Here is a 72,089-nt window from a genome sequence, read left to right as displayed (position 1 = left end):
AGTCTCCCATCGACGTGCCTATTTCTGGCGCCATTGGAAGGTCTTTTTTTGTAGTAGCATGGTGTGTGATGAATTTCAGCATGAGAATAAGCATGCGAAAAAATGTTCAAAAGTGTCAGACCACCACCGGGCTTATGTTACAACTCATTACACCAAAAACTTCACAAGAACGAGAGTTTGTAACTTAATAAAGTTTATAGTAGCCCATAAAGTAGACCCGCTTGAAGACTAACTCAGATTTCTCCGCCTTTGATCAAGTGATGAAAGGGAAAAAAACTAAGAACTAACTCCCTTGAAGAACTTCACTTCTGTGTTGAAGGAGGAGCGTTGGGGTCGGTCATTGCAGCAGTGTCGTCAAGGTCTTCAGCTTCATTGGTGGTGCGTGTTGAAGAAAATGAGTTGGCCACTATTTGAGGAACAAGGATCTTCTTGAACTTCTTCTTTGGAGGCCAGGACCAATCAAAGTCTTGCTGGAACTCCATTTCAGTGAGTGCCTCAGAGGTCTTGAGATGAGACAAAATGGCCCATGTGCGATCAAAGATCTCATGAAGATAATAGTGATTTTTTCTTCACTGCATTCCTGGTTGCGTTGAGGTCTTTCACTATTTCACCAACCTGATGCTTGACCCGTTTCTGGTTGTGATCAACCTTTTGATGAAGACGTAGAAGGAGCTCACGGTCAGTCATCACACGCGGTGCAGTTGGGCTTGGTGGTTCTTGTGATGTAGTGTCTTCATTGGTGGAGTATGATGCTGCTTTGCGAAATTGGCCATCAAGGGGCCGAGTGCCTTCATAAATCACATATTTTCCTTTGCCTTCAATGTCATCAAAGGAACTCTTGATGACTTCAATTGGAGGCCAGTAAGTCTGGTGATTCAGAATGTCAACCTTGTAAGAAATTCCTGACCTCTTTGTGATGAATCTCATGATCCATGGAGCGTAAGGCTTTAGATCAAATGGTGAGAGTGCATAGTGGGATATAGTCCTCAGGAAGAAATCATGAAGGTTTATAGGGATTCCATGTATGATGTCAAAGAGCAGATTCTTCATGATGCCCACAATTTCTTCGTCATTTGACTCATGGCCCTTGATTAGACAGAAAGTTTTAGCCAAGATGCGGTAGACTATCCTTGACACATAGATCAATTCCTTTGCGAGGAATGTGGTCCTTGGTGGCTGGACAGTCGCCAAAGGTTTCATGAGGACTTGCATTAGATAATTTTCAAGTTCAGGTTCCTCATAGACGCATCTGGCTCCTTCTAAGGGAATTAGCACAGGAAGAGCCTGAAGTAATTTAGTTGCAGGGGCTTTGAAGTGTGTATCTTGTGTAATCCAATCGATAACCCAAGTGTTAACATCTGTGTCATCTCATGAAAGGTGGAGTGTAGCATAGAAGTGAAGAATGATTTCTTTGTTCCAGTCACAAATGTCATAGCAAATTGGAGCAATCCAGAATAGTGAAGAACTCTAAGAACTGGTTTGTGATACGTCCATTTTCCATCATGCTTTCATGTTGATATTTATCGCTTTATGGGCCGTTATATTACCTTGTGGTACCATACTTATGCCTTTTCTCTCTTATTTTGCAAGGTTTATTTGAAGAGGGAGAATACCGGTAGCTGGAATTCTGGACTAGAAAAGGAGCAAGTCTGAGTCCTCTATTCTGCACAACTCCAAATGCCCTAAAAATCAACGTGGAATCTTTTGGGAATATATAAAAAATACTGGGCGAAAGAAGTACTAGAGGGGAGCTACCAGGGCCCCACAAGCCTGGTAGCCGCCACCCCCTGGTGGCGTCTACATGGCATGTGGGCTCCCTGACGGCCCACTGGCCCCCCTCTTTTGCTATATGAAGGGTTTCGTTCCAAAAAAAATAAAGGAGGAGCTTTTTCGTGGATTCTCCGCTGCCACGAGGCGGAACTTGAGCAGATCCAATCTAGAGCTCCGGAGGACGATCGTGCCGGGGAAACTTCCCTCCCAGAGGGGGAAGTCGTCTCCATCGTCATCACCAATACTGCTCTCGTCGGAGGGAAATCATCTCCATCAACATCTTCATCAGCACCATCTCCTCTCCAAACCCTAGTTCATCTCTTGTAACCAATCTCCGTCTCGCGACTCCAATTGGCACTTGTAAGGTTGCTAGTAGTGTTGATTACTCTTTGTAGTTGATGCTAGTTGGATTACTTGGTGGAAGGGTTTATGTTCAGATCCTTGATGCTACTCATTACACCTCTGATCATGATTATGATTATGCTTTGTGAGTAGTTACTTTTGTTCCTCAGGACATGGGATAAGTCATGCTGATAATAGTCATGTGAATTTGGTATTCGTTCGGTATTTTGATATGATGTATGTTGTCTTTTCCTCTAGTGGTGTTATGTGAATGTCGACTACATAACACTTCACCATATTTGGGCCTAGAGGAAGGCATTGGGGAGTAGTAAGTAGATGATGGGTTGCTAGAGTGACAAAAGCTTAAACCCCAGTCTATGCGTTGCTTCGTAAGGGGCTGATTTGGATCCACTAGTTTAATGCTATGGTTAGACGTTGTCTTAATTCTTCTTTCATAGTTGCGGATGCTTGCGAGAGGGGTTAATCATAAGTGGGATGCTGGTCCAAGTAAGGGCAGTACCCAAGCGCCAGTCCACCCCCATATCAAACTATCAAAGTAACGAACGCGAATCCCGTGAACATGATGAAACTAGCATGACAGAAATTCCCGTGTGTCCTCGGGAGTGTTTTTCCTCCTATAAGACTTTGTTCAGGCTTGTCCCTTGCTACAAAAGGGATTGGGCCACTTTGCTGCACCGTTTCTACTACTTGTTACTTGTTACTTTTCACTTGCTATGTTTCACCTCGCTACACCATCACTTGTTACCGCTACTTTTAGTGCTTGCAGTTATTACCTTGCTGAAAACTGTTTATGAGAGCCTTCTGCTCCTCGTTGGGTTCGACACTCTTACTTATCGGAAGGACTACGATTGATCCCCTATACTTGTGGGTCATCAAGACTCTTTTCTAGCGCCGTTGCCGGGGAGTGAAGCGCCTTTGGTAAGTGGAATTTGGTAAGGAAATATTTATATACTGTGCTGAAATTTATTGTCACCTGTCACTATGGAAACTGTTCCTTTAAGGAGTTTGTTCGGGGTATCTTCACCATGAACGGAAGCACGAGGAGTTGTTCCTCAACCTGAGGTACCTACTGAAAATATCTTTTATGAAATTCCTTCGGGTATGCTTGAGAAACTGCTGGCTAATCCTTTTACAGGAGATGGATCTTCACATCGAGACTTGCATCTGATCTATGTAGATGAAGTTTGTGGTTTATTTAGGCTTGCAGGTTTTCCCGAGGATGAGGTAAAGAATAAAGTCTTTCCTTTATCTTTGAAGGATAAGGCGTTGACATGGTATAGGCTATGTGATGATACTGGATCATGGGACTACAATGGTTGAAATTGGAATTTCATCAAAAGTTCTAACCTATGCATTTAGTACATTGTGATCGGAATTATATTTATAACTTTTGGCCTCGTGACAGGGAAAGCATAGCTCAAGCTTGGGGGAGACTTAAATCAATGCTATATTCATGCCCCAATGATGAGCTCTCGAGAGAAATTATCACTCAAAACTTTTATGCTCGGCTTTCTCATGAAGATCGTACCATGCTTGACACTTCTTGTACCGGTTCTTTTATGAAGAAGGATATTGACCACAGGTGGAATTTATTGGAAAGAATCAAACGTAACTCTGAACATTGGGAGCTTGAGGAAGGTAAGGAGTCAGGTATGAATTTCCAATTTGATTGTGTTAAATCTTTTGTTGAAACAAACACTTCTTAGAGATTTTAGCGCTAAGTATGGACTTGACCCTGAGATAGTAGCTTCTCTATGTGAATCTTTTGCTGCTCATGTTGATCTTCCCAAAGAGAAGTGGTTTAAATATCACCCCCCGTAGAAGTCAACATAGCTAAACCCAATCTAGTTGAGGAGAAAGTCATTGCCTTTATTGATCCTATTGTTCCTTGTGCCTACGCTGAGAAACCACCATACCCCGCTAGGAAAAAGGATTATTCTAAAGCTCCAACTGTGATACGTAGGGGTTGCATTAGACCACTTGCACCCCCTGAGGAAATTAGAGTTGAACCTAGTGTTGCTATTATCAAAGATCTCTTAGCCGAAGACATAGACGGGCATGTTATCAAATTCTGTGAGGACTCTACTAGAATTGCTAAACCTCACGCGAAAGACAAATACAGACCTGTAGTTGGCCTGCCCGTTGTTTCTGTCAAGATAGGAGATCACTGTTATCATGGTTTATGTGATATGGGTGCTAGTGTTAGTGCAATACCCCGTTCCCTATATGATGAAATCAAAGATGAGATTGCACCTGCTGAGTTAGAACCCATTGATGTCACTATTACGCTAGCTAATAGAGACACTATCTGCCCTCTGGGAATTGTGAGAGACGTAGAAGTCCTGTGTGGTAAGACGAACTATCCTACTGATTTCCTCGTCCTTGCTACTGCACAAGATAGCTTCTGTCCCATCATATTTGGTAGACCCTTTCTCAACACTGTCAATGCTCACATTGATTGCATTAAGCACACTGTCACTGTTAGTTTTGAGGGTGTGTCTCATGAATTTAACTTCTCCAAGTTTGGAAGACAACCCCATGAAAAAGAGTCGTCTGGTAGGGATGAAATCATTATTCTTGCCTCTATTGCCGTACCACCTACGGATTCGTCAGAGCAATATCTGCTTGAGCATGAAAATGATTAGCATATGGATGAAAGAGATGAAATAGATAAAATTGTCTTAGAACAATATCCTATTCTCAAGAATAATCTGCCTGTTGAACTGCTTGGGGATCCTCCCCCACCGAAGGGTGATCCTGTGTTCGAGCTTATACAGTTGCCTGATACTCTTAAGTATGCCTATCTTGATGAGAAGGAGATATATCCTGTTATTATTAGTGCTCACCTCTCGAATCACGAAGAGAAGAAGTTATTAAAAACTTTGAGGAAGCACCGTGCGGCTATTGGGTATACTCTTGATGATCTTAAGGGTATTAGTCCCACTCTTTGTCAACACAAGATTAAAACTGATCCCGACTTCAAACCAGCTGCTGATCATCAAACGAGATTGAATTCTAAGATGAAAGAGGTCGTGAGAAAAGAAATATTAAAGCTTCTGGAAGTAGGAATCATTTATCCTGTTGCTCATAGTGATTGGGTAAGTCCAGTACATTGCGTACCTAAGAAGGGAGGTATCACCATCGTTCCTAATGATAAGAATGAATTAACCCCACAAAGGATTATTATTGGCTATAGGATGGTGATAGACTTCCGGAAACAGAACAAGGCAACCAGGAAAGACCATTATCCTTTGCCGTTTATCGACCAGATGCTAGAAAGGCTATCCAAACACACACACTTATGCTTTCTAGATGGTTATTCAGGTTTCTCGCAAATACCTGTTGCACAATCTGATCAGGACAAAACCACTTTCACCTGCCCCTTCGGTACCTTTGCTTATAGACGTATGCCTTTTGCCTTATGTAATGCACCTGCCACCTTTCAAACATGTATGATGGCTATATTCTCTGACTTTTGTGAAAAGATTATCGAGGTTTTCATGGATGACTTCTCCGTTTACGGGTCTTCCTTTGATGATTGCCTCAGCAACCTTGATCGAGTCTTACAGAGATGCAAAGATACCAACCTCGTCTTGAATTGGGAGAAGTGCCACTTTATGGTTAATGAAGGCATCGTCTTAGGACATAAAATTTCTGAAAGAGGCATTGAAGTTGATAAGGCTAAGGTTGATGCAATTGAGAAAATGCCTTGCCCCACAGATATCAGAGGTATACAGAGTTTCCTAGGTCATGCTGGTTTCAATAGAAGGTTCATTAAAGACTTCTCTAAGATTTCTAGGCCTCTTACCAACCTCTTGCAGAAGGATGTTCCTTTTGTTTTTGATGAGGATTGTGAGGAAGCTTTCGAAATACTTAAGAAGGCCTTGATAACCGCACCTATTGTTCAACCACCTGACTGGAACTTGCCCTTTGAAATCATGTGCGATGCTAGTGATTATGCTGTTGGTGCTGTTCTAGTACAAAGAGTTGACAAGAAGTTGAATGTTATTCACTACGCTAGTAAAACTCTAGACAGTGCCCAAAGAAACTATGCCACTACGGAAAAAGAGTTTTTAGCAGTCGTGTTTGCATGTGAAAAGTTCAGATCTTATATAGTTGACTCCAAAGTCACTATTCACTCTGATCATGCTGCTATTAAGTACCTTATGGAGAAGAAGGACGCTAAGCCTAGGCTAATCAGATGGGTTCTCCTGCTACAGGAATTTGATTTGCACGGTGTTGACCGAAAGGGTGCTGATAACCCTGTAGCAGATAACTTGTCCAGGCTAGAGAATGTCCTTGATGACCCATGACCTATTGATGACAGCTTTCCTGATGAGCAACTAAATGTCATCCGCACTTCACATAGTGCACCGTGGTATGCTGATTACGCAAACTATATCGTAGCCAAATACATACCACCCAGTTTCACCTACCAGCAAAAGAAGAAATTCTTCTTTGATTTGAGACACTACTTTTGGGATGATACTCACCTTTATAAGGAAGGAGTACATGGTGTTACTAGACGTTGTGTGCCTGAACATGAACAGGGACAGATCCCGCAGAAGTGTCATTCCGAAGCCTACGGAGGACACCATGCTGGAGATAGAACTGCTCATAAGGTATTGCAACCAGGTTTATATTGGCCCACTCTCTTCAAGGATGCCCGTAAGTTTGTCTTGTCTTGTGACGAATGCCAAAGAATAGGGAACATCAGTAAACGTCAGGAAATGCCTATGAACTATTCACTTGTCATTGAACCGTTTGATGTCTGGGGCTTTGATTATATGGGACCCTTCCCGAGTTCCAATGGGTACACTCACATCTTAGTTGCTGTGGATTACGTCACTAAGTGGGTAGAAGCTATCCCTACTAGAAATGTTGATCACCACACCTCTATTAAGATGCTTAAAGAAGTCATTTTCCCAAGATTTGGAGTCCCTAGATATCTGATGACTGATGGCGGTTCACACATCATCCATGGTGTTTTCCGCAAGATGCCTGCTAAGTATGATGTCAACCATAGAGTTGCATCTCCTTATCATCCTCATTCTAGTGGTCAAGTGGAGTTGAGTAATAGGGAGATCAAATTGATCTTACAAAAGACTGTCAATAGATCTTGAAAGAATTGGTCTAGTAAACTTGACGATGCACTATGGGCTTATAGGACTGCTTATAAGAATCCCATGGGCATGTCGCCATATAAAATGGTTTACGGTAAGGCCTGTCACTTACCTCTTGAGCTAGAACACAAGGCTTATTGGGCAATCAAAGAGCTTAACTTCGGTTTCAAACTTGCCGGTGAGAAGCGGTTGTTTGATATTAGCTCATTAGATGAATGGAGGGCCCAGGCATATGAGAATGCCAAGTTGTTCAAGGAAAAGGTTAAGAGATGACACGATAAAAGAATATAGAAACGAGAGTACAATGTAGGTGATTATGTCCTTCTATACAATTCTCGGTTAAGATTCTTCGCAGGCAAGCTGCTCTCTAAATGGGAAGGTCCTTACGTTGCCGAGGAAGTATATCATTTTGGTGCCATCAAAATCAATAGCACGGAAGGAAATTTTGCTAGAGTGGTAAATGGGCAAAGAATCAAGTATTATATCTCTGGTACTCCCATAAATGTTGAGACCAATATCATCAATATCATAACTCCAGAGGAGTACATAAGGGATGTTTATCAGCCTGTTTCTGACCCTGAAAACGAAGAGGTATGTGTTTCGGTAAGTAATTGGACTCCGAAGCTTTTCCAAAAGAAATTTCCTCCGTTTTGGAATTTTTGGAAAATTAGAAAAATAAAAAGCAGTCCGGAGAGCGCACGAGGCGGCCACAAGCTTGGTAGCCACCACCTACCCCCCTGGCGGCTACAGGGCTTGTGGGCACCTCGTGTGCCTCCCGGACTCCGTTTCCTTGCGGAGCATTCCTTCTGGTCCAGAAAAATCATTATATATACGCCCGAGGGTTTTGATCTCTGTATCACGCAGTTTTCCTGTGTTTTCGTTTCGAGCTTGTTTCTGTTGCAGATCTAGATCGTCATGACTTCCCCAAAAGCTCCTAAGGACAAGATCTTCGAGAAGGTCATCAATCCCTATCTCACGGAAGTGCTGAAACACCCTCAATCTATCAAGATGAGCGAGGGGATGTTGCACATTCGTGATGATGAGGGGCCTAAGAAGACCGGAAGCGTGGAGACGAGGCTCGAAGCAATGGAGCAACAAGTCTTCAAGTGCCAAGGGATGGTGGAACGTGGACTCAACGTCAACCACATGATGATCACGGAGTTCACCAGCAATCACAAGATGGATGCCCTTGACATTGGGAAGCACCTCTCTAGGCTCTATGACAGGGTTGATCAACTTCAGGGCCAGATCTATGACCTGCATAACCTAAACTGTGAGTATGAGTATAGATTTAAATCAATACGGTTGGCTGCAGATTTGAGGATTCCGGCGACTCGTTCATCCTGCCATGATGGATCACCTATGCCTTGGAAGACGGATGATCAGGCTACTTCAACAACTCCACCACCATCACCATCAAAGGAAGACAACTAAGCATTGGTTTGGGCAATCCCCTTGGCTTTTGCCAAGCTTGGGGGAGTTCCCCTGGTATCGTATCACCTTTATATCTTTTTCTTTTACCTTTGTTTTAGTTCTTTCCTTTTCAGTTTTTATTTCTTCTCTTAGTGGAATAAGTCTTTAGTGTTCAATTTGAGTCTTTTGCCTTGTGTCTCCCCCGATGTATTCGAGCTTGCGAGCTATATAATAAATAGTATCTTAGTCAAGGGCTTTGTTTTGTGCCGTGATCAAAAGTATGAAAAGAACGATAGCATGAAAGATCATGAGATGATCTTATGGAAAGTGATAGCTTCACATATAACAAGTATGATGATTGAAGCTTGTTGAGAATAAACCAACATAGACCTCAGTCATTGTTGCAAATTAATAAGAAGTAATAAGGAAAGAGAGGTTCACATATAAATATATCATCTTAGACACTTTCTTTAATTGTGAGCACTCATCAAATTATTACATGCTTAGAAGTAGATGTTGGACAAGGAAGACAACATAATGAATTGTGTTTGCTTGGTTCCAAACAATGTTATATGCCTAGAGATCCCTTAGCATGTGACGATTGCTTCCACCTCATATTAGCGAAAACTCCCGCACCAAGTAGATATACTACTTGTGCATCCATAAACCTTCAAACCAGTTTTGCCATGAGTGTCCACCATACCTACCTATGGATTGAATAAGATCCCTCAAGTAAGTTGACATCGGTGCAAGCAATAAAAAATGCTCTCTAATATGTATGATCTATTAGTGTGTGGAAAATAAGCTTTATACGAACATGTGATGAGGAAGACATAAAAGCGACAGACTGCATAATAAAGTTCTTTATCACATGAGGCACTATAAAGTGACGTTCCTCCGCATTAAGAGGACACACATCCAAACCTCAAAAGCGCATGACAACCTCTGCTTCCCTCTGCGAAGGGCCTAGCTTGTACCTTTACTTTTTGCCCTTGTAAGTGTCATGGTGATCTTCACCAATTCCCCATTTTGCCTTTGTCTTGGCTACCATCACATGCTTGGGAAAGATCTATATTCATATATCAACTTGGAGATGAGTACTTATGCTTTATTATTGTTGACTTTACCCTTGAGGTAAATGGTTGGGAGGCAAAACTATAAGCCTCTATCTTCCTCTGTGTCCAGCTGAAACTTTGATACCATGAGTACCACGTGAGTTGTAACAATTGTGGAAAACAAAAGAGATGATTGAGTATGTGGGTTTGCTTTACAAGCTCTTATTTGACTCTTTCTGATGTTATGATAAATTGCAATTGCTTCAATGACTACGGACTGTTGTTGGCTACTTCTCGGTAAGGTTTTTATTTCATACTTTTCTTTGTGAAGGAATTGTTACTTTCCCATAAGAATCTTTATGATGTATTGTTGTTCTATATGTGATCATGATGCCCTCATGTCCGTATTTTGTTTTATCGACACCTTCATCCCTAAACATGTGGACATGTTTATGGAACTTGGTTTCCGCTTGAGGACAAGCGAGGTCTAAGCTTGGGGGAGTTGATACGTCCATTTTGCATCATGCTTTCATGTTGATATTTATTGCTTTATGGGCTGTTATATTACCTTGTCGTACCATACTTATGCCTTTTCTCTCTTATTTTGCAAGGTTTATTTGAAGAGGGAGAATACCGGCACGTGGAATTTTGGACTGGAAAAGGAGCAAGTCTGAGTCCTCTATTCTGCACAACTCCAAATGCCGTGAAAATCAACGTGGAATTTTTTGGGAATATATAAAAAATACTGGGCGAAAGAAGTACGAGAGAGGAGCTACCAGGGCCCCACAAGCCTGATAGCCGCCACCCCCTGGTGGCGCCTACATGACTTGTGGGCTCCCTGACGGCCCACTGGACCCCCTCTTTTGCTATATGAAGGGTTTCGTTCCAAAAAAATAAAGGAGGAGCTTTTTCGTGGATTCTCCGCCGCCACGAGGCGGAACTTGAGCAGATCCAATCTAGAGCTCCGGCAGGACGATCCTGCCAGGGAAACTTCCCTCCCGGAGGGGGAAATCATCGCCATCGTCATCACCATCACTCCTCTCGTCGGAGGGTAGTCATCTCCATCAACAACTTCACCAGCACCATCTCCTATCCAAACCCTAGTTCATCTCTTGTAACCAATCTCCGTCTCGCGACTCCGATTGGCACTTGTAAGGTTGCTAGTAGTGTTGATTACTCTTTGTAGTTGATGCTAGTTGGATTACTTGGTGGAAGAGTTTATGTTCAAATCCTTGATGATACTCATTACACCTCTAATCATGATTATGATTATGCTTTGTGAGTAGTTACTTTTGTTCCTGAGGACATGGGATAAGTCATGCCGATAATAGTCATGTGAATTTGGTATTCATTCGGTATTTTGATATGATGTATGTTCTATTTTCCTCTAATGGTGTTATGTGAACGTCGACTACATAACACTTCACCATATTTGGGCCTAGAGGAAGGCATTGGGGAGTAGTAAGTAGATGATGGGTTGCTAGAGTGACATAAGCTTAAACCCCAGTCTATGTGTTGCTTCGTAAGGGGTTGATTTGGATCCACTAGTTTAATGCTATGGTTAGATGTTGTCTTAATTCTTCTTTCGTAGTTGCGGATGCTTGCGAGAGGGGTTAATCATAAGTGGGATGCTGGTCCAAGTAAGGGCAGTACCCAAGCGCCAGTCCACCCACATATCAAACTATCAATGTAACGAACGCGAATCCCGTGAACATGATGAAACAAGCATGACAAAAATTCCCGTGTGTCCTCGGGAGCGTTTTTCCTCCTATAAGACTTTTTTCTGGCTTGTCCCTTGCTACAAAAGGGATTGGGCCACTTTGCTGCACCGTTGATACTTCTTGTTACTTGTTACTTTTCACTTGCTATGTTTCACCCCGCTACACCATCACTTGTTACCGCTACTTTCAGTGCTTGCAGTTATTACCTTGCTGAAAACTGTTTATCAGAGCCTTCTGCTCCTCGTTGTGTTTGACACTCTTACTTATCATTGATCCCCTATACTTGTGGGTCATCAGTTTGTAGGAAGGAATTTCCTCCATATCTACATGAGGAATGTGCATGTGAGGAAAGACCTTTTCCTTGTCGAAGAGCACAACATTGTAATAGTTCATCTGCCTTGGGTCCAAAATCTATTGTGTTTGAACTGAGGAGATTCATATGGACCGGGGCCAATGAAATAGTGATGTTCATCAAATAATTGGTCCATGCCAAACTGTGGCCTTTCTCCTTTGTAGGGCTGAATACCCTTCGGTTGAAGATTTGGCTTGAAGCGGCTTCCAAGTCTTCGGGTATTTCCGGTCTGAGGAAGTTCGACCACCATAACTGTTATGTGAGGATTTGCAACATGTGGTTCACCAGTAGGTTCTTCATTTTGTGCTGGAGAAGTTTCTTCAGGCACTTGTTCTTCAGTCCGAGGAATATGTTGAGCCAATGTATCAGTTGCGGGCACAACAGTTTCTTCAACATTTGCATTTTCATCAGCTGATGCAGCTGATTCTTGTTCCGGAGCACACTTCAAGGGTGAGCTCTTTTCTTTAGATCTAGTCAGAACTTCAGTGGCTGTAGGCGACACATGTACTTGAGGAATTGGAGGGACCATTGGCAAGTTTGGACGAGTCTTTTCCCAAAAGTCATCATGTATCACAGGTGTTGGGGATATTACCTGCGGTATAACCCGCCCTAATTGGGTCGGCTCCCTGAAGGGGCGACTCATCCTTTGTTAATACAAGCCTTAGGCCAGGGGCCCATGAGCCGGATGGCGGTTCAGGAGTGATGCAGAGGATAGGCCGCCAAGGAGGTTTACGGTCTTGGAAAGCACGACGACTCGGAGATATGGAAGACCATGATCTGCAGCGTGGCTAGGACTCTTGTAAACCCTAGGGCCTTGACCTGTATATAAAGGCGAGTCCTTGGGGAAGATAGGGCAGGATAGAAATCATCGAGAGCTAGGTCAGGCGAGTTACGCCCTCCTTGTAATCGAAACCATCATCAATCTACACAAAGCAGTACGTAGGCTTTTACCTCCACACGAGGGGCCAAACCTGGGTAAATTTGAGTCTCGCTTTTTCTCACTCCCTTTGAGTCGCCACCAAGGTGCGATGGCTCCTTCACTAAGTCCTTTCACGAGGACATCTGCCGTGACAAAACCACGACAGTTGGCGCCCACCGTGGGGCTAGCGCACGGTGGAGTTGAGTTCTCAAAGGGAACCCTACGAGGGTCAGAAAGCTATGCAGTTGGCATCATGATGAAGAGCTGACGCGGAAAATACTACATCGATAACTCGCAGTGGGGGCCTGAAGCCGATTCAATCGAATCTGGTTACAGGGTCCCCTTCATTAAGGTCAACATCTTCATCGGCATGTTTGGAGCACCCGTGCGTGAGACGGACACCTCCACCGACATCATCGAGCCGGCCAGGTACGCCCTCCCCATCACACGTCAGGACAAGAGACACCACGTTTTCGTCGGTTTTACGCAGGGAGCGAGCGTACAGGATGAACCGGTAGTCCAGGAGATCACCCCCGTCAACTCTGATGACAAATCATCCATGGGAGACACATATTCAATTCACCCTCTTTACGAAGGACAACTCGGAGGGTTGCCACTGGTGATGGACTCCGAGGACTTCGAAAGATCCCGTCGACAAGTCGCCATCTACATGGCGGGGCGGCGCAACCTCATCCAAACCCAGCCGACAACAATGAGATTGGCGAGTTGTCAAAAACTCCGGCTCAAGGCATGGCGGACTTGACGGCGGAGATCACCAGACTCATGACAACTGTTGTGATAGCAGAGAATCAGGAAGCGATCAATGCCGAATTGGCGAAGCTGCGAGAGGAGATGGCTAAGACCCAACGGGACATGGAAGCGGAAGCCGCCAGGATGGTGGCACAGCAGGCCCAGATCACCACGGGGGCGGAACGGCTGAACACCCAAGGTTGGCGGCTCGAGAGACAACAATGCGTGTCCGATGCTATTCATCAGAGGAGGCATCACGGGCGCCTCCCGGCAGATCTACATCCAACTCGCCTCTTCGACACCCCACACACTCCTGGGATGGGACCCGATGGGCCGGTGCAGGCCGCTCCAGGGGAAGGTCCGGTTCAACCGCCTAACCCGCCACCACCTCAACCAATGGAGGCCCACACACCTCACTTCCGGACACCACGAAGCCACTTCTCAAATCCTGCGGATAACGTGCTGGCGGCAACCCACCACTTGGAGTCCCTCCCGATCTACGGAAACTCCCCGGTCGAGGTGGAGGCGAGAAACGACATCGAGATGCTGAAGACAGCAGTGGTCCAACACGCACAATACTCACACGGCCTTGACCGGTTACACTCTACACCCCAGACGAGTCACACCAGGAGTCGCCATGAGGACCAACCCGCGGTGACCAGTGGGCAACGACATCTGCCTCAGACCAACCCGTCCGGGGTGCATGATACTCGAGCCCAAGACATTGTGGATGCAGAGCGAGCCGCACGCCTAAAGGATTTCAAAGGATCGAGGAAGGTACTCGATCACACACCAGATCTCGAGCCAAGGTCATGGATCGAGAGTTACGAACTTGCGATGGACATGCTCGACGTGAAGGAGGCGGTTTGCGCCAAGTATTTCACTATGATGGTTGAAGGAACGACGCGTACATGGTTGAAAAACCTGCCGCCTAACTGCATCAACACTTGGGCAGAGTTAAAGGAGCGTTTCATCAAAAAAATTCGAGGGACTTGCAAACGACCGATGACCATCGTCGACTTACAACACTACGTTGAGCAACCGGATGAGTCGGCCCATCATTGGACACGGCGAGTTGCAGAGGTCATTCATTCGTCGGACGACATCTCGGCGGTTCAGGCATTGCTGATTCTGGAGAAAAATTGCCATTACGAGCCTCTGGTAGTGAAGCTGGGGCGACTCAAGCGTAAGGTGCAAGACATGGACGAGTTGATGGATACCCTCACCAGATATGCCGAGTCAGATGACACTAAGGATCCTAGGGACGAGGATGACAAGGTTAGCACCGCCAGGAGGGGCGAGTCATCAAAAGGTCACTCCCAGTTTCAAGGGCGGGGTAACCACAACCACCGTGGGCAAGGTAAGAGGAGACAACAGGAAGGTCCCACAGACTTTGTCGCCAATACGAGTGCCGACAACGGGAACCAACGCTAGAAGAAGCGAGGCTTCAGTGGAAAGAAGCCGCGCAACTATCATGAGATGCTCAAAGGCCCCTGCCCACAGCATGCTACGGCTGAGGGACCCGTGACGTCAGCTGTACTTCCCTGGCAATGGCTCCAGAAAAGGGCTGATCCTGCAATCTCTGGCGTTAGCTAGAGGAATGCTTATGACAACGAACCTTCTCCTGCATCGGCACCAGAAGAATGTTGAAAGCACTCCCCGGCAATGAAACTGGAAGAATGTTGTTGATGGCCGACCAACGCGTGGGTTCGCAGCAGTTTTCGAGGGTAGAGTATTCGACCCAATTTGTTGGTTTACCAGTCGAGAGGTGAGAGTATACTCTCAAGTATTAGCAGCTGAATTTGTCAGATTCAACCACACCTGAAAGATTAGTATCTACAAGCACAGTAGTAACAACAAAGTAGCGAGTAACGACAGTGTAACGAGCAATAGCAGTGGCAAGGAATAACAATAGTGACAGAAGTAGCAAGTAGCAACAGTAGCAAGCGATAGTAGTAGCAACAGTAGCAGCACATCAAAACAAGTAACAGCAGTAGCAACAGTAGTAGCAGCAGGAGGAGAGGAAGACAAGTAACAACAGTAGCAATAGTAGGACAAACTCGTAGGCAATGGGTCGGTGATTTGTTTGGATGATATTCATCATGCAACAACTATAACACGGAGAGATATGTGGCTAGCTCCCGTTCGTCAATGTGATGTAGGCATGCATTCCGTGTGTCGTCATACGTGCTTAGGGAAAAGAACTTGCATGCCATCTATTGTCCATCCCTCCCGTGGCAGCGGGGTCCAAAAGGAAACTACGGGATATTAAGGTTCTCCTTTTAATAAAGAACTGGACCAACGCATTAGCACTTGGTGAACACATGAACTCCTCAAACTATGATCATCACCGGGAGTGGTTCCGGTTATTGTCACTCCGGGGTTGCCGGATCATAACACATAGTAGGTGACTACAACTTGCAAGATCGGATCTAAAACAGACATATATTGGTGACAACATAATAATTTTATATCTGAAATCATGGCACTCGGGCCCTAGTGACAAGCATTAAGCATGGAAAAGGAGTAGCAACATCAAATCTCAAAACATAGTGGATATAGGGATCAATCCCCATCAGAACTAACTCGATTACATGATAGATCTCATCCTACTCATCACCGCCCAGTGAGCCTACGAATAGATTACTCACGAACGACGAAGAGCTTCATGGAATTGGAGAGGGAAGAAGGTTGATGATGACGATGGCGACGATTTCCCCTCTCCGGAGCCCAAGACGGACTCCAGATCTGCTCTCCAGATGAAGAACAGGTGGTGGCGGCGCCTCCGTATCGAAAACACAACGAAAACTTCTCTTTTTATTTTTTCTGGGACGAAAGACAACTTATAGAGCTGGAGTTGGGGGCGGCAGGTGCGTGGGGCCCCACAAGCCTGCCCAGCGCCACTAGGGGGGTGGTGGCGGAGCAGGGGCTTGTGGCCCACTGGCCCACCCCCTGAGGTGGAACTTGGCGTAGGTATTTTTGATATTTTCCAAAACTGCTCCCCGTAAATTTTCAGGACGTTTGGAGAACTTTGATTTCTACACAAAAAATAACACCAAGGCAATTCTACTAAAAACAACGTTAGTCTAGGTGAGTTCCATTCAAATCATGCAAATTATAGTCCAAAAAAAGGGCAAAAGAGTTTGGAAAAGTAGATACGTTGGAGACGTATCAACTCCCCCAAGCTTAAAACCTTGCTTGTCCTCAAGCAACTCAGTTGACAAACTGAGAGAGAAAAAAAAAACTTTGACAAACTCTGTTTGATCTTGTTGTTGCAACTATGTCTAACTCATAACCAGAATTTCAGCAAGATCACAAGTTAACCACATAAGCAAATGATACAAAGGTCTCACGGTAAACTAATATCAATGTCATAATCAGCTAACGAGCAAATAATAATGAGTTTCAAATACCAACACTTCAATCAAAGCAAGCATGAAGCAATATGAATAGGTGGTATCTCGCTAGCTCTTTCTGAGACTGCAAAACATAAATGCAGAGCACTTTCAAAGATCAAGGGATGACTAAACATTGTAATTCATAGCAACGAAGATCCAGTCATAGTCATACTCAATATCAATCAAAAGCAAAGCATAGAAATGACAGAGGTGCTCTCTAATTGGTGCTTATATAAGAGGAGGATGACTCGACAGGAAAATAAATAGACACGCCCTTCGTAGAGGGAAGCATTGATTTGCAGAGGTGCCAGAGCTCAAGCTTTGAAAACAGAGATAATAATTTTGGGTGGCATGCTTTCATTGTCAATGCAATGACCAAGAGTTCTCAATATCTTCCATATTACTCATGCTATAGGCGGTTCCCAAACAGAAAAGTAAAGTTTTAACTCCCCCACCACCAATCAATCACACTCCACGGCTAGCCGAATCCTCGGGCACCGTCCATACTAACATCAATCCGGGGGGAGTCTTGTTTTACAATTATGTTTTCGAATTAAGCATGGAACTGGGCATCCCAAATACCGGCCCCTTTCTCGTGAATGACTGTGAATAAACACATGTCGAGGATAACACTCCTAGCATGGAAGATACCAATAGCCCTCTGTCACCACATGAGCGGTTCGGGCATGCAAAACAGATTTATTTCTTGAAGGTTTAGAGAGTGGCACATGCAAATTTACTTGGAACAGCAGGTAGATACCGCAAATAGGTAGGTATGGTGGACTCGCATGGAAAAACTTTTGGGTTTATGGAGGTGGATGCACAAGCAGTATTCCCGCTTAGTACAAGTGAAGGCTAGCAAAAGACTGGGAAGCGACCAACTAGAGAGCGACAACAGTCATCCATATGCAATGAGTTTGACTAACATTAAATGCAAGCATGAACAGGATATAAATCACCATGAACACGAACAACATAGAGTCTATGTTGATTTTGTTTCAACTACATGCATGAACATGCGCCAAGTCAGGCCACTTGAAACATTCAAAGGAGAATACCATCCTATCATACTACATCATAGTCATCATAAAATCTATGTTGGCAATCAAGACAAACCATTATAAGCTCTCAGCTAAATAAGCATGGCATCAGAAACTATGATCTCTAAGTTGTCATTGCAAACATGGTTCTCTCACAACAAAGCTAAATCTGGGTCGACAAGCTAGTCATATTTACAAAAACAAAATAGATAGAGTTCATACCAGCTTTTCAGTCTCACTCACTTCATCATATATCATCATTGTTGCCTTTCATTTGCACGATCGAACGATGAAAACGATAATAAGCGCATTGGACTAAGCTGAATCTGCAGGCAAAGACAAAGGAGAAGACAAAATAATATGGCTCTTTGAAAGGTAAACAGGTAAGCATGCAAGAACCAATAAACATTGTAACCAATATCTTCTACCTTGACACAAAGAAAAAGAAAGCTATTTACACGGGAAAGCTCCCAACAAGCAAAAGAATAAAGAAAAATCTTTTTGGGTTTTCTCAAAAGGACATAAAATAAGAAAACAAGAAAACTAAAAGAAACTAGCATGGATAATATAGTGGCAAAGTGTAAACATCGGCTAACAAAGTGAAAGCATAAGCATGAATGTAAAGTCGGTGAGAAGACGTACTCCCCCAAGCTTAGGCTTTTGGCCTAGCTTGGTCTACTCCCATGGATGATCCTGGCGAAACCCAAAGTCATAATGGGTGTTATACGGGAGTGCTGCAACCACTGCCTGAATAGCTGCCTCACGAAGTCGAGCAGCCGTCGCCTCCCTCTCATACTCCTCTGCCTCTCCTATGGTTATGTAGTATCTTCGTTTAACCTGAAACTTAAACAAAGCATGAGCAGGAAGGGTAATATGGAAAACACGCTGCCGGTTAAATATCAAGCGGTATAGGAGAGATCCATGATCTCTTTCAAGGAACTGGTATCGTGTTAGAGCGACACGATCAAGGTAGGCTGTACGGATAGGAGGATCTTCTGGACAGATGGATACCCCAAGAAAATTTGCTAAGCGTGTAGCATAAACTCCACCAAAGAAATCCCCCTCACTGGCATTTTTAGTCAGCCTCCTTGCTATAATAGCTCCCATATTGAAGCTCCTGTCACCTGTTACTGCGCTCTTAAGGATACTGAGGTCGGAAGCGCATAGGTGACAATGTGCACCCTTGCCGTTAATGCACCTACCTATGAAGAGGGCAAGGTAGTGCAAGGCAGGGAAATGGATGCTTCCTATGGTGGCTTGCGTGATATCTCTGGTTTCTCCAACAGTTATACTGGAGATAAAGTCTCTGACCGAAGACTTAGGAGGATCAACAACACTACCTCCATCGGGTATCTTGCAAATCCTATTGAAATCCTCCAGACCCACAGTATAGGATTTATCGTACAGATCAAACAATATGGATGATTCATGCCCAACTAAAAATTTAAATCTACGCATGAAAGAGGCAGTGAGCATAGCATACTGTTCACATTTATCTGAGAGGAATTCTTCTAACCTGGCATTGCGGACAAGTGCATCAAACTCATCCTTGAAGCCTGCTTCGATCATGAACTCATCGGAAGGCCATTCACATGGTTGCACCGGTGCGTCCCTTAGTTGAGAAGGTTCGGGCTCCCAAAAGGAGAGACGAGGACCCTTCTTACTTGAGGAACCACCATGAAACTTCCTCTTGAACATAATTTCCTTATGCTGAAATTTTTGAAGTTCAAGAGAAAAGTGAATGAGGACCGACTATACCTTGTAGCAACTACTCCTACTAGTGCCTAGACACCGTATCATGCGCTAAAACTACCTGGGACCAGCTAAAATCGACTTTTCTAGCTCAAGAACATGGTCACCAAGGTAGCAAGAATTCACGAAGGATAAAACACTAGAGCAAAAACTAATTGGACTAATGGAGGAGTCACTTACCAAGGAGTAATTTCCCCAAAACAGTTCGGAGAATGGTGCTTTGAGAAAGGAGATCGAAAATCACAGCCAAATGAGCAAGAACACGGGTTTGAGCTGCGAAACAATTTTTTCTAGAGGTGGAAGAAGAGGCTGAGAGCTGGAGTGAGTGGAGGGGGTGCCTGTGGCCCCCACAAGCTTGCACCCCACCACCACGGGGGTAGGTGGCGGTGGTGGTGGGGGGGGGGGCTTGTGGCCCACTGGTCAGGCCCCCTGACCAGCTCTCAGGCCCAGAAATTTTCAAAAATTCCAGAAAAAATCATACTAAATTTTCAGGACCATCGGAGAACTTCTATTTTCGAGGTATTTTTCTCCGGGACGCTAAAACAGAAAACAGGAAAAGCTAAACTAATTCCATCATTTTTCTTTTAAGCAACAGAAAAGGAAAACTCAAAATAGAGGTATGTGACTATTTGATTCATCCGTCTCATGGTCATCGAAAGAAATCCGTCAATGGGATTGATCAAGTCCTTATGAAAAAACCTTCTCGAATTGCAAGAGAGAACGAAGAATTTTTGAATAGGCACTAAGTCACCTCAATGGGGATATGGATCTCCCCGACAAGCAAATCATACTTCATCTTGACACGAGGAATAGGGCAATCAAAGCTCCCAATGAGAATCGATAAAGTCTTTTCGATAGCATTGATGCAATGTACTCGATATCGTTTTTTCGGAAAGTGCACTGTGTGCTCATTACCGTTGACATGGAAAGTGACATTGCCTTTGTTGTAATCTATAACAGCCCCTGTAGTGTTTAAAAAGGGTCTTCCAAGGATGATAGCCATGGCATCGTCCTCGGGAATATCCAAGATAACAAAGTCTGTTAAGATAGTGGTATTAGCAACCACAACAGGCACATCCTAGCAAATGCCGATAGGGAAAGCAGTTGATTTGTCGGTCATTTGCACAGAAATTTCAGTGGGTATCAACTTATCCAACTCAAGTCTACGATAAAGAGAGAGTGGCATAACACTAACACCGGCTCCAAGGTCACATAAGGCAGTTCTTACGTAGTTTCCTTTAATGGAGCAAGGTATAGTGGGCACTCCGGGACCACCATGTTTCTTAGGAGTTCCACCTTTGAAAGTGTAATTGGCAAGCATGGTGGATATCTCAAGATCTGGTATCTGCCGTTTATTAATCACGATATCTTTCATATACTTGGCATACAGAGACATCTTGAGCATATCAGTTAACCGCATCTGCAGAAAGACGGGTCTTATAATCTCAACGAAGCGCTCAAAATCCTCATCATCCTTTTTCTTGGATGGCTTAGGAGGAAAGGGCATAGGTCTCTGAACCCATGGCTCTCTTTCTTTACCATGCTTCCTAGCAGTAAAGTTATTCTTGTCGTATCTCTTAGGTTGTGGATTATCAGGATTAACCGTAGGTTCAATCTCCACATCCTCATCATTGCTAGGTTGAGCATTATTATGAACATCACTGTCCACATTGTCACCAGGTTCATGTTCATCACCTGATTGTGTTTCTGCATCAGACAAAGCGATATCATTAGGTTCTTCAGGTGTGACAATATTTGGTGAACTGGCGTGCAGGTTTCTAACATCCTTCTTCTTATCCTTAGGATGACTAGGTGTATCAGCATTGATTCCTTGAGAATCTTGATCAATTCTCTTAGGATGACCTTCCGGATACAAAGGTTCCCGAGTCATTTTGCCTCCTCTAGTAATGACTCTGACATAGTTGTCATTCAATTCATTGAGCAGGTCATTCTGAGCTTTAGGTACTTGTTCTACCTGAGTAGTAATCATAGAGGCATGTTTACTCAGAAGCTTCACAACATTGACATTTCTCTCTACACAAGCACTTAAATGGCTAAGCATACGAGTACTTTGTTCCAAATGTCTCCTAACATAATCATTGAAACTCTGTTGTTTGGCAACAAAGTTGTCAAATTCATCAAAGCATAGGCTAGCATGTTTATCGAAAGGAATATCACTCTCGTCAAACCTACGTAGAGAATTCACTTCTACTACCTGTATCGGGTTATCGAGACCGTGGATCTCTTCGATAGGTGGTAGATTTTTGACATCTTCAGATTTAATGCCTTTCTCTTGCACAGATTTCTTGGCTTCTTGCATATCTTCGGGACTGAGGAATAGAATACCTCTTTTCTTAGGAGTTGGCTTAGGAGGTGGTTCGGGAATAGTCCAAGCATTATCGTTGATCAAGAGGTTATTCAGTAGAGTCTCAGCTTGTTCTACAGTTTGTTCCCTAAAAACACAACCGACACAACTATCTAGGTAGTCTCTAGAGGCATCGGTAAGTCCGTTATAGAGGATATCAAGTATCTCATTCTTCTTGAGAGGATGATCAGGCAAAGCATTCTGTAGCTGGACGAGCCTCCCCCAAGCTTGTGGAAGACTCTCTTCTTGGAGTTGAGCAAAGTTGTATATTTCCTGCAAGGCAGCTTGCTTCTTATGGGCAGGAAAATGTTTCTCACAGAAGTAATAGAGCATCTCCTGGGGACTACGCACACATCCAGGAGAAAGAGAGGTGAACCAGGCTTTACCATCATCCTTTAGAGAGAAAGGAAACACCTTAAGGATATAGTAGTGGCGGATCTTCTCCTCATTAGTGAAAAGGTTGGCTATTTCGGAAAGTTTGGCAGGATGGGCTATGACCGTCTCAGACTCATAACCGTGAAAAGGATCATATTCGACTAGAGAGATTATCTCAGGGTCGACAGAGAATTCATAATCCTTATCGGTGACAAAGATAGGCGAAGTGGCAAACTTCGGATCATTTTCCATCCTAACTTCCCGAGATTTTTCCTTCCACTTGAGAATTAAGTTCTCAGTGTCATAGGCATCCTTACATGCAAGAAAATCCTCAGCTATCTCTCCCTCCATAACGTAACCCTCAGGTATATCAGGAAATTCATATCTAGGAGAGCTAGATCTAGCAGGAGAAAAAGCAGGTTCTATCTCAATAGTATTGGCAGTTTCAGCACCATCACGAGCATTGGCAGTAACTCTAGCAATATGAGCATCAAGGAACACTCCTAGTGGAACATCAAGCAAATGAGTATCTCTAGCAGTATCAAGCATAGCATCATCAGGCAAAATAACATCTCTAGCATCATCAGGCAAAGCAGTATCAAGCATAGCATCTCTAGCAGTATCAAGCATAGCATCATCACGCATAGTATCAAGCATGGCATCTCTAGCAGTATCAGGCATAGTATCAAGCATAACATCTCTAGCAGTATCAGGCATAGCATCTCTAGCAGTAGTATCAAGCATAGCATCATCAGTCATAGTATCAAGCATGGCATCTCTAGCAGTAGTATCACAAGCATCATCAAGCACAGGCGACAAATCAAGATTTCTAGCAGGAGGTGAAGTCGCAAACTTACTCATAAATGAAGGTGAATCAAGTGCAGAGCTAGATGGCAATTCCTTACCTCCCCTCGTAGTTGAGGGCAAGACTTTGGTCTTCGGATCCTTCAGATTCTTCATAGTGATCAACAGATATAAATCCCAAGTGACTCGGAGAATATAGCAATACCTCACCGGCAACGGCGCCAGAAAAATGCTCACGTCAGTTGTACTTCCCTAGCAATGGCTCCAGAAAAGGGCTGATACTGCAATCTACGGCGTTAGCTAGACGAATGCTTATGACAACGAACCTTCTCCTGCAGCGGCACCAGAAGAATGCTGAAAGCACTCCCCGGCAATGAAACTGGAAGAATGTTGTTGATGGCCCACCAGTGCGTCGGTTTCAGCAGTTTTCGAGGGTAGAGTATTCGACCCAATTTGTTGGTTTACCGGTCGGGAGGTGAGAGTATACTTTCAAGTATTAGCAGCTGAATTTGTCAGATTCAACCACACCTGAAAGATTAGTATCTACAAGCACAGTAGTAACAACAAAGTAGCGAGTAACGGCAGTATAACGAGCAATAGCAGTGGCAAGAAACAACAGTTGTGACAACAGTAGCAAGTAGCAACCGTAGCAAGCGACAGTAGTAGCAACAGTAGCAGCAGAGCAAAAGAAGTAACATCAGTAGCAATAGTAGTAGCAGCAGCAGAAGCAGAGCAAGACAAGTAACATCAGTAGCAACAGTAGGACAAACTCGTAGGCAATGGGTCGGTGATTTGTTTGGATGATATTCATCATGCAACAACTATAACACGGAGAGATATGTGGCTAGCTCCCGTTCGTCAATGTGATGTAGGCATGCATTCCGTGTGTCGTCATACGTGCTTTGGGAAAAGAACTTGCATGACATCTATTGTCCATCCCTCCCGTGGCAGCGGGGTCCAAAAGGAAACTACGGGATATTAAGGTTCTCCTTTTAATAAAGAACCGGACCAATGCATTAGCACTTGGTGAACACAGGAACTCCTCAAACTATGAGCATCACCGGGAGTGGTTCCGGTTATTGTCACTCCGGGGTTGCCGGATCATAACACATAGTAGGTGACTACAACTTGCAAGATCGGATCTAAGACACACATATATTGGTGATAACATAATAATTTCAGATCTGAAATCATGGCACTCGGGCCCTAGTGACAAGCATTAAGCATGGCAAAGTAGTAGCAACATCAAATCTCAGAACATAGTGGATACTAGGGATCAATCCCCATCAAAACTAACTCGATTACATGATAGATCTCATCCTACTCATCACCGCCCAGTGAGCCTACGAATAGATTACTCAAGAACGACGAAGAGCTTCATGGAATTGGAGAGGGAAGAAGGTTGATGATGACGATGGTGACGATTTCCCCTCTCTGGAGCCCAAGACGGACTCCAGATCTGCCCTCCAGATGAAGAACAGGTGGTGGCGGCGCCTCCGTATCGAAAACGCGACGAAAACTTCTCTTTTTATTTTTTCTGGGACGAAAGACAACTTATAGAGCTGGAGTTGGGGCGGCAGGTGCCGGTGGGCCCCACAAGCCTACCCACCGCCACCAGGGGGTGGTGGCGGAGCAGGGGCTTGTGGCCCATTGGCCCACCCCCTGAGGTGGAACTTGGCGCAGGTATTTTTGATATTTTCCAAAACTGCTCCCCGCAAATTTTCAGGACGTTTGGAGAACTTTGATTTCTGCACAAAAATAACACCAAGGCAATTCTGCTGAAAACAGCGTCAGTCCAGGTTAGTTCCATTCAAATCATGCAAATTATAGTCCAAAACAAGGGCAAAAGAGTTTGGAAAAGTAGATACGTTGGAGACGTATCAACCGGCTACCCACTCCTGGGAGGATTGCTATGTGATGCAGGAGTTCCGAGCTAAGGCGCTCAAGAAAGGCCAAGGAGGTGACCAAGGCTAGTGACAAGAACAGTTCGGCGCGCCCGGGTCACGCCAAAGCCCGTTTGGTGGGTTTCCTAACCCGGGTCCGCAGGGCGAGTCACAGCCTAATAGTGGACAGTACCAAGTTCACAACCAACAGCGGTATAACCCGCAGGGAGTGTTTCAGCAACCACCGCCGCAAGGAGACCCCCATCGACATGATGATAATGGCGGCTTTCAAAATAACCATAAGATGCTAAACAGTGGGCAATATCACATGTTCACCACCAGCACCTGCAAACGGGACCAGAAGGTGAAACATCAAACTTTCATCGTGGCTGAGCCGACGCTCCCTAGGTACCTCCATTGGTATGAACAGCCCATAACGTGGGGTAGGGAGGATCACCCGCCCCGAGTTGATAACCCTGGCGACTTGGCTTTGGTCGTGGCTCCCCAAGTCGGAGGATACACCCTTTCCAAAGTCCTTATGGATGGTGGCAGCAGCATAAACATCTTATACTTTGATACCTTTCGAAGGATGAACTTCTCGGAGAAAGACTTGATGCCGTCGTCCTCAGGTTTCCACGACATAGTTCCAGGTAAGTTGGCCTACCCAATTGGGCGGATCAAGCTTAACATGGCTTTTGGCACATAGTCTAATTACAGGAGCAAGTCACTCATGTTCGAGGTGGTCAAAATCAAGAGCCCTTACCACACATTGTTTGGAAGGCCGACTTACGCTCAATTCATGGCTCGTCCCTGTTATGTTTATCTCAAGCTCAAGATGCCTGGTCCTAAGGGGCCTATTACGATCAACGGAGACAGGAAAATAGCCCAAGAGTGTGAAGAAGGAGACACAGCTTATGCCGAAACGGCTTGCGCGGCCAAGGAGCTCCAGTTTCACCAAGCTAATGTTGATCCGGCAGATATGACGCCGCTCAAGAGACCAACAATTTACTCAGAGCCGCCCCTCAAGTTCAAACCAACAGACGACACGAAGGTGATAGACTTCACGCCTGGCGATTCAACCAAGAAGTTCACCATTGGGACGGGCCTGGATCCCAAATAGGAAAGCGCGCTCATCGAATTCATCCATGAGAATCGGGACATCTTCGCATGGAATCCTTCATATATGCCGGGTGTCCCGAGAGAATTCCCTGAGCACCACCTTAATACTGACCCCAAGGTAAAGCCGGTTCGGCAGTATCTTCGCAGGTTTAACGAAGAATGGCGTAATGCAATTGGAGAGGAAGTCGCCCGACTTTTGTCCGCCGGATTCATCATTATGATTTTTCATCCAGAATGGTTGCCTAACCCGGTCCTGGTGCTAAAAAAGAACGACACTTTCCGTATGTGCATCGACTACACCGACCTCAACAGAGCCTGTCCAAAGGATCCTTTCGCCCTTCCACGCATTGATCAAATCATTGACTCGACGGTGGGTTGCGAGCGTTTGTGTTTTTTGGATGCTTACTCAGGATACCACCAGATCAAGATGGCCGTGGCGGACCAGAAGAAAACGTCCTTCATAACCCCCGTCGGAGCCTTCTGTTACGTGTCTATGCCATTTGCGCTCAAGAGTGCGGGGACGACTTATCAAAGTTGCGTCCAGAATTGCTTGGATAACCATATCAGACGTAATGTCCACGCCTATGTTGACGACATCGTGGTCAGGTCTTAGAAGAAAGAGTCTCTCTTGGAGGATCTCAAGGAGACTTTGACAATTTGCGCGTATATGAGATGAGGCTTAATCATACAAAGTGTGTGTTTGGTGTTCCCGCAGGAAAGTTGCTGGGGTTCTTGGTGTCAGAGCGCAAATTGAAGCTAACCCAGATAAAATTGAAGTGATCACTTCGTTAGGCAAGCCGACCAATATCAATCAAGTCCAATGCATGGCGGGTCGTATCGCAGCTCTAAGTCGCTTTGGGGAGAAAGCCATCCCTCTTTATAAGTTACACAAGAAAATTGATCGTTTCGTTTGGACGGATGAAGCAAACGAAGCCTTTGAAGCCCTGAAGCAACAACTGGCTAAGCCGCCAGTATTGGCTGCTCCGACGGACAGGAGCCTATGCTCTTGTACATCACGGCTAATTCTAAGGTAGTGAGCGTGGCAGTGGTCGTTGAGCGGAAGGAAGAAGGGAAGGAATATCCGGTTCAGCGACCAGTATATTTTATCAACGAAGTCCTGACCCCCTCCAAACAACGCTACCTGCATTGGCAGAAGCTGGTCTTTGGGGGTGTTTATGGCGAGTCGGAAGCCGAAGCACTACTTCCAAGAGCATCCCATCACGGTGGTCAGTTCTTCCCCCCTTGGTGACATTATACAAAATCGAGAAGCAACTAGACGGATTGCTAAGTGGGCCATCGAGTTAGGACCTCATCACGTGCGATATACCCCCCGTACGGCCATTAATTGTCAAGCACTAGTGGATTTCATCAACGACTGGACCGAGTTGCAGATTCCAGAAGATAGGCCCGATCACACCTATTGGACCATCCATTTCGATGGATCTAGGCAGTTGGAAGGCTCGGGGGCTGGTGTGGTGTTAACTTCGCCTCAGGGTGACAAATTCTGCTATGTCCTCCGACTCATGTTTCCATGCACCAACAATGCAGCAGAATATGAAGCTCTGCTCCATGGGCTGCGACTCGCCAAAGAGATGAACCTCACCCGAGTCAGATGTTTGGGCGACTCAGATCTAGTGGCACAGCAAGTTTCTGGCACCTGGGATTCCAGAGATCCCTTGATGGCGGCTTATAGGCAAGCTGTGTCAGACGTGGCGGGTCATTTTCATGGTTATCAAGTGGATCACATCGATCGGCGACTCAATGAAGCAGCAAATGCTCTTTCACGCCTCGGTTCACAACATAAGCCGGTTCCCCCCAATGTCTTTTTGGATGTGTTACATAACCCCTCGGTGAGGTTACCTTCAGAGGAAGGTTTGGCGGTGCCAGACCCTGAGTCTCAACTTGTGGCGGCTCTTCGTGCTACCCCGGATTGGGCGATTCCCTACATGGCGTATCTCACACGAGGTGAGTTACCCACATATGAGTTATTGGCTTGCCAAATTGTCCGTCGATGCAAATCCATGGTCATACATAACGGCGAGTTGCATAAGCGAAGCACTTCAGGGGTATTTCAAAGGTGTGTCTCTTTCGAGGAAGGATGCATGATTCTCAATGAAATTCATGCACGCGACTGTGGTCATCATGCCGGGTCACGCTCCCTGGTTTCCAAAGCCTTTAGGCATGGGTTTTATTGGTTGACATCTCATGCAGATGCTGAAGATATAGTTCGCTGGTGTGATGGTTGCCAGAAATTTGGACGCCAGATGCACGTGCCGGCTCAGGAATTACGGATGATTCCAATTACTTGACCGTTTGCGGTATGGTGGCTGGACATGGTTGGTCCTTTCAAAATGTCGTCCAATAAAAAGACTCACCTATTGGTGGCGGTTGACAAGTTCACTAAGTGTGTTGAAGCAGAACCCGTTAGTAGCGGTGATGCAGCCACGACTGTCAAGTTCTTGAAAAAGTTGTTCTTCCGGTTCGGATACCCTCATAGTATCATTAATGACAGTGGTTCTAATCTATCAAAGGGCGCAATGCAAGAGTTTTGCGGACGAGAGGATATCCTTCTTGACGTTTCTGCAGTCGCACACGCCTAGTCTAATGGACAGGCAGAAAGGGCGAATCTGAAAATATTGCGAGGAATCAAGCCCCGGCTTATGGTACCTCTAGAGCGTACTCCGGGATGTTGGGTTGAAGAATTGCCCTCAGTGTTATGGAGTATCACGACCACCCCAAATCGCTCCACGGGTTTTACTCCCTTTTTTCAGGTCTACGGGGCAGAGGCAGTATTGCCAAGTGACATCAGACACGATTCACCGCGAGTGACCGCCTATGTGGAACAGGATAACGAGTTGGCACGACAAGATTCGTTGGATGCTTTGGAGGAAGAACGAGACTTGGCTGCATCGCAATCGGCAATCTATCAAAAGGACTTGCGACGCTATCACAGTAGCCGCGTCAAGAGCCGGACTTTTCAAGACGGCGACTTAGTGCTTCGGTTGATTCAAGACCACATCGATATGCATAAGTTATCACCTCCATGGGAAGGACCGTTTGTCATCAACAAGAATCTTCGGAACGGTTCATACTACTTGGTGGATCTTCCCCCTGATAGGCCAACTACAGAGGTTGATACAACTCGCCCATGGAATATTGCCCACTTGCGGCCTTACTACACCTAGAGCCATGGGATCCTTTCTTTTCTGCAAATCTCAGAACTTGTAATCTTTTATTTATAAAGCAATAAAGCCGATACCCATGAAACTCGGGGTCCTTTGCCGTTTCAGCTTCTTGAAAGCACGAGTGTTTATTTTTCTATGAGTCGTTCAAGCATGGACACTATCAATACCAAAGTGCATAAGTCGACACGCTGCACTTGTTTCAAAAATGGGTACTGATAAGCCAAAGAGGACCAAAGTTGCCACATTGCACGGTTCAAACATGGGCGCCTTATATGGTTTTGAGAATTAAGCCGACTTACTTGGGGGCTACTAGTTCCCAAGTCGTTTTGTAGTAAGAGCATAAACGCTTTTGCAATCCTATGTCCGACTTTTCCCTAATCATAGGTCACTTGGGGGCTTCAACTCACTGAGTTCAGCCTGAATACCCTCTTAGCTAGCAAAAAATTACCGCATTACAAATGGTTATACTGTACTATGTGTTGGACGAGTCGCCCTATGGACCCATGTACTCTTGGCGAGTCAATCCGCTTTTTGTACCCTGAACTCGCCTTGGTTAAAACATGAAAGGTACCGGCCAGAGCCACACATGGAAAATAGAGAAACCATTGGTTCATTGCACCTGCTTTACTGAAGCTTGACTCGCGCCTGATCAGCCGGTCTAAAAAACTTGGGCTGTTGCAAAAGCCTTCTTAGGGTAGCACTAGAGTTTTGCAGACTCGTCCTATCCTGTCGTAGCTCATCGAGCCGACAAATTTTTACGACTATCTTCATGGCACTGCCACAAGATTTCGTAAACCTTTTTATGACTCACTGAGCCGACTCCTTGCTTATAACTCGCCATGACTCACTGGGCTGGTTCATCTCTGGCTACAACTCATTGAGTCGGTCTATGGTGTTTTTTCCGTGACAAACAGGTTGAAGAATTTTTTTTCTTGTCAAAATATGACACTTCCTAAACTATCAAGCATCAGGATTGGTAAAGACGATTCATGATTCGCAAAAAAGGATAAACAATTCAGAACTATCAAGCAAAAGGCATGGATGGAAGATTGTTTCCTTGAAACCTAGCAACTATTACATGGCTCACTCGGCCATACCGGGCGTCATCTCCCGGTTAAGAAGAGATCAAATTGTTTTTGATGAAATGATTACATGCTGGGTAAACTTAAGCCGCCTCTGGGTCACCTTGCCTTGAGCTCTCTCCATCTTCAATTTGTAAGTCGCCCAGGTTCCAGTTGCACTTGGACAAGGCGATGAATTCATCTTCATCGTTCAGAAAGACAGATAGGTCCGCTTCAAAGTCGAAGGGATTCTTGTGCCGGCGAGGAGTCAGGCTCGTAATTTCAAACGAAGGAGGAGTCGCCTTTTTTATTATTGTCATCATATGCAGCCTGGTATTTGTTCAAGTCCAAACCGGCCGCCAGCTGAGTCGCCGCGGCACGAGACTCTTTCACAACCTTGTGGTAATCGTCTTCGGTGAACTCCGACTCGTCGTCTTTTAGCTCAAGATAACCAACAACTACCTCCTCTGGCTTGAGTTCAGGGGCATAGGCCAGGCACTGACTGAAGGTGGTCAGAGCTCCTTCGCGGGTGGCTGACCTCTTCAGTTCATCTACTTGCGGTGGCAACGTTGACACGCAACCCAGCATATTCTTGATGGATTTAATTGGCTCCTTGTTGCCCATCACCGCCTTCATCATCATCATGCTCCCCGTATATAGTTGCTCCGTAAAGGTGTAAATCGCCTTCAGCTTCAGGATGCAGTCGTTTTGGAGATTGGCAGCTCGCGGACCAACAAAGGATAAACCAGGACAATTAGTATTTGCAAACTAAATTGTGGCTTCTCTTTCCGAACAAGGGAATTTCTTCTTACCAAAGATGGCTTGGGTCATGTTGGAGACATGTTTTTTAGCCCGGAGAGCTCCTGTAGGGCGGCTTCTAGCTTTGCCTCGGCTTGTTCCGCCCTCTTTAGGATGGCGGCTTGATTAGCATTGGCTTTCTTCTCAAATTTTTGGTGGCCGGCTTTCATTCTCTCCATATCAGCCAGGGCCAACTGATATTTTTCTTCAGATGCAGTCCAAGCATTCTGCTGTTCGGCTAAGTTTTTCTTGAAATCAGCAAGGGATGACTCGTCCCGGGTCATAGATTCCTGCAAACAAATTTTGGGAAGACAAGTTTCAGAACTATTGCAAGCAACATCCCTGACACTTGGGGGCTAATGTATGATTCTTTTCTAAGTCATACAAAATTCAAGACCTGACTCATCTTTCAAAAGATGACCCGGCCCTTGGGGGCTACATGTTGAAGTTTTCTTTAAATCAAGACCCGGCTCATCTTTCAAAAGATGACCCGACCCTTGGGGGCTACATGTTCAAGTTTTTATCTAATTCAAGACCCGACTCATCTTTCAAAAGATGACCTGACCCTTGGGGGCTACATGTTCAAGTTTTATCTAATTCAAGACCCAACTCATCTTTCAAAAGATGACCCGGCCCATGGGGGCTACAGGTTGAAGTTTTTATCTAATTCAAGACCCGGCTCATCTTTCAAAAGATGATCCGACCCTTGGGGGCTACGGGTTGAAGTTTTTATCTAATTCAAGACCCGACTCATCTTTCAAAAGATGACCTGGTCCTTGGGGGCTATGGACAGATATGGGTCTAACAGATATTGCAAAAAACATAATTCATCAAGCAAGACTAGTCTTGTGGAAGGCTAATGGGTGGAAGTACACATAATAAAAGACGTACCTCATGTTTGATTCTCATCATGTTGTTCAAGCTCTTCTCCATTTCATAACTCATCTCCAAGCGACTTACGAAGCCAGAGAAGAGTTGCTCAAATTCAAGCTTCTCGTAATGGGGAAGCTTCAGCTTAGTGATATCTTGTTCCGTGGAAGGATGGGCCTCTTTTGATGCATGTTTGGATAACACCGCTGTTGCAGGCTTGGAGTAGCCAGTACCAGTAACAATTACGGTATCTGGATCTTCAGTCTCCTTGGAAGAGCTCGGCGGGTTAACATTTTCAGTGGTTTACTTTATAGGGCGTGGAGAGTCGATCCACACGTGAGGAATGTCATCCACAGGATCATCACGAGCCGCCGCTTGGTCTTCATCAAACTCTGGGGCAGAGGTGCTCATACCTAACACCTCAGTCGTCTTAGGAGCAGAAGACAAGTCGCTAGTTTTTCTCTTCTTTGCTTGTGCTCCGAGATGAAGCCATCAAAGTTAGAACAAATATCATTATTGGGAAGGAAAAAGGTTAATTAAAGAACTTACCCCTGTACACGAATCATTGGCGGAAGAGCTGACATTACTGAGTCACCAGATGAAGGAGGAGAGACCTGAAATAATAAAAGTTTAAGGAGTGAACGAGTTGTGAATAACATTTTCTACAAGAAGGAGAATGTGTTAACAGGAGTATACCTCACTTGGATGTTTCCGACCGGTTGTCTTTTTAGGTAACCCGGAAACTAAGTCGCCAGAATGGCTTCAGGTTTTACGTTTGGGAGCATACCTCGCCTTCTTCAAAAGGAAATCAGGGTCCAGACAAGCATTTGGGTGAGACATGGGAACTTTTCCACAAATCCGCCTCGCCGGCCTAGGTGAAGTGGAAGTTGAGTCGGAAGAAATAGAAATTACCTCGACCACGTCATCTTGGCTCTCATAGCCATCATCCTACGCACAAAGGTAACATGACATAAGCATAAGTCGGAACATAATGATGACAAACAAAAGGGTAAATTTTTACCTCGGACTGTTCTTCGCCAACTCGGGACCCGCCGACGATGGATGACTCCTTGACGGCGTCTTTGCCCTTGCTCTTCTTCTTCTTCTTCGGTGGCGTCTTAGTTGTTTTCTGGACAGTCACCTTTGGCCTTCAAGACCAAAATGCTGATCCTTTCTGGTGGATAGAATCAAATTTCAAACCTGGAACATTGGCACATATGTTGAAAAAGGTAAAAGGAGGCGACTTAGATTGTTACCGGTGGAGCCGGGTTGGAGAGGCAGAAAGGCTTGAGCCCGACCATGGCACAGTTTTCCGAGGACTCGCTGGTTAACTTCTTGATTATGTCGACAATGTCTTGCTCGGTGAGTCTTGTATGAAAAACGCATTGGGGATGGTTCTCGTTGCCGTCGTACTCACACATCAGACCATCTCGGCGACTCATAGGAAGAATTCTCCACTCCACCCAACAACGGAATAGGTCAACCCCGGTGAGCCCATTATTGGTCAAAGACCTTAGCTGGGAGAAGACGAGGATGAATTCCGATTCTTCATCTTCGTTAAGTTTTTCTCGCAGCTTGAAGTCCATGGGTAAGCGATCTTCTCTATAACCCGGAAGTGGGTTCTCACCGGGAGGAGAAGTGTCACGATAATAAAACATGACTTGGCCCAACCTTTGGGATGGCTGGGCAGGACGATAGACGGAAACCCACATTCGCGGAGCCACTGCATGTTGACCCTCCCAAGTTCCAACTTGGGCCCGCTGGTAAATTTGGTCCGGCGGTTGAGATGGAAGAAGTTCCAAAATAATAGAACTGTGGGATTAGTCTACAGATAGGCCTCGCAAAATACTTGGAATTGACAGAGGTTACTGATAGAGTTGGGCCCCAGATCCTGAGGGTGAACATTGAGGAAGTGCAGAGCGTCTCTAAATTTTTTGACCCGGGAGGCTTGAAGCCTCGTTCAAGATGATCAACAAAAACAACTACTTCCCCCTCGGTAGGATTGGGAGCCACCTCGCCTGGGGCGGTCCGCGAAACAACAACTTCCTTACGATCAAGATAACCCGCCAAAACATATTTCTCGAGAAAGGCGTTAGTAATTTTGGTTGGTAGCCAATTACATTTCGAGATGCTAACCATGAATACAAAAAGAAGGAACAAGGCGACTCATTAAAGACCATCAAATGTGGTAACTCGCTTGTTGGCGATCTACAATATGTCTGTAGGGACATTATGACTCGCCGTTAGGTGACCAAAGGTCTGGATATGAGGATATTCTAACTCGCCAGTTGAGCGATTTATGGCATGTCTACAAAGGCGTATGACTCACCATTCGGCAATCAAAGGCGTAGCTATGGTAATGTTCTAACTCGTTGTGGTGGAAGAAGGTGAGTGGTGACTCTGAAAGGATTTTTTCCTTAGGGATATTCCCGGGAGTAGGATAAACAAGTTTCTAAAAGCAAGCAATAAAATACGGATCTACGGGTGGATCAAATTAAAGAGACAATGCTTGACGAAACTGCGAAGACTACGAACGCAAGAATGCGACAGGGATACCATATGAATCTATGAAGTAAAAACATCAAAATGGCCGGGAGATGCGGCGATATTACCGTGCTCTACTACTATGGAGGATCTACCGAAAGTATGATTGATGGATCTAAAATAGAAGGGAGATCTTCATTGCATTCCGAAGCTAACCTAGATGAACTTGGCGGCGAGGTCTAACCCTAATGAAGGAAAGGTGCTTAGCTGAGAGGGAAGGACGATCCCAAAAGGTGGATGCGGAAGATTTGCGGCGGATACTGTGCCTTCGGTCGACCTGGAGATGTACGGACCACAATGGCTGGCGACGGAGCTTCGGGAATGACGAAGAGACAGAGGCGCAGTCACGAGGAAGACGAAGTTGACGGGGAAGACGAAGTGGGGGTAGGTGACGGCGCCCCCACTCACCCCTGCGGTTATTTAAAGGTTGGGCGCTGGAAACGAAACGGCAGGCACTGGAATAGAGGCGACAGATTAAAGATTCACAATGATGGCGCCTAGATTTTTGGGATAACTAAATGATGGTGAGAAAGATCCGATGGGTGGTTACATCGTTAAGTCCCGAAATTGGAGGGAAAAGGTGATGCGATAACCCACAAGTATAGGGGATCACAACAGTTTTCGAGGGTAGAGTATTCAACCCAAATTTATTGATTCGACTCAAGGTGAAGCCAAAGAATATTCTCAAGTATTAGCAGTTGAGTTGTCAATTCAACCACACCTGAAAGATTTAGTATCTGCAGCAAAGTATCTGTAGCAAGGTAGTATGATAGCAGCAGTAGCAACAATAAATAGTAGCAACAAAGTGACAACAGTAGCAGCAAAGTAACAGAAGTAGCAACAGAGTAACAGTAGCAGCAGCTACAACAGTAGCAACAAAGTAACATATCAAGGAACAGTAGGAAAAACTCGTAGGCATTAGATCGGTGATGGATGATTATGCCGGATGCTATTCATCATGCAATAGTTATAACACGGAGAGATATGTAACTAGCTCCAGTTCATCAATGTCATGTAGGCATGTATTCCGTATGTAGTCATACGTGCTTAGGGAAAAGAACTTGCATGACATCTATTGTCCATCCCTCCCGTGACAGCGGGGTCCTAATGGAAACTACGGGATATTAAGGTTCTCCTTTTAATAAAGAACCGGACCAACGCATTAACACTTGGTGAATACATGAACTCCTCATACCATGGTCATCTCCGGGAGTGGTTCCGGCTATTGTCACTCCGGGGTTGCCGGGTCATAACACATAGTAGGTGACTACAACTTGCAAGATAGGATCAAGAACACACATATATTGGCAAGAACATAATAGGTTCAGATCTGAAATCATGGCACTCGGGCCCTAGTGACAAGCATTAAGCATGGCAAAGTAGTAGCAACATCAATCTAAGAACATAGTGGATACTAGGGATCAATCCCCGTCAAAACTAACTCGATTACATGATAGATCTCATCCAACCCATCACCATCCAGCAAGCCTACGATGAGATTACTCACGAATAGTGAAGAGCATCATGGAATTGGCGATGAAGGAAGGTTGGTGATGACGATGGCGACGATTTCCCCTCTCCGGAGTCTAGAACGGACTCCAGATCTGCCCTCCAGAGGAAGAACAGGAGGTGGCGGCGCCTCCATATCGTAAAACGCGATGAACTTTTCTCCTTGATTTTTTTCCGGACGAAAGGGACTAAATAGACCTGAGATTGGAGGTGGTGGAGTTTTGTGGGCCCCACAAGCCTGCCAAGCGCGGCTAGGGGGCGGGGGGCGCCTCGTGGGCTTGTGGGCTTCATGCTCCACTTCCTCCGCTGATTCTTGCGCCAGTATTTTTCATATATTCCACAAAAATTCTCCGTAAATTTTCAGGTCATTCCGAGAACTTTTATTTGTGCTTAAAAACAACACTTCAGCAACTATGTCTAACTCATAACCAGAATTTCAGCAAGATCACAAGCAAACAACATAAGCAAATGACATCTAGGTCTCACGGTAAACTCATATCAATGGCATAATCAACTAGCGAGCAAATAATAATAAGTCTCAAACGTCAACACTTCAATCAAAACAATCATGAAGCAGTACGAACATATGGTATCTCGCTAGCTCTTTCTGAGACCGCAAAACATAAATGCAGAGCAACTTGAAAGACCAAGAGCTGACTAAACATTGTAATTCAAGGCAAAGAAGATCCAGTCACAGTGATACTCAATCACAGTTAAAAGCAAAACATAGAAATGACAAAGGTGCTCTCTAATTGGTGCATTTATAAGAGGAGGATGACTCAACAGGAACATAAATAGACAGGCCCTTCACAGAGGGAAGTATTGATTTGCAGAGGTGCCAGAGCTCAAGCTTTGAAAACAGAGATAATAATTTTGGGTGGCATGCTTTCATTGTCAACGCAATGAGTAAGAGTTCTCACCATCTTCCATGCTACACATGCTATAGGCGGTTCCCAAACAGAAAAGTAAAGTTTTGACTGCCCCACCACCGATCAATCACACTCCACGACTAGCCGAATACTCGGGTGCCGTCCATACCAACATCAATCCTGGGGGAGTTTTGTTTGCAATTATCTTTCCGATTTGAGCATGGAACTGGGCATTCCAATTACCGGCCCCTTTCTCGTGAATGATAGTGAATAAACACATATCGAGGATAACACGCCTAGGATGGAAGATACTGATAGCCCCCTGTCACCACATGAGCGGTTCGGGCACGCAAAGTAAATTATTTCTTGAAGGTTTAGAGAGTGGCACATGCAAATTTACTTTGGAACGGCAGGTAGATACAACATATAGGTAGGTATGGTGGACTCATATGGAACAACTTTGGGTTTACGGAAGTGGATGCACAAGCAGCATTCCCGCTTAGTACAAGTGAAGGCTAGCAAAAGACTGGGAAGCGACCAACTAGAGAGCGACAACAGTCATCAAAATGCATTGAGATTAACTAACATTGAGTGCAAGCATGAGTAGGACATAAATCACCATGAACATGAATATCATAGAGGCTATGTTGATTTTGTTTCAACTACATGCGTGAACATGCGCCAAGTCAAGCCACTTGAATCATTCAAAGGAGGATACCATCCTATCATACTACATCATAGTCATCTCAAGATTCAAGTTGGCATCCAAGGCAAACCATTATAAGCTCCTAGCTAATTAACCATGGCATCAGAAACTATGATCTCTAAGTTGTCATTGCAAACATGTTTCTCTCACAACAAAACTGAATCACGAATGATGAGCTAGTCATATTTACAAAAACAAAATAGACCGAGTTCATACCATCTTTTCCAGGCTCAGTCACTTCATCATATATCGTCATTATTGCCTTTCACTTGCACGACCGAATGATGTGAACAATAATAAGCGTGCTTGTGCATTGGACTAAGCCGGAATCTGCAAGCAAACACAAAGGAGAAGGCAAAGTAATATGGCTCTTTAATAGATAAACATATATGCATGCGAGAGCCACTAAACATTGTAACCATGGTCTTCTACCTTGACCCAAAGAAAAAAGAAAACTATTTACACGGGAAAGCTCCCACCAAGCAAAAGAAGAAAAAGAAAATCTTTTTGGGTTTTCTCAAACTAGACAGACACACGAAAAGAAAACGAGAAAAAGAAAATAAACTAGCATGGATGATACAGTGGCAAGGTGTGAACACCGACAAACAAAGTGAAAGCATAAGCAAGAATATAAAGTCGGTGAGAAACACGTACTCCCCCAAGCTTAGGCTTTTGGCCTAAGTTGGTCTACTCCCATGGATGGTCTGGGCAATACCCAAAATCATAATGGGGATTATACGGGAGCGCTGCAGCCACTGCCTGAATAGCTCCCTCACGGAGGCGAGCAGCCTTTGCCTCTCTCTCATACTCCTATACCTCTCCTCTGGTTATGTAATAACTCCGTTTTACCTGAAAGTCAAAGAAGGCAGGAGTAGGAAGGGTAATATAGAAAACACGCTACTGGTTAAATATTAAATGGTATAGGAGGGATTCATCATCCCCCTCAAGGAACCGGTAGCGTGTCAAAGCGACGCGGTCAAGGAAAGCTGTATGGAGCGGGGGATCTCCTTTGCGGATGGGTACTCCAAGAAAATTTGCTATATGAGTGGCATAGATCCCACCAAAGAAATCCCCTTCATTAGCATTATTATTCAGCCTCCTAGCTATTATAGCTCCCATGTTGAAACTTCTATCACCCGTTACTGCGCTCTTAAGAATACTAAGGTCTGGTGCGCAGAGGTGACAATGCTCAATCTTGCCATTAATGCATCTGCCTATGAAGAGGGCAAAGTAATGCAAGGCAGGAAAATGAGTGCTCCCCATGGTAGCCTGCGTAATATCTCTAGTTTCTCCAACAGTTATACCAGAGAAAAAAAAATCTCTAATCGAAGATTTAGGAGGATCATTGAGACTACCCCAAATAGGTATCTTGCAAATTCTATTGAAATCCTCTAAATCCATGGTATACGATTTCATAGAGATCAAACAGTACGAATGTATCACGGCCAACTAAATTTTTTAATCTACGAACAAAAGAGGTAGTGAGAGCAACATACTGTTCACATTTATCGGAGATGAATTCTTCGAGTCCGACATTGTGAACAAGTGTATCAAACTCCTCTTTGACACCTGCCTCAATCATGAATTCATCAGAAGGCCATTCACATGGTTGTACCTGTGCGTTCCTTGGTTGGTAAGGATCGGGCTCCCGAATCGCAAGACGGGGACCTCTCTTGCTTGAGGAACCACCATGATAGTTTCTCCTAAACATCTTCCTCTTTTGAATTTTTCAGTGACTCTAAGGAAAAGTGAACAAGGCTCAACTAAACTTGTAGCAACTACTCTCACAAGTGCCTAGCGGCCATATTACGCATCAAAACTACTTGGGACCAGCTAATATTAGCATGCAAAGCTCAAGAACATGGTCACCAAGGCAGCAAAAATACGCGAAGTAGGCACTAGAGCAAGAACTAATTGGACCAATGGAGGAGTCACTTACCAAGGAGTAATTTCCCCAAAATAGTTCGGTGAATGGTGCTTTGCACAAGGAGATCGAAAATCCCAGCAAGAAGAGCAAGAACACGGGTTTGAGTTGCGAAACAATTTTTTCTGGAGGTAGGAGAAGCAGATGTGAGCTAGAATGAGTGGAGGGGGTGCACGTGGGCCCCACAAGCCTGTAGGCGCGGCCAGGGGGGGTGCCCGCACCTTCAGGGCTTGTGGCCCACTGGTGCAGCCCCCTGACTAACTCTCCGTCTGAGTATTTTCAAAAAATCAAGAAAAAATCATACTTGATTTTCAGGACGTTCGGAGAACTTTTATTTTTGGGGTACTTTTCTATGGGACGCTAAAACAGAAAAGAAGGAAAACTAAACTAAATCTATCATTTTTCTTCTAAGCAACCGAAGGTGAAAGCTTGGAACAGAGGTTTGTGACTCCTCGATTTATCCATCTCATGGTCATCGAAAGAAATCCGCCAATGAGGTTGATCAAGTCTCCTTGACAAACTTCTTCGAATCGGAAAAGGAAACGGAGAATTTTCGAATAGTCACTAGGTTAACTCAATGGGGATGTGTATATCCCCAACAAACAAATCATACTTCATCTTAACAGGAGGTATAGGGCATTCAAAGCTCCCAATAAGAATCGATGAAGTTTTTTCGATAGCATTGATGCAATGAAGTCGATATTGTTTCTTCGGAAAGTGCACTGTATGCCCATTACCGTTGACATGGAAACTGACATTGCCTTTGTTGCAATCTATAACAGCCCCTGCAGTGTTTAAAAAGGGTCTTCCGAGGATGACCGCCATGGCATCATCCTCGGGAATATCCAGAATAACAAAGTCTGTTAAGATAGTGACGTTGGCAACCACAACAGGCACATCCTCGCAAATGCCGATAGGAAAAGCAGTTGATTTGTCGGCCATTTGCAGAGAGATTTTAGTGGGTGTCAACTTATCGAGTTCAAGTCAATGATAAAGAGAGAGAGGCATAACACTAACACCGGCTCCAAGGTCGCATAAAGCAGTTCTAACGTAGTTTCCCATAATGGAGCAAGGTATAGTGGGCACTCCGGGATCACCTAGTTTCTTAGAAGTTCCACCCTTGAAGGTATAATTAGCGAGCATGGTGGAAATCTCAACCTCAGGTATCCTCCTCTTATTAGTCACAATATCCTTCATGTACTTAGCATACAGAGACATGTTGAGCATATCTGTCAAACACATTTGCAGAAAGACAGGTCTAATCATTTCAACAAAGCGCTCAAAATCCTCATCATCGTTTTTCTTGGATGGTTTGGGAGGAAAGGGCATGGGTTTCTGAACCCATGGTTCCCTTTCTTTACCGTGCTTCCTAGCAGTGAAGTCATTCTTATCGTATCTCCTAGTCTTAGGCTGTGGGTTATCAAGATCAACAGGTTCAATCTCCACATCCTTATCATTGCTAGGTTGAGCATCAACATGAACATCACTATCGATATTATCATTAGGCTGATGTTCATCACCAGATTGTGTTTCAGCATCAGAAACAGAGGCATTGTTTGGACTCTCAGGGGTAACAACATCTGGGTTGCTAGCGTGCAAGTTCCTATCATCTTTCTTCTTCTTTCTAGGATGACTAGGTGCATCAGTGCTAACTCCTTGAGAATCTTGTTCAGTTCTCTTTGGATGACCCTCAGGATACAAAGGTTCCTGAGTCATTCTACCGCCTCTAGTAGCGACTCTGACAGAATTGTCATTCAACTCATGGAGCAAGTCATTTTGAGCCTAAAGTAGTTGTTCTACCTGAGTAGTAACCATAGAGGCATGTTTACTCAGGAGATTAAGATCATTGACATTTCTGTCCACACAAGCACTTAAATGACTAACCATACGAGCATTCTGTTCCAATTGTCTGCTAACATAATCATTGAAACTCTGTTGTTTGGCAACAAAGTTATCAAATTCATCCAGGCATAAGCTAGCAGGTTTATCAAAAGGAATATCACTCTCATCAAACCTACGCAGAGAATTTACTTCTACTACCTCTATCGGGTTATCAAGACCATGGATCACTTCGATAGGTGGTAGATTTTTGACATCTTCAGATTTAATGCCTTTCTCTTTCATAAATTTCTTAGCTTCTTGCATATCTTCAGGACTCTGGAATAGAATACCTCTTTTCTTCGGAGTTGGCTTAGGAGGTGGTTCGGGAATAGTCCAAGCATTCTCATTGCACAAGATGTTATTCAATAGGATCTCAACTTGTTCTACGATTCGTTCCCTAAAAAAAAAACCAACATAACTATCTAGGTGGTCTCTAGAAGCATCGGTAAGTCCATTATAGAAGATATCAAGTATTTCATTCTTCTCAAGAGGGTGATCAGGCAAGGCATTCAGTAGCTGGACGAGCCTCCCCAAGCTTGTGGGAGACTCTCTTCTTCAACTTGCACAAAGTTGTATATTTCCTGCAAGGCAGCTTGGTTCTTATGGGCAGGGAAATATTTTTCAGAGAAGTAGTAGACCATATCCTGGGGGCTACGCACACAACCAGGAGCAAGAGAAGTGAACCAAGTCTTAGCATCATCCTTTAGTGAGAAAGGAAACAGCTTGAGGATATAGTAGTGGCGGATCTTTTCCTCACTAGTGAATAGGGTGGCTATATCGTGTAGTTTGGTGAGATGTGCTACGACCGTTTCAGACTCATAACCGTGAAAAGGATCAGATTCGACCAGAGTGATTAACTCAGGGTCGACAGAGAATTCATAATCCTTATCGGTCAAAAAGATAGGCGAAGTAGCAAACTTTAGGTCGTATTTCATCCTAGCGTTCAAAGATTTTTATTTCCACTTGAGAAGTAGTTTCTCAACATCATAGCTATCCTTACAAGCAAGAAAGTCCTCAGCTATCTCTCCCTCCATAACATAACACTCAGGCATATCAGGCAATTCATGTCTAGGAGAGCTAGTTCTAGCAGGCAAAATAGCAGGTTCTACTTCAATAGTATCAACAGTTTCAGAAGTATCATCACATTCAGCAGCAACTCTAGCAATTTGTGCATCAAGGAATGCACCTAGTGGCAAAGCAGTATCAAGCATAGCATCATCATAAGCATCATGAGCAGCAGAAGTAGCATTATCAAGCACATGCGACATATCAAGATTTCTAGCAGGAGGTGGTGTAAACTTACTCATAACTGAAGGTGAATCAAGTGCAGAGCTAGATGGCAGTTCCTTACCTGTCCTCGTAGTGGAGGGCAAGACTTTAGTTCTTTGATCTATCGGATTCCTCATAGTGACCAGCAGACATAAATCCCAAGTGACTCACAGAATATAGCTGTGCTTCCCCGGCAACGGCGCCAGAAAATAGTCTTGATAACCCACAAGTATAGGGGATCCCAACAGTTTTCGAGGGTAGAGTATTCAACCCAAATTTATTGATTCGACTCAAGGGGAAGCCAAAGAATATTCACAAGTATTAGCAGTTGAGTTGTCAATTCAATCACACCTGAAAGATTTAGTATCTGCATCAAAGTATCAGTAGCAAGGTAGTATGATAGCAGCAGTAGCAACAGTAACTAGTAGCAACAAAGTGACAATAGTAGCAGCAAAGTAACAACAGTAGCAACAGAGTAACAGTAGTAGCAGCGACAACAGTAGCAGCAAAGTAACATAGCAAGGACCAGTAGGAAAAACTCGTAGGCATTGGATCGGTGATGAATGATTATGCCGGATGCTATTCATCATGCAACAGTTATAACACGGAGAAATATGTAACTAGCTCCAGTTCGTCAATGTAATGTAGGCATGTATTCCATATGTAGTCATACATGCTTAGGGAAAAGAACTTGCATGACATATATTGTCCATCCCTCCCGTGGGAGCGTGGTCCTAATGGAAACTACGGGATATTAAGGTTCTCCTTTTAATAAAGAACTAGACCAACGCATTAACACTTGGTGAATACATGAACTCCTCATACTATGGTCATCTCCGGGAGTGGTTCCGGCTATTGTCACTCCGGAGTTGCCGGGTCATAACACATAGTAGGTGACTACAACTTGCAAGATAGGATCAAGAACACACATATATTGGCGAGAACATAATAGGTTCAGATCTGAAATCATGGCACTCGGGCCCTAGTGACAAGCATTAAGCATGGCAAAGTAGTAGCAACATCAATCTCAGAACATAGTGGATACTAGGGATCAATCCCCGTCAAAACTAACTCGATTACATGATAGATCTCATCCAACCCATCACCATCCAGCAAGCCTACGATGAGATTACTCATGAACAGTGAAGAGCATCATGGAATTGGCGATGAAGGAAGGTTGGTGATGACGATGGCGACGATTTCCCCTCTCCGGAGTCCAGAACGGACTCCAGATCTGCCCTCCAAAGGAAGAATAGGAGGTGGCGGCGCCTCCGTATCATAAAACGCGATGAACTCTTCTCCTTGATTTTTTGCCGAACGAAAGGGACTAAATAGACCTGAGATTGGAGGCGGTGCAGTTTTGTGGGCCCCACAAGCCTGCCAGGCGCGTCCACTTCCTCCGCTGATTCTTGCCCCAGTATTTTTTATATATTCCAAAAAAATTCTCCGTAAATTTCCAGGTCATTTCGAGAAATTTTATTTCTGCGCAAAAACAACACCGTGGCAATTCTGCTGAAAACAGCGTTAGTCCGGGTTAGTTCCATTCAAATCGTGCAAATTAGAGTCCAAAACAAGGGAAAAAGAGTTCGGAAAAGTAGATACGATGGAGACGTATCATGATGTCATCAAAAATTGCTTGGTGGCTCACACAATCCATGATGGACGGTGGCTAGTTGTTTGTCAAAAGGTGGAGGTGATACAAGTCGCCCGAAAATGAGTGAAAGTTCATTGGCATGAATTAATTCAAGTCAATCTAGGGCCTAATGTTGGAGATATTACCTGCGGTATTACCCGCCCTAATTGGGTCAGGTCACTGAAGGGGCGACTCATCCTTTGTTAATACAAGCCTTAGCCCAGGGGCCCATGAGCCGGATGGCGGTTTAGGAGTGATGCAGAGGGTAGGCCGCCAAGGAGGTTTCCGGTCTTGGAAAGAGCGGCGACTCGGAGATATGGAAGACCACGATCTGTAGCGTGGCTAGGACTCTTGTAAACCCTAGGGCCTCGACCTGTATATAAAGGCGAGTCCCTGAGTAAGATAGGGCAGGTAAGAAATCATCGAGATCTAGGTCAGGCGAGTTACACCCTCCTTGTAATGGAAACCATCATCAATCTACACAAAGCAGGACGTAGGCTTTTACCTCCATACGAGGGGCCGAACCTGGGTAAATCTGAGTCTCGCTTTCGCTCACCCCCTTTGAGTCGCCAGCAAGGTGCGATGGCTCCTTCACTAAGTCCTTTCACGAGGACATCTGTCGTGACAAAACCATGACAACAGGTGTGTTGAAGCCAATGTCCACATCGTCCTCCTTTTCTTCAGCACCCATCTCAGGGTTGTGAGGAGGAGGATTAGAGGCTTGAGGAATCCGATAAACTTCAATTTCCTCATCAATGGGTATGGAAGCAGCAGAGCGATTTTCTTCCATTTCCTCACCCGTTTCTTGAATGACCTCCTCCTCACGAAGGGGTACAATCATATAGGAAGGTGCAACACTAAGAGGAGTTGCATAAATTGGAGCAGATGAAGAAGTTGTCAAAGTCCTCAAGTGTTTTGCCTGTGAGGACTTTGAAGTTGTTGATGCCTTTCTCTTCTTGGCTTCCTTTTCAGCTGCTTTAGTTTTCTTCACTTCTAAAGCAGAAGTGATGACGAGTTAATGGATATACTTCTCGCCCCTCGTTGGTTACCCCAAGTGGAAGGTGGAGATGTAGTCAGCAATAGATTTCCCTTACATGAGGACTGTAAGGTTTATCGAACCAGGAGGACTCCGAGGATCAACAAGTAGGTGTCCGCTGCTCTGGCGCTAGCAGAAGACGTGGACCTGCACACACAACAAATAACTTTGCTCCCAACGAGTTCAGAGAGGTTATCAATCTCTCCGACCTTGTAGTTTGCCAAAGATCAAAACACAAGCGGGAATCGTGATAGTGATTGCAACGGAAAAGTAAATAAAAACAGTAAATGGTGAAGGTGTAAACAATGGTGGTAATATGGACCAGAGTCCCATGATTTTCACTAATGATGTCTCTCTCCCAAAAGACGATAAACAACTATGCCGGGTAAACAAATTACAGCTGGGCAATTGACAGAATTATAAACTAACCGCAATGCTAATCATGCTACTAGAAAGTTAGAGGCTCAAAAGTAATGGGCAGTACGCCTAGAAAAGTAGAACGTTTATCCACCACCATCTACTCTCTAATCATCCACCTTGAGATATCTATCGACTGTCTAACTCGCTTGTAATAAGTTGCGAGCCCCATCCAAAGTGTAAACTCAAAGCAACGGACAACTGCATTAACGAACTTTGCGTAAGGTAAACAATCCTTGCAACTGTGGTCACAAGCACCGCTGTTTTCTCCCTGATGGCAACAACACATCCCCTAGTCTCATGTTTCTGTCACTCAAGCTAGACATCAGGGGAATGAACCCACAATCATGCATAACACTCCCTCTTGGAGTTACAATCTACTACTCTTCCAAAGCAATAAAAAGCAACGGAGAACATGCATGAATTACTCAAGAACATAATATAAAAGGAGAACCAAATATATAAATCATCACAATATGAACATAATCTCATGATCCATTGGATCCCAGCAAGCCAAACATAGCAACAACATGTAAATTACATACATGCCTTGATCATGTAGGGCAGCTCACAAGGGCTAAGCATTGAAGCACAAGATTGGAGAGAAGACATCACATAGCTACTGGTCATGGATTCAGGGTCCAAGGAGGACTACTCACGGCATGCCCGGGAAGCGTCCATGGTGGTGGAGAAGCTCCCGGAGGTAAATCCTCTCTCCGACAGGGTGCCGGGAAGAGGTCTTCTTGCGCTCCCGATCCCAGAAGCACTGGGACGGCGAAATGATGGAGAAATTTGCGATTCTGGATATTATTATAGGGTTTTCTCTCGGAGAGGTAAATATAGGCCGAAGGAGGGCACCAGAGGAGGTGGGACCCACCCAAGCGGCATGGTGGCGTGGCCAGGGGTGGGCCACGCAGGGTGGCTGCCTCAATGATGCCTCGCTCCCCTCTGGCACCACTTGATGCCTCGTGAAGCTTCCGTCACGCTGATTTTTATATATTTTCTCTGAATTTTTGGGGCTCTGTAAATATGGGTAAAAGTCCCTACAAAAAATAGATCAGCAGACAAAAACTGGCACTGGGTGCACTAAGTTAGTAGGTTAGTCCAAATATGTGTAAAAAGGTATGAAAGTGTAGAAAAACATATAACAATGTCACCCAAAAGATCATGGAACAAACATAAATTATAGATACGTTTGGGACGTATCAACATCCCCAAGCTTAATTCCTGCTCGTCCTCGAGTAGGTAAATGATAACACAAATAATTTTTGTGGTGACATGCGAAGATACATATAAGAACTTCAAAGTAAAGCAAGTAAGATATGCAATTCAAGTCAAGACAATAACAAGCAAGAGTCTATATATAATATTGAAATTAGCAAAGTAAGAACATAAAGGTGCAAGAGCTCTCTCTATCCGTGACTCGAATGTCTCCAAATGGTGTTTGCGTGCAAGAAATGGGAGATGGGTTTAGAGCATAAAAATATATTATAAAGTTTAATTGAGAACTCAATCTACTAAAACTTCACACTTGGTCTCCTTCGGAATCTTATTTTGAGTCATCCCCACATCACTAGTCAGGCACAAGTCAAAATGATCCTCTCCCTTTCGACTTTGAGCACTCATGAAATGGATGAGCGCAAGCAAGATAGTTGGCACTTAGGATGGAAAATCGAAAAATGATGGGGAGGGAAGACAAAAAAGGTGTGGAAGGCTCACATCAATGAGGACAATCATAGGCGAGAGAAAGCCAAATGATAGATATGATGTGAGGAGTAGGGATTGCATGCAACAGATGGACATATGAGCTAAGGTAAGTTGTCCAATGGAACTAGTGGGGGTGCATCCAACTTGCTTGCTCATGAAGACCTAGAGCTCATTTGAGGAGGCTCATCATTGGAATATACAAGCCAAGTTCTATAGTGTAAGGGTCCCCATATAGTTATGCATGAATGATAATCTCTATGGAGTACACATATAACAATGGAGTACGAGTGTGGATCTTTCAAACGGAACAGTAGTGTTGCCCCTTCTGTTTTTTTTCCTTTTTTGTGGCCTCTTTGGCTCTTTCTATTTATCTCTCATTTGTCCTCTTTGGGATCTTTTCATGTGTCCTCTTTGGGATCTTTTAATTTGTCCTCTTTGGGATCTTTTCCTCACTTAAGGGCAACACTCTATGTTTTACAAGAATAAAAAAAGAAGACGTTCATAGTTTATAAGAAGTACTCAACATAAAGACAAATGAAAATTATCATGATGTATGAAAATGTATGACTTTGCGAGCGTAGCAGGATATGCAATGAAACTAGCGCGTCATGTAGCAATAATAAGGGCAAGGCCCAACTAGCATGCAACTCCTTGATCAAGGAAAAGCATGTATGACATGAAGATCAAGTCATGAGATGGTGGATGTTGCATGGCAATGTATCTCGGAAAGGCTATGTAAATGCCTTAATAGGTAGGTATGGTGGCTGTCATGAGGAAGGATATAATGAGGTTTATGATGACAGAGCGTATCATGCCAAGGGTTTGGATGCACCGGTGAAGTTTGTACCTACTCTCAAGATGAGAAAAGACAATGCCCGGTACGGAAGAGGCTAGCAAAATATGGATGGTGGAAGTGCCAACAATGGAATACTCGCATTAGTACGAAGAACTCATGCACTTATTATCGGTAACTCTTTATCTAGTGAGGAGATTCACAAAGAGACAAGCACCCCGAGGAGGAGTGTTTGGGGGTTTGGTTATCCTTGCGCATCCTTGACCCATGATAACGTGAGGGTACTCTATATATTCCAACCCCTCCACAGGTTAGCGATCCATATAGTTGCTACAGTTCTCAACTATTTTTTTAGTTTTTGAAAATACACACGGATTTCCCAAAATGCGACACCTATCACCAATAGGCTCATGCTCTTGGCACCAAAAGTCTAAACATTACTCAAATCAATACCTCAAAACTATTGCAAGTTAGTACTATACTTAAATAGCAACCTCAGTTACCTACTCATGCGAGACACACAACTCAATGCAACTAGACAACTCTCTAAACAAGATAAGCATGATAACTCAATAGAGTTCCAAAAGCAAGCTAAATAAAAGCTCTTAAAAATATAAATCATGAAAACTAAGAGCTAAGCATGACAACAACTACGAAAAGATAAGGAACACACAAAAAAGATAAGCATGAAAACCTATGTTGTGTTCTAGGGCGGAGTGGAGCATGTTTTTCTCCCAAACAAAGAAGGCTTGGTTCCAACTTGTTATGAACATCAAGCAAAACTAAAAGAAACTAAAAGTAAAGAGCGGGACGCTCCAAGCATAGCACATAACATATGAAGTGATAAAAATATAGCATGGAGAAGGTTAAACTAATGATTTTTGATGGAGAAGGGGATGCACGGGGGCATCCCTAAGATTATACGCTTGAGTCTCCTTGAATATTTCTTAGGGGTGCATGGGGACATCCCCAAGCTTGAGCGCTTCACACTCATGGATCTTCTTTCATCATCTTCCACCGCATACTTGAAAACTCCCTTCATACGAAACACATCATAAGCTGATTAGAGTGGTTTGTGACCATAATAAAATAATTTATTCTATATTGGAAATAAAGATTTTCATGAAGAGCTACTGTTTCTCAAGATTTCCATAAGGTTTTTGCAAATACAAAGCAAGCTTAAGATTTGCAAAACAATGAAAATGCAAAACTGGCCAGCATCTGTGATAAACAGAACAACAAGTAGTAAATAATTTTTTCGGTGCACTTCTACAACTCAAATAAAAAAAACTCAGAACAAATGCCACAAGGACAATTAGATAGATCATACTCTCAAGAAAATTTAGATCAAAAAGATGATCTGGTGATTTTTGGTGAATTTTTCTATCAAGCAGATAGAATCTGTTTCTAGACAACATGTCACAACTTTTGAACTTTCTTGCAATCAGAGGCTAAAACTTGGCAGAAAGCTTGAAAATAAAGGTACAATGATGTTGCTACAGTAGTAACAAGAATCAAGACCACTAAAACTTCAAGTAAAAACAAATTGGGTTGCCTCCCAACAAGGGCTTTCTTTTATGCCTTTGAGCTAGGCACGATGCAAAAAAATCAAGTATTATCAACTCCAAAAGAATAACTTGCCCGAATAACGGACTCGTAAGGTAACTTAATATTCTTTCTAGGGAAGTGTTCCATTCCCTTTTTAAGGGGAAATTGGAATCTAATGGTCCCTTCTTTCATGTCAATGATAGCACCAACGGTGCGGAGAAAAGGACGCCCAAAAATAATTGGACATGAGGGATCACACTCAATGTCCATAATAAGAAAATCAACGGGAACATAATTAGCATTGACAACAATACAAACATCATCAATCCGCCCTAAAGGTTTCTTTATGGAAAAATCAACAAGACAAACACCAAAATAACATTGATCAAAAGGTTTCAAATCAAGCATATCATACATTCTTTTGGGCATAACGGAGGCACTAGCTCCAACATCACATAAAGCAAAGCAAGAGAAATTATTCAATTTAATCTTGACCATAGGATCCCAACCATATTCTAGTTTTCTAGGAATAGAAGTCTCTAACTTGAGATTCTCCTCCCTAGCTTTGATAAGAGCATTGGCAAAAAGTCTCGGTTAAGGCAATATTGAGTGTACTAGTGTGGGGGTCTTTAGCCATTGTTTGCAAAAAAGTGATAACTTCGGAAAGACTACAATTATCAAAATCAAGATTACTACCATTAATTAAAGTGGTGATGATGTCATCTAAGCTCATTCTTTTGGTAGTCTCTAAGTTCAAAGGACCTTCTTGTCCTAAAGTTGAGGTATTAGCATCACCATTAATAGGTCCATTGGGACTAGGGATGTGCTGGGTGCTAATAATTTTGAGATCCTCAACACCTTGTATAGTAGCAAGGGTAGTGTGTGTAGGAAGTCTCTTAATCTTATCTTCCTCTTCTTTTTCTCTAGCCCATCTATGCTTAAGTTTGGCTAGCATTCTAATGTTCCCATTAATTTGGACTTGGATAGCATTCATGGGTGTGGTTTTCCTTTCCTCAAGGGGGGAAGTTCTAATTTTAAGCATCTCTACATCATGAGCTATATTGTCCGCCTTCAAAGAGAGACTATCTATTTTTTCTAATATCTCTTATACACTCTTGTTGAAGGCTTTTTGAGAAGTGATCAAGTCTTTAAGCATGCTCTCTAATTCATAAGTGGAGTTTTTGGTGCTAGGATAAGTGTTGTTGTTCCCATAGTTGTTGGATGCGAACGGTCTAGGATTGCTACCAAAATTACTCCTATAAGCATTATTATTAAAGTTGTTCCAAGAGAAAAGATTAACATCAACTTGCTCTCTTTCTTGAGAAACCAAAGAATTTAAAGGAACATCATGAGGATCAATAGGAGCTTGCTTAGTAAGTAAAGTCATGATCATGTCAACCTTATCATTAAGGGAGGAGATCTCCTCAACAGAGTTTACCTTCCTACCTGTTGGAACTCTCTTGGTGTGATATTGAGAATAATTTGTCATCATCTCGTCCAATAGTTTCGTCGCAACACCAAGTGTAGTTGACATAAAGGTTCCTCCCATGGCCGAGTCCAATAGATTCCGCGAGGTAAAGTTCAATCCTGCATAGAAAGTTTGGATAACCATCCAAGTAGTCAAACCATGTGTAGAGCAATTCTTAACAAGAGATTTCGTACATTCCCAAGCAACGTGTTCATTATCCAACTGCCTAAAATTCATAATGCTACTTCTTAACTGGATAATCTTAGCAGACTGGTAGTACTTCCCAATAAAAGCATCTTTGCACTTGTCCCAAGAATCTATGCTATTCCTAGGCAAAGATTGAAGCTACACTTTAGCTCCTCCTGTCAAGGAGAAAGGGAAAAGCTTAAGTTTGACAATATCACCAGCTACTTCTTTGTACTTTTGCATATTACAAAGCTCAACAAAATTATTCAAGTGCAAAGCAGTATCATCTCCAGCACCGGAGAATTGATCTTTCATAACAAGGTTCAGTAAAGAAGGTTTAATCTCATAGGAGGTCGCCTCAGTGGCAGGAGCAACAATAGGAGTGGAGATAAAGTCATTGTTGTTGTGACTGGTGAAGTCACATAACTTGGTGTTCTTAGTGGAACTCATCGCAGCAGCAACAAGCAAGAACAAAGCAACTAATTTTTTTTGGCTTTTGGTATAAGAATCTAAAGCAAAAACTAGAAAGCAAACTAATAAGACTAAGAAGCAAAGGTAAAGGATAGTGTGCAACTCCCCTATCTTGAAGACTGGAGTCCCCGACAACGGCGCGAGAAATTTGCTTGATGACAAGTTAATGGATATACTTCTCGCTCCTTGTTGGTTACCCCAAGTGGAAGGTGGAGATGTAGTCAGCAACAGATTTCCCTTACATGGGGACTGTAAGGTTTATCGAATCAGGAAGACTCCGAGGATCAACAAGTAGATGTCCACTGCTCTGGCGCTAGCAGAAGACGTGGACCTGCACACACAACAAATAACTTTGCTCCCAATGAGTTCATAGAGGTTGTCAATCTCTCCGGCCTTGTAGTTTAGAAAGGATAAAAATACAAGAGGGAATAGTTATAGTGATTGCAACGGAAAAGTAAATAAAAACAGTAAATGGTCGAGGTGTAAACAATGGTGGTACTATGGACCAGAGTCCCATGATGTTCACGTGATGTCTCTCTCCCAAAAGACGATAAACAACTATGCTGGGTAAACAAATTACAACTGGGCAATTGACAGAATTATAAACGCACCGCAATGCTAATCATGCTACTAGAAAGTTAGAGGCTCAAAAGTAATGGGCAGTACGCCAAGACAAGTAGACCGTTTATCCATCAGCATCTACTCTCTAATCATCCACCTTGAGGTATCTATCCAGAACATCTCGCTGGTATTAAGTTGCGAGCCCCACCCAAAGTGTAAACTCAAAGCAACGAACAACTAAATTAACGAACTTTGCGTAAGGTAAACAATCCTTGCAACCGTGGTCACAAGCTCTGTTGTTTTCTCCGTGGTGGCAACAACACATCCCCTAGTCACATGTTTCTGTCACTCAAGCTAGACATCAGGGGCATGAACCCACAATCATGCATAACACTCCCTCTTGGAGTTACAATCTACTACTCGGCAAAAGCAATAAAACACAATGGAAAACATGCATGAATTACTCAAGAACATAATATAAAAGGAGAACCAAATATATAATTCATCACAATCTGAACATAATCTCATAAACCATCGGATCCCAGCAAACCAAGCATAGTAATAGGAGGTAAATTACATAGATGGCTTGATCATGTAGGGCAGCACACAAGGGCTAAGCATTGAAGCACAAGATTGGAGAGAAGACATCACATAGCTACTGGTCATGGACTCATGGTCCAAGGACGACTACTCACGGCACGTCCGGGAAGCATCCATGGTGGTGGAGAAGCTCCCGGAGGTCAATCCTCCCTCCGGCAGGGTGCCGGGAAGAGGTCTTCTGGCGCTCCCGATCTCGGAAGCGCTGCGGCGGTGGAACGATGGAGAAATTCGTGATTATGGATATTATGATAGGGTTTTCTCTCGGAGAGGTAAATATAGGCCGAAGGAGGGCACCAGAGGAGGTGGGACCCACCCAAGCGGCCTGGTGGTGCGACGAGGTGGTGGGCCGCGCAGGGTGGCCTCCTCGGCGACTCTTGGCTCCCCTCTGGCCCCACTTGATGCCTCGGGAAGCTTCCGTCACGCTGATTTTTATATATTTTTCTGAATTTTTGGGGCTATGTAAATTGGGGTAAAAGTCCCTGCAAAAAAGAGATCAGCAGACAGAAACTAGCACTGGGTGCATTGAGTTAGTAGGTTAGTCCAAATATGTGTAAAAAGGTATGAAAGTGTAGCAAAACGTATGACAATGTCACCCAAATATCATGGAACAAACATAAATTATATATATGTTTGGGACGTATCAAGAAGGAAGTGTGATTTTCTTCATCGCTGAAGACTTTGGTGAAGGAGCTTTTTGATCACACATTACATATTCATTTGCAGGTCTGGCAGGTTCATGAGTAGCTGGTTCATCGGCAACACGTTCATCAACAGCAGGTGTATGAGTTCTATGTTCTTCATTTTCATCAGCTAGTTGAGCAGAGTAGGTGGCCTGAGGAATGGATGGTTGCGTTGGGGCTGCAACCCTGTTGTTGTACTCTGCAATGTCTTCAGTAGCAGCCTTGACGAATTTTACTTTGACTCCCTTCCTGTCAGCATGATAGCTTGTGAATTTCTCACTGAGGGTTTTTATATCAGCTTGAGTGAAGACAAGTTGCTCTGGCGTCAAGGTCAGAATATTTTGTTGCAGGTACCTCTCCTTTTGAACCTTCATCTTTTGAGCTTGTTTAGCTTGCCGGGCCTTCCATTTCTCTTCATTGATGAATGCGGCCACCATGTGACTAGGTACAGGTGGAAGGTTCAAATCATCAATGGGTGTCCTGGGATATTTGTACGATCGATGAAGTCTAGTGCCACCTTCAGATCCAGTGCAAGGGGAATGGTGGTACCTTTAGCCTGAGCAACTCTTTCTTGTTTGTTTCCGATGATGGCTTCAAGTGCTTCATCATCATATTCATCATCTTCCTCTGATGCAGAGGGAACATTGAGGACAACTCTTTTTGGACCGGGTCTTGTTCCTCGCCCAGCAGTCATCTTTGTGTTCAGTATGCCACTTGAGGATTTGTGTGTTGTGCCAGAAGAAGATGGTCTTGAGGTAATTGAGGTCCGTGTTGGATGTTGACTAGACTGGGGTTGCAGAGGAAGTGAAGAATTTAATGCACGTGAGGACATTGCAACAACAGTTGGAGCTATTTGAGGAGTTTGCTGTTTTGATATTGTTGTTGAGGACTTTGGCTTGACACCTAATTTATTCATCAGGGCCTTCTTGGGAGGTGACTCAGTGGCAGAAGCCTCAGCAGCAGAGGAGGAGGCAGCAACAGATTCCTCATTGAGGGTTGTCACAGCTTATTTGTCAACTTTCTTCAGTTTTTTCCAAATAATTGGATTTTTCCTCAGGATAGTCTTCAATAGTGACCATGCTTGAGGGATGGGCACTTTGTTGGTCTCCCAGAGGTGGTCTGTTGCAAGGAGGCTTGAGGGCAAACTTCTTGGCATACTTGGGAGTGACATACTTGTATTCCTTCCACTCCTTAGCCCATCTCCTTTCAATCTTCTGAAGCCTGATCTTGCACTTCGTAGTGGTTTCCTTCCCATGGATTTTTTCATCAGGTGTGCAATAATCAGCATAGATGTCATCGGGAATCTCAAAGGTAGTGTTCTGCTGTGGCTTCTTGTCACCCTTCTGTTTCTTGTCATCCTTCATTTTCTTCAGTTGAGCACTTTGCTGAGGAATTTGAACTCTAGAGGAATCTGATGACACACGCAAATTTTCTTCAAGAAACGCTGCAAATGAGTTAAGTTAATGAGAACCTAGTGATTCATCAGCTGACATTTTGTACGTGTGAACAGAGTATAGGTGCGAAGAATTTGGAGAGGTCATATGCATTATCAGATTTGAGGAATTTTAAAAATGATTCAAGGTGAGGTATTTTACCAATACAGTGTTGACGAATTTCTCTAAGCATTCTCATCTTGGGTTCCAAAGTTGTGCAGATTTGAAAATTTACACAATTGAGGAATTTTGGGAGGAATTTAGTGACTTAGAGAAATTCATCAGGTGTTCTAGGCATGTATGTGTTCATGTGAAGGATTTTCTGTGGAATAACAGTTTTCATAGATCTAATGAAAATACATGGATCAACAGGGGTAGTAAAATTAGATTTTAATTACCCTATGTGAAGAACATGACAAACTCAATGAATTGAGGAAGTGAAAACGAAGCTCATCGGTTTAGATATCCAGTGCCCTAACTTGGCGACTGAAGACAACCACGACGGTGGTGGAGTAAGGTGATCCGCATTCAGCGTGAGTCCGGTGACAACGAAGTCGAGGCAGCGAAGTTGTTCCTCACTAGCGACGAAGATTTCCAGTGGTGGTGCTAGGGTAGAGCTCGAGCGGGAGAGGATGAGAGCGAAAGGAAGAATTTTTACTTTAGGGGTAGGGGGCTATTTATAGCTCAGGTGAAAACGGTCCGGAGTGAAAATTTCAGACCGAACTACCCCTGAGCCTTCCTCTCCGCTTGCACGCGTTACCCACGTACGAAGCGGTGGAGATAGTGGAGATCATGGTTATCCTATCGTGGGTAGTGGTTGCAGTTAGAGCGACAACGGTTGAAAAATTGAAGTTTGAATTTTTTGAGGATTTTGTAGCAAATTCTTCAGGTGACAAGAACTCACTGAAGACTTTTAACAAGTGCCAATTAGAACACATATGAAGAATTGGGAATAGGTTTGGTTGAGCTTAGCAAAGAGGGGAGACAGTTCCGATCACATTCACTTAGATGAAAAACCAACTTGAAGACTTAGCAATAAGTGAATGCTCTTGAGGACATTGAAATCTCATATATATATACATATATAGTCAATGAAGATCATCACAAAAGATTTTGAAGTTTTTAAAACTTTTGAAGACTTCAAAAATTTGAGGAGTTTGAAAATAGTCTCAGTTTTGAAGAATTTCAACTTTGAAGAATCTCAACTTAAAGGATTTCAAATTTTGGTGGTGGTGTGACCCACCGTATAAGAATGATGATTTCAGCCACCGCGTACAATTATCGTAGGGCCGTGAGCATCAAATTCTCCATTAATTTCTTCACACTTAGAGTGTTATTCTTCATTGAATGAAGAAAAACATTACTTCGTGTGTTGCGCATCTAAGTCATTAATTTTGCAGAAGTTTTAGGATTTGTGCCTTTTCACAGAACATTCAAAGATTCTAGGATATTTAGCTCACACCACAACTTGCAAAAACTTTTCTCATCCAAGGGCCTAGTGAAGATATATACTAGCCGACCTTCAGTCTTCACATGGTCCATGACGATGTTGCCCTTGAGTACATGACCACAAAGAAAATGATGACAAATCTAGATGTGCTTGGTCTTCAAGTGCTGTACTAGGTTGTAAGCAATCTTGATTGCACTCTCATTGACGTAGTAGACGGTCACATTCTTCATGTTGATGCCGTAGTCCTTGAGGGTTTGCTTCATCCACAACAGTTGAGCACAATAAGATCCAACAACAATGTATTCAACTTCAGCAGTGGAGAGTGATACGCAGTTCTGCTTCTTTAAGGACCAACAAACCAAGGATCGTCCGAGGAAATGACATGTGCCTGATGTTGACTTGTGATCCACACGGTCACAAGCATAATTAGAATCAGAATATCCAACGAGGTGAAGATTTGAGCCTTTGGGGTACCATAATCCAAGTGTTGGTGTGTGATCTAGATATCAAAGAATAAGTTTCACATTCTTATGGTGTGATAACTTCGGTTTTTCTTGTAAACGTGCACACATGCAAACACTAAGCATAATGTATGGCCTAGATGCACGTAGGTACAATAAAGAGCCAATCATAGAGCGACATACACGCTGATCGAAATTTGTACCATTTTCATCAGTGGAGAGGTGACTGTTGGTAGGCATGGGAATTTCGATGCCTTTGCATTCATTCATGCCGAATTTATTCACAACATCCTTGAGGTATTTCTCTTGAGAGATGAAGATGCCATTGAGTTGTGGATGAATGTGAAGCCCTAGGAAGAATTTCAGCTCCCCCATCATGAACATTTGATATTCTTCACCCATCATGTAGGCAAATACATCACTGCAACGCTTGTCAGTACAACCAAAGATTATATCATCCAAATATACTTGGCATACAAACAGTTCATTATCATAGGATTTCATGAAAAGAGTGGGATCGAGTGAACCAGGTTTGAAGCCTTTCTTCACTAGGAATTCCTTCATTGTATCATACCATGCCCGAGGGGCTTGCTTGAGGCCATAGAATGCCTTTTTGAGTCTAAAGACTTTGTCTGGATGCTTCGGGTCTTTAAAACCCAGGGGCTGAGCAACATATACTTCTTCCTCAAGCTTACCATTGAGGAATGCAATTTTCACATCCATTTGATATAGTGTTATATTGTGATGATTAGCACAAGCAAGCAATATACGAATAGCTTCAAGTCTAGCAACAGGTGCAAAAGTTTCATCAAAGTCAATTCCTTCAAACTGTGTGTAGCCTTGGGCTACAAGTCGTGCCTTGTTCCTCACATCCTGACCGTCCTCATCTTGCTTGTTTCGATAGATCCACTTGGTGCCGATGATATTCTGCCTGCGAGGATCAGGTCTTTTGACGAGTTCCCAGACGTCATTCAGCTTGAATTGAAGAAGTTCATCTTGCATGGCTTGAATCCACTCAGGTTCCATGAAGGCTTCATCAACTTTTGTGGGTTATGTAATAGACACAAAGGAGAAATGCCCACAATATTTAATCAAATGGGAAGCTTTTGGGCGAGTGAGGGGACCTCACACATTGATGTAATTGAGGATTTTGTCAATTTCCACTTCATTTGCAATCCTTGGATGCATAGGTTGGAGACTTTGGTTGGGCTGAAAAATTTGATCTTGAGCAATTTCCTCAGGTGCACCCGCTTGAATTTCATCTTTTTTGGGGACGACTTCTTCAAGAGGAAGTTGTTCCTCAGTAGAAATAATATCTTCAGTAGCCTTGTGCTTAATAGCTTCATCACGAGTCAATTTAGCTGGCACAGGAGGCAGTTGCTCTCTTTGCGAGCCATTAGTTTCATAAAACCAAACATCTACAGTTTCAACAACCTTGTTGTGATAGGTGTTGAAGACTCTGTAGGTGTGCGATTCCTTTTCGTAACCGAGAATAAAACCCTCATGTACTTTTGGTCTAAATTTTGAGCTATGGTGAGGATCTCTAATCCAACATCTTGCACCAAAGACTTTGAAATAACTTACATTGGGTTTCTTGTGAGTGAGGAGTTCGTATGAAGTTTTCTTGAGGAATTTGTGATGATATACCCTGTTGATGATGTGGTAAGCACTTTTGATTGCCTCAGGCTAGAAGCGACGAGGAGTCTGATATTCTTCAAGCATAGTCTGTGCCATTTCAACCAGAGTCCTATTCTTGCGCTCAACGATGTCATTCTATTGAGGAGTATAAGGAGCAGACAATTCATGAGTAACACCAAGTTCATCAAGATAATCATCAAGGCATGTATTCTTTAATTTTGTCCCATTGTCTGTTGGGGAACGTAGTAGTAATTCAAAAAAATTCCTACGTCACACCAATATCATCTAGGATATGCTAGGAACGAGCAATGGGTAGAGCATCTTCATACCTTTGAAGATCGCTAAGCGGAAGCGTTACTATGAACGCGAGTGATGGAGTCATACTCGTAGCGATTCAGATTGCGGAAGATTCTGATCTAAGCGCCGAATAACGGTGCCTCCGCGTTCAACACACATGCAGCCCAGTTACGTCTTCTTCACCTTGATCCACCAAGGAGAGAGGAGCTGAGGGAGGGCTCCGGCAGCACGACGGCGTGGTGACGGTGGAGCTGCGTGGTACTCCGGCAAGGCTTCGCCAAGCGCTACGGAGGAGGAGGAGGACGAAGAGCAGCGCTGCACCAAGGGAAGAGCAGCGCTGCGCCAAGCTAGGTGGCTGGTTCCCACCTTGGCTCGGCCTCTGTGGCCCTTCGGGGTTGGTGGCCCCTCCCGGTGGACCCCCGGAACCCTTCCTGTGGTCCGGTACAATACTGGTGATCCTCGAAACATTTCCGGTGATCAAATCTCCACTTCCTATATATGAATCTATACTTCCGGACCATTCCGAAGTTCCTCGTGACGTCCAGGATCTCATCCGGGACTCTGAACAACCTTCAGTAACCACACACTATTCCCATTACAACTCTAGCGTCATCGAACCTTATGTGTGTAGACCCTACGGGTTCGGGAATCATGCAGACACGACCGGGACACCTCTCCGGTCAATAACCAACAACGGGATCTCGATATCCATGTTGGCTCCCACATGTTCCACGATGATCTCATCGGATGAACCACGATGTTGGGGATTCAATCAATCCTGTATGCAATTCCCTTTGTCTACCGGTATGACACTTGCGCGAGATTCGATCCTCGGTATCCCTATTCCTTGTTCAAACTCGTTACCGACAAGTCTCTTTACTCGTTCTGTAACACATCATCCCGTGGCTAACTCCTTAGTATTGAGCTCATTATGATGATGCATTACCGTGTGGGCCCAGAGATACCTCTCTGTCACACAGAGCGACAAATCCCAGTCTCGATTCGTACCAACCCAACATACATTGTGACGTTCGATACAACGAAAGCACTCCTACGCTATCCGAGAGTTGCACAATCTCATGGTCTAAGGAAATGATACTTGACATTACAAAAGCTTTAGCAGACGAACTACGCAATCTTGCGCTTTGCTTAGGATTGGGTCTTGTCCATCACATCATTCTCCTAATGATGTGATCCCGTTATCAATGACATCCAATGTCCATGATCAAGAAACCATGATCATCTATTGATCAATGAGTTAGCCAACTAGAGGCTCACTAGGGACATGTTTTGGTATATGTATTCACATATGTATTACGGTTTCCGGTTAATACAATTATCATGAACTAGGAATTATAATAATAACCACTTTATTATTGCCTCTAGGGCATATTTCCAAAAGTCTCCTACTTGCACTAGAGTCAATAATCTAGTTACATTGTGATGAATCGAACACCCATAGAGTTCTGGTGTTGATCATGTTTCGCTCATAGAAGAGGTTTAGTCAACGGATCTGCGACATTAAGATCTGAATGCACTTTACAAATATCTATATCTCCTTCCTGGATGTATCAACGAATGGAGTTGAAGCGGCGCTTGATGTCCTTTGTCTTGTTGTGAAACCTGGGATCCTTGGCAATGGCAATAGCTCCAGTGTTGTCATAGAAGAGAGTCATATGGCATGACGCACTGGGAATCACTCCTACGTCGGTGATGAACTCCTAGATCCACACTCCTTCCCGTGCTACTTTCAAAGGAGCTCTGTACTCTGCTTCACATGGAGGTGCTGCCACGACGCTTTGCTTGTAACTGCACCAGCTGACTGCCCCACCATTCAAAATATACACGTATCCCGTTCGTGACTTGGAGTCATCCGGATCTATGTCTAAGCTAGCATTGACATAACCCTTTACGACGAGCTCTTCGGCACCTCCATAAATGAGAAACATATCTTTAGTCCTTTTCAGGTAGTTTAGGATATTCTTGACCGCTGTCCAGTGATCCACTCCTGGATCACTTTGGTACCTCCCTACCAAACTTATGGCAAGTTTCACATCAGGGCTGGTACACAGCATGACGTACATAATAGAGCCCATAGGGGCCGATACTCATCTTCTCTCTATCTTCTGCCATGGTCGGGCATTGAGCTGTGCTCAACCTCACACCTTGTAATACAGGCAAGAACCCCTTCTTGGCCTTATCCATATTGAACTTCTTCAATATCTTGTCAAGGTATGTGCGTCTCAATCTATCTCTATAGATCTTGATGCCTAATATGTCAGCAGCTTCGCCAAGGCCCTTCATTAAAAACACTTATTCAAATAGGCCTTTATGGTTTCCAAAAGTTCTATATCATTTCCCATCAACAATATGTCATCCAGATATAATATGAGAAATGCTACAGAGCTCCCACTCACTTTCTTGTAAATACAGGATTCTTCATAAGTCTGTACAAACCCAAACGTTTTGATCACTTCATCAAAACGAATGTTCCAACTCCAAGATGCTTGCACCAGCCCATAGATGGAGCGCTGGAGCTTGCATACCTTGTCAACATTTTTAGGATCGACAAAACCTTCCGGATGTATCATATACAATTCCTCCTTAAGAAAGCCATTAAGGAAAGCCGTTTTGACGTCCATTTGCCAGATCTCATATTCATAAAATGCGGCAACTTCTAACATGATTCGGACTGACTTCAACATCGCTATGGGTGAGAAAGTCTCATCGTAGTCAATTCCTTGAACTTGTTGATAACCCTTAGCGACAAGTCGAGCCTTATAGATGGTCACATTACCATCCACATCAGTCTTCTTCTTAAAGATCCATTTATTTTCCATGGATCGCCGATCATCGGGCAAGTCCGCCAAAGTCCATACTTTGTTCTCATACATGGATCATATCTCGGATTTCATGGCTTCAAGCTATTTGTTGGAATCCAAGCCCGCCATCGCTTCTTCATAGTTCAAAGATTCTTTGTTGTCCAACAACATGATTTCCATGACACGGTTGCCGTATCACTCTGGTGCAGAACGTGTCCTTGTGGAACTTCGAGGTTCAGTAGCAACTTGTTCTGAAGATTCATGATCATCATCATGAACTTCCTCTCTAGTCGCTGCACGCACCACAGAAACATATTCCTGCGCTGCGCTACTCTCCGGTTCGAGAGGAGGTACAATTACCTCATGAAGTTCTACTTTCCTCCCACTTACTTCTTTCGAGAGAAACTCTTTCTCTAGAAATGATCCGTTCTTGGCAACAAAGATTTTGCCTTCGGATCTAAGATAGAAGCTATACCCAATAGTTTCCTTAGGGTATCCTATGAAGATGCATTTTTCGCTTTGGTTCGAGCTTCTCAGGTTGAAGTTTCTTCACATAAGCATCGCAGCCCCAAACTTTCAGAAATGACAGCTTAGGTTTCTTTCCAAACCATAATTAATACGGTGTTGTCTCAATGGATTTATACGGTGCCCTATTTAAAGTGAATGCGGCAGTTTCCAATGCATAAACTCAAAATGATAGCGGTAAATCAGTAAGAGACATCACAGATCGCACCATATCCAATAAAGTGCGATTATGACATTTAGACACACCGTTACGATCAGGTGTGCCACACGGCGTGAGTTGTGAAACAATTCCAGATTTCTTAGGTGCGTGCCAAACCCGTGACTCAAATATTCTCCTCGACGATCAGATCGTAAGAACTTTATTTTCTTGTCACGTTGATTCTCCACCTCACTCTAAAGTTCCTTGAACCTTTCAAAGGTTTCAGACTCGTGCTTCATTAAGTAGACATACCCGTATCTGCTTAAGTCATCAGTGAGGGTGAGAACATAACTATAGCCAACGCGAGCCTCAACGCTCATTGGACCGCATACATCGGTATGTATTATTTCCAACAAGTTGGTTGCTCGCTCCATGAGGCACGGTTCGCATGTGTCAAATGATTCAAAATCAAGAGACTCCAAAAGTCCATCTGAATGGAGTTTCTTCGTGCATTTGACGCCGATATGACCAAGGCACAGTGCCACAAGTATGTGGGACTATCATTATCAACCTTACATCTTTTGGTACTCACAATATGAACATGTGTAACATCACGTTCGAGATTCATCAAGAATAAACCATTGACTAGCGGAGCATGACCATAAAACATACCAGTCAAATAAATAGAACAACCATAATTCTCAGAGTTAAATGAGTAGCCACCTCGCATCAAGCGAGATCCTGATACAATGTTCATGCTCAAAGCTGGTACTAATTTACAATTATTAAAGTTTAAAACTAATCCCGAAGGTAGATGTAGAGGCAGCATGCCGACGGCGATCACATCGACCTTGGAACCATTCCCGACGCGCATCGTCACCTCGTCCTTTGGCAGCTTCCGCTTATTCCACAGTTCGTATTTTGAGTTGCAAATGTGAGCAACAACACCGGTATCAAATACCCAGGAGCTACTACGAGCGCTGGTAAGGTACACATCAATAACATGTATATCATATCTACCTTTCACGTCGCCGGCCTTCTTATCCGCTAAGTACTTGGGGCAGTTCCGCTTACAGTGACCGGTTCCCTTGCAGTAATAGCACTCAGTCTCAGGCTTGGGTCCTTTCTTTGGATTCTTCCTGGCAACTGGTTTACCGGGCTCGGCAACTGCTTTGCCATCCTTCTTGAAGTTCTTTTTACCCTTGCCTTTCTTGAAACTGGTGGTCTTATTCACCATCAACGCTTAATGTTCTTTCTTGATTTCCACCTCTGCTGATTTCAGCATTGAATACAACTCGAGAATGGTCTTCTCCATCCATTACATGTTGTAGTTCATCACAAAGCCCTTATAGCAAGGTGGAAGCGACTTGAGGATTCTGTCAATAACCTCGTCATCCGGAAGTTCAACTCCCAGCTGAGACAAGCAGTTGTGCAACCCCGACATTCTCAATATGTGCTCAGTGACAAAACTATTTCCCTCCATCTTACAACTGAAGAACTTGTCGGATATCTCATATCTCTCGACCCGGGCATGATCTTGGAAAACCACTTTCAGCTCTTGGAACATCTCATATGCTCCATGTTGCTCAAAACGCCTTTGAAGCCCCAGTTCCAAACTGTAAAGCATGCCGCATTGAACCAGGGAGTAGTCATCACTACGCAACTGCTAGGCGTTCATAACATCCTGGGTTGTCGCGGGAACGGGAGGGTCACCTAGCGGCACATCAAGGACATATACCTTTTTGGAAGAAACGAGTATGAGTTTCGAATTACGAGCCTAGTCTGCATAGTTTCTACTATCGTCTTTCAGCCTAGTTTTCTCTAGGAACGCGTTGAAGTTTAGTGGGACATGTACGTTGGCCATTGGATCTACAATATAGATTTTAAAGACAATTTTAGAATAAGTTCATGATAATTAAGTTCATCTAATCAAATTATTTAATGAGCTCCCACTCAGATAGACACCCCTCTAGTCATCCAAGTGATACATGATCCACGCCGACTAGCCCGTGTCTGATCATCACGTGAGACGGACTAGTCATCAATGGTGAACATCTCCATGTGATCGTATCATCCATACAACTCATGTTCGACCTTTCAGTCTCTCGTATTCCGAGGCCATGTCTGTACATGCTAGGCTCGTCGAGTCAACCTAAGTGTTTTGTGTGTGTAAATCTGGCTTACACCCGTTGTATTCGAACGTTAGAATCTATCACACCCGATCATCACATGGTGCTTCGAGACAACGATCCTTTGCAACGGTGCACACTTAGGGGAATACTTATCTCGAAATTTAATGAGGGATCATCTTATCTTTGCTACCGTCGTTCTAAGCAATAAGATGAAAAACATGATAAACATCACATGCAAATCATATAGTGACATGATATAGCCAATATCATCTTGCTCCTTTGATGTCCATCTTCGAGGCACGACATGCTCATCATTTTCACCGACATGACACCATGATCTCCATCATCATGATCTCTATCATTGTATCTACGTGAAGTCATTTCACCAACTATTACTTCTACTACTATGGCTAATGGTTAGCAATAAAGTAAAGTAATCACATGGGTTGCATCTCATACAATAAATTAAGAAAACTCCTATGGCTCCTGCCGGTTGTCATACTCATCGACATGCAAGTCGTGCATCCTATTTCAAGAACATGATCAATCTCATACATCACATATATAACATCACATCCTTTTGGCCATATCACATCACATAGCATACCTTGCAAAAACAAGTTAGACATCCTCTAATTGTTGTTGCAAGTTTTACGTGGCTGATTTGGGTTTCTAGCAAGAACGCTTCTTACCTACGTGACAGCCACAACATTGATATGCCAAAGCTATTTACCCTTCATAAGGACCCTTTTCAACGAATCCAATTCGAGTAAAGTGGGAGAGACAGACACCCACTAGCCACCATATGCAACAAGTGCATGTCAGGCGGTGGAACCAGTCTCACGTAAGCGTACGTGTAAAGTCGGTCCGGACCACTTCATCCCACAATACCGCCGAAAAAATATTGGACTACTAACAACAAGCAATTGACAAAATCATCACCACAACTTTTGTGTTCTACTCGTGCATAGAATCTAGGCATAGAACCTAGCTCGGATGCCACTGTTGGGGAACGTAGTAGTAATTCAAAAAGAAGTCCTATGTCACACCAAGATCATCTAGGAGATGCTAGCAACAAGCAAGGGGCAGAGTATCTTCATACCTTTGAAGATCGCTAAGCGGAAGCGTTACTATGAACACGGGTGATGGAGTTGTACTCGTAGCGATTCAGATCACGGAAGATTCCGATCTAAGCGCCGAACAACAGCGCCTCCGCGTTCAACGCACGTGCAACCCGGTGACCTCTCCTTCACCTTGATCTAGCAAGGAGATAGGAGGAGTTGAGGGAGGGCTCCGGCAACACGACGACATGGTGACGGTGGAGCTGTGTGATACTCCGGCAGGGCTTCGCCAAGCGCTACGGAGGAGGAGGAGGAGGAAGAGTAGGGCTGCGCCAAGGGAGGAAGAAAACTTGTGTCTTTGCAGCCCCAAACCCTTGGGTATATATAGGAGGAGGGGGAGGGCTGGCCGGCCACCCTAGGAAAAACCAAGGAGGGGCGGCACACCCTAGATGGAGGGGCGGCGGCTAGGGTGGAGATGGCTTGCCTCCCAAGTTGGGAGGTGGGCCACCTTTTGCCCTAGGGTTCCCAACCCAATTGCCATTAGGCCTTGGCCGGCCGAACTAGCCCAGCTAGGTGGCTGGTTCCCACCTTGGCTCGACCCCTGTGGCCCTCCTCCCGGTGGACCCCCGGAACCCTTCCGGTGGTCCCGTTCCAGTACCCGTGATCCTCGAAACATTTCCGGTGATCTAATATCCACTTCCTATATATGAATCTTTACCTCCGGACCATTTCGGAGCTCCTCATGACTTCCAGGATCTCATCCGAGACTCCGAACAACCTTCGGTAACCACATACTATTCCCATTACAACTCTAGCATCATTGAACCTTAAGTGTGTACACCCTATGGGTTCGGGAATTATGCAGACATGACCGAGACACCTCTGCGGTCAATAACCAACACCGAGATCTGTATATGCATGTTGGATCCCACATGTTCCACGACGATCCCATCGGATGAACCACGATGTCGGGGATTCAATTAATCCTGTATGCAATTCCCTTTGTCTGCCGGTATGACACTTGCCCGAGATTCGATCGTCGGTATCCCTATACCTTGTTCAATCTCGTTACCCAAAAGTCTCTTTACTCGTTCTGTACCACATCATCCCATGGCTAACTCCTTAGTCACATTGAGCTCATTATGATGATGCATTACTGAGTGGGCCCAGAGATACCTCTCCGTCACACGGAGCGACAAATCCCAGTCTCGATTTGTACCAACCCAACAGACACTTCCAGAGATACCTGTAGTGCACCTTTATAATCACCCAGTTACGTTGTGACGTTTGATACACCCAAAGCACTCCTACGGTATTCGGGAGTTGCACAACCTCATGGTCTAAGGAAATGATACTTGACATTATAAAAGCTTTAGCACACGAACTACACGATCTTGTGCTATGCTTAGGATTGGGTCTTGTCCATCACATCATTCTCCCAATGATGCGATCCCGTTATCAATGACATCCACTGTCCATGATCAGGAAACAATGATCATATATTGATCAACGAGCTAGCCATCTAGAGGCTCACTAGGGACATGTTGTGCTCTATGTATTCACACATGTATTACGGTTTCCGGTTAATACAATTATAGCATGAATAATAGACAATTATCATGAACTAGGAAATATAATAATAACCACTTTATTATTGCCTCTAGGGTATATTTCCAACATTGTCACTCCTGATGTGTTTGATCTTGATGCCGAAGTTCGTCGATGCCCTTGAGGAAAATCGTTTGAAGACTTCCTGCACTTTAGTTTTGTAAGGAATGATATGCGCCCAAGTATAATGAGAATAGTCATCAACAATGACAAAACCATATAGAGATGTTGCATTGGTTAGAGTAGCATAATGAGTAAGTCCAAAGAGATCCATGTGAAGCAATTCAAAAGGACGAGTAGTAGTCATGATAGTCTTCGAGGGGTGTTTGGATCTGGTCATCTTTCCAGACTCACAAGCCGCGCACAGATGGTCCTTGAGGAATTTGATGGTTTCGATGCCAATGACATGCTTCTTCTTCGCGGGCGTGTGCAAATTCCTCATGCCTGCATGACCAAGTCGTCGATGCCATAGCCATCCCTTTGAGGTTTTTGCTAGTAGACACGTGGCTGGGTGAGGACCTGTAGAGAAATCAACAATATACAAGTTTCCTCTCCTAAAGCCTTCGAAGACTTCGGATTTGTCGGACTCCATGAAGACTACACATCTATATTTACCAAAGATGACAATCATATCAAGCTCACAAAGCATTGAGACTGATATGAGGTTAAACCCAAGATATTCGACAGGCATGACTTTGTCCATGTGCCTGTCCTTAGAGATAGTTACTTTAACAAGTCCTACCTTGCTTTTACCTTTGTCAGTGTAGGTGATATGCTTCAGTGGTGGTGGAGTCAGTGGAATATTCATTAATGAGATTTTATCACCAGTCATGTGATTTGTACATCCACTGTCGAGAACCCACTCTGTGGTCTTGGGTTGTTCATCCTGCACATGAGTTAGTACATCTTACCATCTCATATGCACAGAAATTTTTTGAGGACTTATGAACATAGTGATTTGAGGAATACTGCACATATTCATGTCCCTTGTAGTTTCCCTACGTATCAGAAGCATTAGTGTGAGTACGAGCATAGTTGTGACCATTTGAGGAATTTGATCCTCGTGAAGACTTTGGTCCACGTGAGGAATTTCATCTGGGGTTCCTGTTCTTCACTGGTGGTGTCATGAAGACATTCACCTGAATACTTTGCAAGCTCCTTTTGGGGACCCAGATTTTCCTCACAGGTGGTCCATTCCTGCAGTTCCAACATATCTAGCAAATACTTCACCAGCTTGATTTTTGAACAGTTTATAGTTGGAGTCAAATGACTCATGAGAGGAATAAGTCATTTCACATGCAAAGCCTATTAGGGTGGATGGATCAACAGTAGGTCCTTTTGCAGCAACCCATGAGGTTTTGGGGTACTGCTCAGGTTTCCAGTATGACCCATCAACATTCAGTTTCCTCTCAAAGGCAATACCCTCTTTCCCGTGGTTCTTGTTTAGAATCTTCTTTTTGAGCACATCGCAAAGGGTTTATTCCTTTGAGGCTTTTGTATATGCCTGTCACATACAATTCCTTCAACCCTGCATTTTCATAAGTAACATGTGTGGTTTCCTCAGGTGAGGAATTTGTTACCACAAGAACAATTGAAGAATTTGTAGCGATAGAAGAATTTGAAGTTTCAGGTGAAGAATTAACAGTTTCATGTTCGATGCATTTCAGACATGGTGGAATGAAATCTTCCTGAGCGGTACTGATCTGTTGAGAAATCAATGAATCATTTTCCATTCGAAGATCATCATGTGACATTTTCAGCTTCTCAAGATCTAGGTTCCTTTGAATAAATTCATAGGAAAGCTTCTCATGATCAGCCAAGAGTGTACCATAACGTTCTTCAAGACTATCAAGTCTAGACTGAAGACTTTGAATATGTTTAGTGAGGATTTGAGTACGATTCATTTCATCTCTCAACATGTCATCGCTTTCTGAAGCTTTTCAATATCACTTTGTTGCTTAGTGGAAAGGTTGGGAAGTTTATAGTAACTGGGTTTTTGATAATCATAAGGTTCACGGTCACTAGAATCAGAAGAGGATGTGTGGCTTGGTACCTTTGAACCTTTTGCCATGAAGAATAGGTGGGAGAAAAGTCATCATCATAGTCACGAGTGTTGTTGACGTTGTCATTTTCTTCAAGGTTGAAGATGGACTTGTTGACGAATGTAGTAGCAAGAGCCAGACTTGCCACACCAGACTCACACTCCACTTCAGAACCTTCGTCTTCATCACATTCCTCAGATTCTTCTTCAGAGTCCATTTCCTTGCCAATAAGTGCCCGAGCCTTTCTGAAGTTGGTCTTCTAGTGCGATGAGGACTTTGAGGATGAGGACTTTGAAGATTTCTTCTGTTTCTTCGAGTCTTCAGAACTATTATCCTTGTACTTCTTCTTCCTTGATTCCTTCACCCAACGAGGACAATCCGCAATGTAGTGACCAGAATTCTTGCATTTATGGGAGGTTCTTTTCTTGTAGTCCTCGGGTGAAGGTTCTGATTTCCTCATATATCTTCTTGAAGACTTTCCGAACTGGCCACGCCTTGAGAACTTTCAGAATTTCCTCACGAGCATAGAAGTTCCTGACAAAGTTCTTCAGGATCACCAAGACTGCAATTAGAGTCTTCTTCTTCAGATGAGGAAACAGATTTTGCTTTCAGTGCACGAGGTCTTGAATAGTTTGGTCCATAAAGGTCTCTTTTCTCTTCTTGTTGGAATTCATGAGTATTGAGTCTCTCAAGTATACCGGCAGGATCAAGTATCCTGTAGTCTCTTCATTCTTGAATCATCACTACGAGTGTGTCAAATGATGGATCAAGGGATCGTAGCAGTTTCTTCAGAACTTCATGGTTAGTGATGTCTCTGGAACCAAGAGCCTGAAGCTCATTGGAGCTGTCAGTGAGGTGATCAAAGGTATATTGGCAGCTTTCATTATCAAGTCTCTTGAAGCGGTTGAATAGATTGCAAAGAACATCAACTCAAGAGTCACGCTGTGTGGAGACTCCGTCATTGACTTTGGACAACTTTTCCCAGATAAGCTTCGCAGAGGCCAAGGCACTCACTCTGCTATACTGACCTTTGCTCAGATGGCCACAAATTATATTCTTCGCTTGAGAGTCGAGTTGTTTGAATCTCTTCACATCAGCGGTAGTGATAGTTGAAGTGACAAAGAGAACACCATTTTCCACAATATACCAGAGATTGTTGTTAATTGCTTCAAGGTGCATGCATGTCTTGTTCTTCCACTAGGGGAAATCCTGTCCTTCAAAGGTAGGTCAACAAGGAGTAACCTTGATCATACCTACGGTCGACATAACTAAAACTCCATGTAGTTAAACCAAAATCACACAGAACAAAGGAGTACCTCGCTCTCATACCAATTGAAAGTGCGTTATATCGACTAGAGGGGGGGGGGTGAATAGGCGATTCTTGCAAATTCATCACTTTGGAAATACCTAGTGGGGGAAGTCCTCAGTCAAGAACTCAGTGCAGCGGAGATAGTACTTAAATAGATATGCAAAAGCAACTATAGCTAAGTCCTCAGAGTGAGTTGAAGTATTCGGTTTGCACAGGTCACATGAAGAGGATAAGTAGGTGATGAATAACTCACGTGAAGAATTTGAGGTGAGGAATTCAGAGAAAGTCTTTAGTCAAATTCTTCAAATAATACAGATAAAAGTCATCAACATGCAATTGAGGAAATGGAAGAGTTGAAGAAAGAGAACCCGTAGCTTGATGAAGACAGTGGTTTGATGATCCAGTTCCAACTGCCGTGACAGTTGTACATCTGGTTTGGGGCGGTTTTGTATTCAAATCAAAGGACACACAATCCCTACCATAGACTCCTTGGATAGGACACACAGTCCTCGCTCAACACTCGTGGTAAGTATTTAGGGCACACTTCCAAACATTCACAAACTTGGTCACCCGGCGATCCACAATTCATTGCTAGATGCTCTAGACCATGATGCCTAACCGTTTGGAGGATGCATAGTCCTCAAAGGTAACAAGCGTCGGTTCCACACAGAAACAATCTCTTCAGTGATGCTCAATCACTTTGGGTTTTGGGTTTTGGTTTGGGTGTTTCGGTTTTTTCCTCACTTGATGATTTTCGCTCAAAGTCCTTGAGGATTGGGTTGCTCCAAATGACAAGTGTCAATTTCTCTCGGAACAGCCAACCAGCTAGTGGTTGTAGGGGGCGTCTATTTATAGCGTGGGAGTATCCCGACATGATATGACATTATTTCCCCCAATGATATGATCGTTGTGTGGATAGGATTGGGGATAGGTGGCATGTGGGAGGCAACGGTCGGAACTTTCAACTTTGGAAGTCCGCATGTCTCTCATTTTCCCCACTTCAAGGATTTGGTATGTGTAGGTTTGAGTTGAGCATCATGAGGAAATCTTTCCTTATTATTACCTCGACCCCCTTTAACACTACGTTCTTCCTATGACTCAAGAAAGAAGAAAATGAAACAGAAAGAGTAAATCTTCAAGCTTCAAAGTTTTCAGATCATTTTCTTTGGGATACACCGAGTTCCTCAACTTCATTGTCTTCATGAGGAATAACAATTTCTTCGCTATCAAAGTCTCCAAGGAATGACCAAAGTC

This window comes from Hordeum vulgare, chromosome 1H, assembly GCF_904849725.1.
Source record: "Hordeum vulgare subsp. vulgare chromosome 1H, MorexV3_pseudomolecules_assembly, whole genome shotgun sequence".
In the NCBI taxonomy this organism is placed as follows: Eukaryota; Viridiplantae; Streptophyta; class Magnoliopsida; order Poales; family Poaceae; genus Hordeum; species Hordeum vulgare.
This window is presented reverse-complemented; position numbering follows the sequence as displayed.